This window comes from Catharus ustulatus, chromosome Z (assembly GCF_009819885.2).
Source record: "Catharus ustulatus isolate bCatUst1 chromosome Z, bCatUst1.pri.v2, whole genome shotgun sequence".
NCBI classification, from domain to species: Eukaryota; Metazoa; Chordata; class Aves; order Passeriformes; family Turdidae; genus Catharus; species Catharus ustulatus.
In genome coordinates this window covers 57,894,494-57,956,987 of record NC_046262.2, presented here as the reverse complement: position 1 = coordinate 57,956,987, position 62,494 = coordinate 57,894,494, and the positions used below count along the sequence as shown (strand labels likewise).

The 62,494-nt window shown below is 46.9% G+C and overlaps 1 protein-coding gene across 1 annotated transcript; it reads right to left on the bottom strand.

The window, feature by feature from the left end:
• Positions 1-24,986: 24,986 nt before the first annotated feature.
• LOC117010280 (serine/threonine-protein kinase PAK 1-like) lies at positions 24,987-46,089 on the bottom strand. Its single transcript, XM_033084585.1, has 19 exons — positions 46,045-46,089; positions 41,069-41,179; positions 36,824-36,927; positions 35,781-35,919; positions 35,431-35,624; positions 34,384-34,511; positions 34,019-34,185; positions 33,141-33,212; positions 32,743-32,865; positions 32,350-32,472; positions 31,607-31,769; positions 30,680-30,743; positions 29,842-29,890; positions 29,245-29,354; positions 28,185-28,302; positions 27,333-27,432; positions 26,713-26,909; positions 26,242-26,376; positions 24,987-25,070 (listed from the first exon to the last, which is right to left on the bottom strand). The coding sequence occupies exons 1-19, from the start codon at positions 46,087-46,089 to the stop codon at positions 25,026-25,028; spliced, it is 2,187 nt and encodes a 728-aa protein (XP_032940476.1). The 3' UTR covers positions 24,987-25,025.
• Positions 46,090-62,494: the final 16,405 nt, after the last annotated feature.

Genomic DNA, 62,494 nt, shown 5'->3' with positions numbered 1-62,494 from the left:
TTGCCTGAAGGCGCCTCAGTAGAGGATCCTCCAGCCACAAGCACGCCAAGAGCTGCTCTGAACGCTGAGGCCTTGTGTGCTTCAGGGCAACCTGCTGCTGACAATGCTGTGACGTGGTAGCCCTCCGCTGACATCACAATAGCCACCGCTCTGCGTTGGTCTGTTCCATTTAGGCATGGCAACCAAACCTGCTCTACAGCTAACGCCAAAGCCCGGAAAGTTCTCCTCTGTGCCAAAGTATCACAAAACCCCCTTGCTGTCTGTAATCCATAGCTCAAAGGACCCAAGAGTCACACAAAACCGGCACCAAGCCCGTTCACCCTGTATGCCAAAATGAACACTGAGAAAGAACAAGGAGGTGAGGAAACCAAAGGAAATGTGCCCTTTGGTCACCACTGCTTGTGACTAAAATCAAGAACACTTGCTTAAATTCTGTGGATGAAATTGTGCTTTGCTAATGACCCAGGGAGTTCTCTAAATCGGAATGCCTTTCATTCCCACCCATTTACTGCATGGCTAACATCGACCATCAAAGTGTAGGCCTCTGAGGGAAGAATGACAAATAAGAGGGGAGAAAAAGCCAAGTAACCAGCCTGCTGCACCCAAAGCACACCACTGCTGCAGAATTATGGCATCTCAATGAAGCATTTGGGGCTGTGACTCGCCTCTAGGAGCTTCCCTGGGCACACATCTGGGAGTCACAGAGCTCTGACTCTAAAGGATGCACAGGAAGGAAAAGAAATGTAACACCCAACCTGGGACAACTTAAAAGGTGGTGGGAGGAGGAAACGGGTGCACCAAAGTGGGCAAGTCCCGCTGAAAAGAGAGTTACAAGGCAGAGACCAAATAGCTCAGCTGGCGGGCACACCTTAGCAAGGAAGGCTCAGGAAAACAGAGCAACCACAACCCTTCCAAAGTTCAGAAGCTTCATGTGTTCTGCTGCTTGTTCTTGTGTGGCTCAGAATAGATACCAGCAGACTGGTAAGAAACTCTGTCAGGGGTTTGAGGAAAAAGCTTGAACTTCTACACTGATCAGTTTGATGGATTTTCCCCTGTTGCTTCAGTAATGATGTCATTCTGTGCATTGTCTCTAAAGAACTGTCACCCTCCCACAAACACATTGATGGATATCAGCTCAAAATTGTGCCATCCACGTTTCTGACACAACTTCCAGAACATCAGGTTTTATTTTCTAATCTAATTTACGCCCTCTTCCACACAAGGGTAGTTAGCCTAAGCTCATCTATAGAAGCATGTTGGTAAGTACACTTGGAGGTCATACAAGTGTCATATTTTAACCAAAAGCACAAGGAAGCCCTGATACTGCAAACAGCTATTCTGATCTTGCCTTCCTATAGTTTAAGTCAGGCTCAGAGCAGCTGTTTCAGCATTCTCTAGAAAAAACTATAATCTTATTTTACCTTGAGTATGATGGAACTTTTTGTGCAGCAGGGTTTTACAGAGGAATCTCTTTACGCATAGAATTCTCTCTGCACAGGCTGAGAACCTTGAGATTCAAAGATCACAGCAAGATTCTCTTTAGATTAGAAAAAAAAAATAAAAGATGTAGAAAACCAAAGATCACTCAATATTTTCTTGCGTCACTTCAGGGAGAAAATTGGAATTGTTCTTCTGCGCTCCAAAATGACACCAAAAGGATGGAATACTGCTTGGATGGCTTATATAAAATCTAGATAATTTACACTTGTTGCGGTTTTGGTTTAACTGGGCGCAAACACTAATTTCATAGAGTTGTTTTGGTTTGTTAATTTGAAATTTTCTTGCTGGGAGATAGGATTACGAGGAAGGCATAGCAAGCTTAACTTTAAATGGTACAAAGAAAAGCTTTACTACTACAAACTATAATAAACAGAAAAGAAGAAAACTAAGAATAGAATTTTTAGAACACTCTTCCTCTTTCCACACACTTCTTTTCTTTCACACTAACAATATACAGATAGAATTCAGTCTGTTTACCATTTTTAAAAGAGTATTTTACTAATTTACTTGGGAGAGCAGAATTTTCAGTCTGTGGAGATTTTTTTTACCCAAGAAATAGTTTTCTCATGGCTTTGGTGTTACAGTGATTAGCTGCCCAGGAGAATGGAAATTTGACTACTATGTGAAAATCCCTTCTTCAACTAACACTTTTTTCAGAACTATTACTGATCACTATATCAACTTTTGGGGTACACTTAAAGGATTATAACAGTGTAGACAAAAGCTTTCTTCACCTTTGAAAACAGGTTTTTTGTTGCAGTGAGGGTGGTCACAACAAAACTTTTGGGTTCAGAGTATTGGGAGTTTGAGTGACAAAAATAAAGGAGCAGGAACAACGGAGTTGGCTGAAAACTAAAGATCTTTAATGGAAAATAAAACAGGGATGGTGCCCCAAAACCAAATGCTGTATGGGGAAAAAAACTCTGAGGATCCGAAACAAGTGGGGGGACATGAGAATATATACAGTCGGGGGAGATCTTTCTGGAACTATGACCATATAAGGGGAATGGGCAACCAATAGGGGAACAGAATTGGAACCAATTAACATAATAACACTAAGGACAAAACACTTAGGTTTGCCCTAAGTTAGCAAATGTTTCCCAAGGCTGGAACTCAATGTCTGGCTCTTTCTTCATGAAATCTGGTTGACGCTGTGTCCCAGCCAGACCAACTCCCACAGGTTTTCTCCTCCTTCTCCTTCTCCTTCTCCTTCTCCTTCTCCTTCTCCTTCTCCTTCTCCTTCTCCTTCTCCTTCTCCTTCTCCTTCTCCTTCTCCTTCTCCTTCTCCTTCTCCTTCTCCTTCTCCTTCTCCTTCTCCTTCTCCTTCTCCTTCTTCTCTTCTCCTTCTTCTCCTTCTCTTCTCCTTCTCCTTCCTGGGGGGAGTAGGGATTTTCATCTCCACTCTACTCAAATGTAAGAGATGACAGCCATTTAAATATGTGTTTACTTTAGCACTAATTCCTCTGCTTATATCTACCATTAAAACAATCACATTCACCTCATAATATCTTTATGTGTGATAGGGAAACAAGACTTTTTTCTCTGTAGCATAAAACCAAAGAACTTTCAGTGCACAACTCTACTTTCTTTATCTGGGACTTGACTCTTTCTTTTGTCAGACCTTGGTGTTTTCAGGCTGTTTCTGTGTCTATCATTATCTTGGTCTTTTTTACTCAGGAGAGAGAACTAAGTGTCTGCAAAGTCTTATTCTGGGCGGTGAAAGAATTAACACCTTGCCTGGGCAGCAGAGGGTCCTGTGATCTCTTCTAGGTGGGGCATCCGAGGCCATTTACAATAAAGAGTCTATCAAGGCCATGCTGGGGCTGGGCTAGATTGTAAGGGCCCAGCCAGAAAGCAGTGATGGGTTTTTCTGCCTCTATGCCTGTCTTCCGGCATTTGCTACATTCAATTCCAGCTGCGGGCTGGTGGTTTTCCCTCCATCTTGCCTGCTGGCAAGGGTGTGGGGGGTCCTTTCCAGAATGCGGCCCAGCTGTCTCTCCCCCAGGCCGCGTGGGCGGCGGGCTGGGCCCGGCCGCCCTGGAACGCTCTGGGCGGTGGCAGGACAGGGTTCTGCTGAGCTGCAGGCTCCCTAGCTGCACTGGGGAGGGCTAAGATTTTAGCAACGCGCCTCCTCTTCCCCTTTCTGTTGGGGCCCTGGTCAAAAACGGGGCCCAGCGAGCTTCCTGAGCCCTGCACCCCATCCTGCCCAACCTGCGGGGCCCAGCCCAGGCCATGCAGAAGGGGCTCAGGCCAGTGGTACCTTCTGAAAAGTCGGAAAGGAAAAAGAGCTTTCAGGAGGTTTTTTTGTCTTTACAGGTGAGTTTCACAAAAATGCATAAACTTTCTCACTGGTGTAACAATGTGTCAATATTAAAAATCCAACACTGATTAGTTCTTGTCAGCCACAAGGAAAACTACCTGGGCCTCAGCAAGTAAAAATTTTACAAATCTTTACAAAGCACCACAACACTGCACCTGAGGCATGCAATTTTGTACACAGTTGTTCTGGGTACAGAGACAAATGGGGGAATTCCTGTGTTTAATTCCACACCATCTACATAATGGGTGGAGATATGATTTCATCAGGAAGACATCAGTCCCACGAACAGGAAGACACCAAAGCTGAAAGGACAATGTGTGCAGTTTTTGCCTGGCTGTGGAGGAGAGGGTCCCAGACAGTTCCAGTGCTGCGCTGCCACCGCTGCTGCCTCACTGGGGAGAGACACCCTGCACTGGGACTCCACCACTGGAGCAGAGAGCCCCAGTGGGACCCAAGCACTGCCAGGTGCCACAGCGTTGGCACTTGAGCAGCACGATTCCTTATTGTAGCTTTCTGTTTTTTCCAGTCTATGGAGGGGGGAAAGTTAAACTGTGAAAGCTCTCTTTTTCACATATTGCCTTGATGGAGACCACAGTGAGTGTTGCCTGGGGGGATGTTTGGTGGTGAACATACCCTCTTTTGGGATAAAACACTCTCTCTCTCTGGTGCTCTCTTTGTTATTAATAGAGTTGTGGTTATTGTGATTTTCAGTAAATTGTTATTCCAGTTGATAATCTTACCTAGGCTTCCTGTGTTATCAGAAGGAGTGGTGGAATGAGAGCGGATTGAGTGGGTTTAATATCCCAGCTGGTCTTTAAACCTCCACATTTCTTGCACCCAGTGTGGGGCTTGGGAAAAGACCAGAAACTCTGAGCCTCCAGAGGTAACTCTTCTCAAGTATAAGGGAATGATACTTTTGCAAGAAGACCTTGCAGTACACCAAGACACATTGGAGCAAGGTATGCAGAGCCTGAGATTATCAGATGTGCTGGAGATAATCATTCCATATAACAAGCAATTCCCTAATAACTTGGACAGCATCCAGTGTGCACAAAACATATGCCAGAATTTCATAGGGAATGCACTAGAGTTATACGCCAGGTCATTGGGAGTGGTGGCATGGAAGGAGGGAAAAGGAGGGCATGTTGGTTGGCAGATCCTGGACATGCGAAGAAACAATCTCCACCCTTTTATGGGCCTGCATTTCATCCATAGAAAGAATGACCAAGGATTTCCTGTATATAGAAAAGGTAATTAAAGAGAACCACCCAACATTTAAAGAGGAGATGAAAAGGAATTTTTCCTTGCCCCAGCAACACAGACCAGAGTCTCTGCTATCAGGAGTAGGCACTCCCTTGATGGGGAGAAAAGGTACACTCCATGAGGTTACCTGTGGTTTTATATGCATGAATGTGAGAAGACATGAGGAGGTGGGATGGAAAACTCACCTCTTCCCTAGCAACAAGAGTACATGAGTTGAGAGGGGGAACAACTATCCCAGGAAACTCTTTGAAGACAAACGGTGCTTCAGCTTTCTGTGGGCAAGCCCCAAGGCAGAATAGAAGGGATGTTACATCCAATCCTCTTGAAGGGATCCCCAGGTCGTATTTCCAGGGAATGAGCAATGACCATAACCAGGTCATTAGGGAGGCCCAGCCTCTAGTCAGGTGGAGAAGAGGGATGGTCAGATCTATTGGGCTATGTGGATCTGGTAGCATGGCACATCAGAACCACAAGAATATGAGGCTGTAGCTGGCAGTAGCACACAATGTAACCTTGATGCCATCGAGATAAGTAGAGGCAGAATGTTTCTGTGTTTCTGAGGTGACAGGGGAGTTATAACAGCTGACTGTACAGGAAGCTGAAGTGAGTTTGACTGGGAATGAGTGGCAAAACAACCCCATTGTGACTGGCCCAGAGGCCCTGTGCATTCTGGCATACCTCAGAATGGGTATTTTGAAGACCCAAAAGGGCATTATTGGGCTTTTTGGAATAGCTGCTATGAAGCCAGATGAAACTCGACAGTTGAATACCTTGCCTAACCTCTTAGAAGACCCTTCTGCTGTAGGACTGTTGAACGCTGAAGAACAACAGGTACAGATGCTATCGCAACAGTGCAGTGTAGGCAATATCTAATCAACCACCTCACATAATTGTCTGGGGATGGGGGAAAGGGGTCTCTTCCAAAGAAAAGGGGTTCCTTTTGGTCAAGTGTGTGTGGTTCTTGTTCCAAGCTGGACAGAGCAATTGAGGTGGTGTAGCCATGGCTCTGTGATGAATATTTTTCTTGTGAATCACTCTATTTTATAAACTTTTGTTATTAATATTGTTGCTGTTACTGTTCCCTTCCTCATCTCATTGCTTTTTCCAGTAAATTGTTCTTATCTCAACATGTGACCTTTACCTTTCGTGCCTTCAATTCATCTCCCCAGCCCCCCATCATATTACATCTGGTTGCTTGTTGATTGTTATTTGAATCCTTATAGATCACCTCCAGCATGGCTAATTCTCTCAGGTACCTACTGGGGCATGCTATTAGATCATGCTTGAGAGAATACCTTTTCCTCTTGCTTTACAGAAGTCACCGCCAGAGTATAAATGTTTCTGTCCTATTCCAAATCCCCTTGTTCCTGTTGGGACAGGGATTCCAATGCTTGGCTTCATTACCATCTGGTTTCATATCATGGCTAAAACATTGCAGCAATGGAGCATCCAGGTCATCAGGGTCATCAGGCTGGATTGGGAAATTATCTCTGGCCCTGACTCCTGCTGCTCCTATGAGGGCCCTACTTCCTTGTTGGTCCCTCTCTAAGTAAAATGGTCTTGAATTTCTTCTTCTGTTCTAGGACTGCTACCAGCCTGAGTTGCTCCTCTGGTTCAGCTGAAGTTTGGCCATAGTGTGTTGGTCTGCTTGCCTTCTCTTCCCCCTAAGAGTGCTGTCTAGTATTGAACTATGTCCAGTAAAGAGTAGCCAGGATCCAACAGAGTGGAATAAGCTGTTCCTCTCCAGAGCTGCCAAAATAGTCTCCTTGTAGATATTGTCACCTTATCAGGGTCCTGTAGTTCCTCAGGGATGAACTTCCAAACCTTCAGAGGAGAGAAGTCCTTCAATATTGTCCCAATTTCTCCCACGTTTTGTGTCACTCATGACTATCCACCCTCAGGGCAGATACCTGAAAGGACTTCCTTTCATAAAATCTCTTTCATACCTCTAAACATGATGTGGACTGCACTGGGGAGACCTGGTAAACTTAGTGACAAGAACATACTTTCCTTAACATCCAAAGGGAATTCAAAATTCTCAAATGCTGTTGTAACAGGCCTGAAAAGAAGAAAAGAGGGGGAAAATCTGGGGAAATTCATTCTGCCCTGTTGTCCCCACAGACTGGATACCATCTTCATGAATCCTCACTACTAGAACCCAGTGTTGCAGGAAAGCAACATTAATACACTGACACCCATTGTCCTTGTTGCTATCATGTCATAACTTGGTGTCAGAGAGTACAGCAACAGAGCAATCTTGATTTGTCTCCCTACACTGAAAATTGTCGTAGACAGGTAGAGAAATTAGAAAAGAAAGGTCTCATAAAATCATGTCTACTCTGCTAAATTAAAGTTAGTCTGTCACTTTTTCAAAGTACAGATTGCTAGTTCTCAGGCAAAATAATCTTGGAAATGAGAGTTCATTAACATAACAACCTATTTTTGGTGAGAAAAATGAGCCTGCACCTAGGTAAACAGTGCGTCTCTCCCAGGAGAATCAATGAACACATGTTCTGGTTTAGGGGACAGTGTTACCAGAAAAAAAGGCCGGAGTTATTTCCCAAAATGGATATTGAAAATCCCTACCCTCCGAATTCAGAATAGTTTGGAAATTAGGGGATCTCAGGCAAAGGTATGGGTTTAGGAATAACATTTCTTTACTGATATATCTACAAGACAAACAAGAACAACATCAGCTATGAACAGATCAGTGACAAAACGGAACGAAACTCAGTCTCAGTCCCTTTTCCAATCACCAGCACTTTTCTCTGCACGGTCCCGGTGGAGAGCGAGGCAGGGCAGCCTCCTCAGTCGCAGAAGCTGCAGGAGTAGGCAGGCAAGGTGGCAGCATCAGCGCCATGTCCCAGGTGGGAGAAGGGTGAAGGAAACTCTGCTCACCGTTTGCATCCCGGTTCTCAGTACTGTTCTCAGAAGCAGGAGTCTGTAGCAGGGCCAGGCTGCAGGGCAGATTCCACCATGGAGAAAAACCTCTCTTCTCCATGTTTGGGCTGGCGAGACCATATCCCCACGGAAGAACGAAGAAATCCACAACGATCCACCCCGACCGCTCAACCCCCACCCCCCCCAGTGATTGAGACATCAAGAGCACCCACCCATCCCTTTTGTCTTGGGACCAACGCCCATCACACCAGAGGGGCTTCACCCACTTGGCTTGCTTGATGGCAGTGCACGTATCACAGACATGGATAACCTGAGAAATACGATCCATGGTTAGATCCACCCCTCGGTCATGTGCTCACTTATATGTGCCGTCTCTGCCTTGATGACCTGAGGCATCATGGGCCCATTGAGCCAGGGACAATTCCCTCTTGTATGATCAATCTAAGTCTATCTGTGACACTTCTATCTTTGAGGTCTGATCTACCTGCTCATTGTGTCGGTGTTCCTCATTAGCCTGACTCTTTGGGACATGGGTATCCACATGACGAACTTTCACAGGTAGCTTCTCTACGCGAGTGGCAATGTCTTTCCACTCATCAGCACCTCGGATTAGTTTTCCCCTACGTTGCCAGTTTGCCTTTTTCTACTTTTCCAGTTAACTCTACAGAGCATTGGCTACCATCCATGAGTCAGTATAAAGGTAGAACTTTGGCCACTTCTCTCTCTCAGCAATGTCCAAGGCCAGCTGTAGAGCTTTGAGTTCAGCAAGTTGACTTGATCCACCTTCTCCTTTGGTAGCTTGTGCAACCTGTCATGTGGGGCTCCATACAGCTGCTTTCCACTTCCAGTTTATTCCCACGATTTGGCAGGTGCCATCAGCAAAAAGAGCGTAGCGTGTTTCATCTGCTGGCAGTTGGTTATATGGTGGGGCTTCCTCAGCCCGGCTCACTTGTTCTTGCTCCTCGTCATCGGTGAGACCAAAGTTTTCACCTTCTAGCCAGTTCGTAATTATCTCTAAAATTTCAGGGCGATTCGGGTTTCTGATGTGGGCGAGTTGCATGATGAGGGCAATTCACTTGCTCCATGTGGCGTCAGTGGCGTGGTGGGTAGAGGGAACCTTTCCTTTGAACATCCACCCCAGCACTGGTAGTCGGGGTGCCAGGAGGAGTTGTGCTTCCGTGCCGGTCACTTCTGAGGCAGCTTGGACTCCCTCATAGGCAGCCAAGATCTCCTTCTCTGTGGGAGTGTAATTGGCTTCAGACCCTCTGTAGTTTCGGCTCCAGAATCTCAGAGGTCGGCCTCGAGTCTCCCCATGCACCTTCTGCTAAAGGCTCTAGGACAGTCTATGGTTCCTGCCTGCAGAATAAGGCACATTTTTCACCTCTGGTCCTGTCCTGACTGGGTCAAGGGCTACTGCATGAGCGATCTCCTGCTTGATCTGGGCAAAGGCTTGCTGCTGCTCAGCACCCCAGTGGAAATCATTCTTCTTACGGGTGACCAGGTAGAGAGGGTTCACAATCTGACTGTACTCAGAAATGTGTATTTGCTTAAAGCCTATGGCACCTAGGAAAGCTTGTGTTTCCTTCTTGTCAGTTGGTAGAGACATCGTGGTGATCTTATTGATGACCTCAGTGGGGATCTGGTGCCGTCCATCTTGCCACTTTACTCCCAGGAACTGGATTTCTCGGGCAGGTCCTTTAACTTTACTCTTTTTAATGGCAAAGTCGGTTCTCAGCCGAATCTGGATGATCTTTTCTACTTTCTCAAATACCTCCACTGCCGTGTTTTCTCACACAATGATGTCATCGATGTATTGCAGGTGTTCTGGAGCTTCACCCTTTTCCACTGCAGCCTGGATTAATCTATGGCAGATGGTTGGGATGTGTTTCCACCCCTGGGGCAGACAATTCCAGGTGTACTGCATGCTCCTCCAGGTGAAAGCAAACTGAGGCCTGCACTCTGCTGCTAGAGAAATGGAGAAAAATGCATTGGCAATGTCAATGGTGGCATACCACCTTGCTGCCTTGGACTCCAACTCATACTGAAGTTCCAGCATGTCCGGCACGGCAGCGCTCAGCTCTGGAGTCACTTAATTTAGTGCACGATAGTCTACAATCTCCATTCTCCATCAGACTTGTGCATGGGCCAAATGGGGCTTTTAAAGGGTGGGTGGGTTTTGCTGACCACCCCTTGGCTCTCCAGCTCATGGATCATCTTGTGGATGGGGATCATGGCATCTCGATTTGTCCGGTACTGCCGGTGGTGAACTGTTGAGGTGGCAATTGGCACTCGTTACTCTTCCACCTTCAGAAGTCCCACTGCAGATGGGTTTTCTGACAGTCTAAACAAGGTGTTCAACTGCTTAATGCTCTCTACTGCTACAGCAGCTGTTCCAAAAGCCCGCTTGAATCCCTTTGGGTCTTTATAATAGCCACTCCTGAGAAAGTCTATGCCTAGAATGCACGGTGCCTCTGGGCCAGTTATGATTGGATGTTTCTACCACTCCTTCCCAGTCAGGCTCACTTCAGTTTCCAGCAAAGTCAGTTTCTGTGATCTCCCCGTTCCCCCAACAATGGAAACACGCTCTTCCTCCACGTGATCTGATGGTATTAGGGTGCATTTTGAACCAGTATCAACTAATACCCTATATTCTTGTGGTTCTGATGTGCCAGGCTATGGGATCCACACTATTCAATAGACTCTGTCATCCTGTGCTTCTCCCTGGCTAGAAGCAGGGCTCCTCTAGCCCTGACTGTTATTCCTTTCCTGGACATACATAGTGGAGGTTCCTTCAAGTGGGTCTGACAGATTTTCTTCCCTTCTGTAATGCCCAGCACCTTGGTCGTGGGATGTTGAGGCTACCTTCACTTTAGTGTAGCTCCCTCGTTTAGCATTTCCCTCCCTGAGATGACGTACCCATGCTGCCAGGACAAAAGTGGGTTTCCCATCCCATTCTCCCATGTCTTCTCCATGGTCACACAGAAAAAACCATAGGTCAGCTCGTGGGGTATACCCTCTTTCACTAACTGGGGGACATTGGGTTGTAACCTTGGGGTTATGAGGCTCGCACTGGTGCTGCCTTGATCTTCTTGATCTCCTCCCTCATCTCACTTATCTCACCTCTCATGCCCATCACCTCCTTCATCTCATCTCTTATTCTTGCCTGTATGCAATCTTTGACCACGGCAGAAACCTGGGCCTGCACTGCACCATTCATCATACTGGGAAAATCCCTAAGTTTGTTAGCAACAGAGCTCGCTGTTTCTCGGTGTTCATCAGCTTTAACCATTGCAATGAAGGTGGTATATTGAGATGGCCCTCAGTTTGCCATATTCCACAGCATGTGCCCTGTGCACCTGATATTGTCAGGGTCATTGTCATGCTGTCCATCCCTCCCAAAGAGTACTTACAGTATTGTCACTTCTCTCAGCTGTTGAATTTTTTCCTTACGGGTCTTCCAGTGCATTCTATGGTGGTGCTCCTGCATTCTTTCTCTGTTGACAAACCTCTCTCTGACACTCATTAAAAGCCGCTCCCAGAGGGGAAGGGGGCCTGGCTCTCTTAAGAATATCTGGTCTACACCTGAGTCCTGGGACAAGGATCTCAAATTTCTTGCTTCTGTACCATCTAAGGGCACACCTGTACCCAAGAGGTCCCAGACCTGAAGTAACCAAGTTGTCAAAACCTCCCGACCCCGTCGTGTAATATCTTTCCGCAGATTGCGGAGATTTTCATAAGACAGGGACTCAGTGATAATTTCAACTTTTGGCTCTCCTGCTGGTTGTGAGGGCCCTCCTCTCTGGTCCTCTTTGTCTAGGTGCCTTGTTTTCATTTTAGACTTCCTAGTTTCCACAGGAGCGACTGCTGCTGGCTGTGAGTACCCTTGCAATTCAGCTGGAACCTGAGCAGATGTAACATCTATGGGTTCTACTGCAGCATCACTGGATTCTCCCCCTTTATGGCACAGCCTCTCACCAGCTGGGGAGAGGTACTCTTTCATCACCTGGCCTATTTTCTTCACTAGAACCCCCACCCACTCCGGGTGGTTTCTTTCTCAGGTGGGCTGTGGGGCAGGGTCAGGCTCTGGGGAAGCATCTCTAGTCTCTGGGGCAGGGTCAATGTCTGCAGCACATCCCTATTTCCTGGAGTAGGTATCAGGGTTGTTATCCAGCTCAATCCCCCCTTATGTCAAAATGTTAAGCAAGACATGCCTATCAGAATGCCATCCACTGTATGATATCATTAGCATTTAGAGGAGATTTGAACCCTTCAAAAACTGGTGGGGTAGATCCAAAAATCTGGGTGAAGGGTTGGGAGAAAATTTCCCCTGGTGTTATTCCCTCACAGTAGGTGCCATTGTTAAAGTAACCCCAAAACCATGCAGTTAGTGTGTGGTATCCCTGAATCCATGTACCCACCTTCCAAAGGAAGTTAAAAATCCATGAATTCTTCACCTTATCAAGCTATAAAGCAAGTTGGATAACAGTCACAGTAGCCTTAGTTATAGGGTCCATGTTTATGTAAGGGTTTGCAAATGGGAGAGATACATGTATGAACATGTGCAGCTCAAACCAGATTAAACTGGACTACATGTTGCTAGCACACGAAAAGACAATCTTAGGCAACTGAAGAACTGTTATTCCTTTTTTCCTCTGCCCCATGTTGAGGGCCAAGATCTGTCCTGGTTTAGGGGACAGTATTGCCAGAAAAGAAAAAGGCGAGAGTTTTTTCCTAAAATGGATATTGAAAAATTCCCTCCCTCCCAGTTTACTATAATTTGGAAATTAAGGAACTCTCAGGCAAAAGGTATGGGTTTTATGGGAATAACAGTTCTTTACTGATATATCTACAAGACAATCAAGAACAACATCAGCAATGAACAGATCAGTGAAAAAACAGAACGAAACTCAGTTTCAGTCCTTTTGTCCAGTCAGGCCACACAGTCTCGGTGGAGCAGGGACGGAGTGGTTTTTTTTTTCTCAGTCGCGGGAACTGCAGGAGCTCCTGGGACACATTTTCCTTTTGCTTTCTGAGGGGAAACTTCTATGTGCTATGCATGTGGGTGAACAATTCCCAGTAGATTTTCATATATTTGTTCCAAGGCAAACATTTTACCTGTACTAGCTATCAGGACTACCTTTTTTTATAGTTCAGGTTTCTCAGCTATCAAGACAAGAAAGTATATGCACCATACAAAATACGCACAAGTGTATGTACAGAGAAGCACCATTATAGACTTCTCTTCACACAGACAAAGCATTATGAGTGGAAAGGGTTTCAGCACTGTCTATAAGACAGCTGTGGGTCATTCTGTAAGTCATTCAGGGGCAAAAAGAAGAAAATGTATCTGAGGTGACAGAATGCAATTTTAATACAGGACTCCTAGTGAGTATGTATGCAAGCAAGCTGCAGTGTACTGCCTAGGAGAAGAATAGGAGAACAGCACAATAGCCGGCCATTTACTGACATCCTAATTTTAGAATGTGGGATTTACGATGTGTTTTCATCAGCCTACTCCTGTGTGAAAGGTGGCAAGACTTCAGGTTCATGCTACCACAGGATGCAGTAAAGAAGTTTGTGTTTCTGTCCAGAAGAAGTACAGATGTTCATTTTTATAGTAAACGTGCCAAACTTTCTATTCATTCCTGATTGTACATTTTTGCCAAGATGGTGCAGTTTGGTGGTTTTTATTCTGGTATTGGACATCAACCACTTGCTTTACCCTGTTTCTGGTTTGCTCTATTGACGCAAGGCAAACCTGTAAAATTTTGCTGAAGGTAACTGAATCATATATCAGATGATTATATCATAAATCATTATATATAATTATATTTTTATATTTTTATATTTTTATATTTTAGGAAAGCAGTATCTTGGCTAATGCTGTAGATGCTGTATTTTGCATTGTTGACCCATCAATCCCCTGGAAATTCCAGGGACCTAAACAGCAGAAAATAGTAGTGCAGCTCTTGGTGTGTAGGATGCAACAGTATGGAGAGGGATACTTCCACTTTGAAAGGAGAAGCTCCTGTGAAAGAAATCTTCAGTCAAGGATCAGAATACCACCAGCAGGTGTGATTTTACCATATCTTAATGCAGAAAATTTCATAGTTACTACAGTTCCTTTATTTTTTCCCTTTGTTCTAGTAGAATGAACAAAAAGCACAACAACAGCTGACCCAGCATTTCTTCTGATGTGGAAAGGGGAAGTAACTTGTAGTTTTGTCTTCAACTTGATTTGGTGGTTAGCACTCTAAAATACAGGAGCCCTAGTCAGCTGTAAATTTGGAAATATTTATATGGATAACAATTGGTTTCCATCACCTCACCATTGTGCTATTTTGGGATGAAAATGTACCACATTGCACAATACACACATGAAAAAATTATTTCTAAAATTTGTCCATAAGAATTAGGACTAGATAAGAAAATCATAGCAATCTGCTTCCAGCCTGATACACAAGATCTATTTGCAGGTGAGATTGAAAAATATGCCATAAACTGAACTGGAAGAATTAGTTTGGGCATTTTAATTTTCCCATGGTGACAACTGCATTACTTTTCTACCACACTCTAGATTTCTTCCATTGTGTCTTTATTAGGCACAATCTCTAGAGGACCATGATATGATACTTTTACTTCTTTACACTTGTTGTTCCACTATGTGCCAGGTTGCATATGGAAGTTCTGACTTTGATTTATTAAATAGATTCAAGAGCTGGCCATTACTCAGGATTCAAGAGAAAACAAAGGAATTCACATAATCTGTGTATGCATAATGCTTCCCAATGAACAAATTGAAAGGAAGGTAACTCACTTCAGCACTCTGCTTTGAAAGATGCTGAGTACTGAGAGTCCAGACAGCGCTGAAACTGGCAGCAAGATTTCTGTGGCATGCTGATGATAAACGGGCACGTTTACCTCCTTTGGGGTTTTCTCTCATGGTAGCCTACAGATCAAAAACTCTTTGAAGTCATGTGTCTTTGTTTAATCTGCCCTCTTTTCCAGGAGCGTTTTGCACAGGAAGCACTAGAACAATTTGTCTTAAGACCCACTGTTTTCCACAGTGAGAATCATCAGTCAGGTATCTTAACCATGACCAATCCCAGAGCTTGGGATGGTCCTTCCCAAGACACTTCTAGCTTATAGTGAGTACCTTTGACAAACTATTGCTGCCTCAGTGACCATCAGCTGCACACTGGAAGAAATAAAAACAGAAAAACACTGCACTCCATTCTGCAGCTCTGATTTCCCAGACAAATATCAAATTTTGCTGGAGAAATATGAGTAAAGAATTTTCCAAGATTAAATGCAAAAAAAGCTGTGAATCCTTCATAATTTTACAAAGACAATTTTTTAAAAAAAGAAATCACTACAAAATGATTCATACATCTGAAATGTGTCTCTTTATAAGATTTGTCTAATGAACAGTGCTGATGCCAGGGCAGCACACTCCATACAGGGCTACACTAACATTTAAGAAGAACAGAAACTTTAGAAATGGTTTTTCTGCACTCATGCTTTTCTGCTGGTTGTGCAGCAGAAGATAGTATGAATTCTACCATGTGATGAACATGTCCTTCTCCTGTCCTTGGGAAACCACTATGAAAATATGAAAGAGACTAGATTACGAAGGACAGAACTTTCTTCCACTGGACCACATATAGCCCATGAAAATGGGTGGCACAATCAACTGTGTGAGGCAAACTGCGTGATCATAAAAGGCAAATTTGAATCTCTGGCATCTAATCTGGTTAGGTTTTGGATTAAGTTTTCTTCTGTTCCTGTAGCGTGGTGTCTTAGATAATAGTTTAATTGCATGTTTTTTTACTGTTCTGATGCTGAGGGAAGACACCTGTTAGTGGAGTTCAGATCCACAATAATATCTTGTTAGACTCCAATATAGTTAGAATTTCCTTTCATCTCATTCCTGAGGAAACTGATAACTGTAAGTTTATCTGAATTCATCTCTACAAAGTCATTGGATGTAGTCTGCTGCACATAGGAACCTAAATAAACCCACCTATTGGCAGGTATTGATGGCGTGACACAAGAGTAGCAATCCTTGGGCAATTTTCCATCCCTCATACGAAAGAAAAGTTTAAATTAGGTATATTGTAGAAGTGCAAAATAACATGAACGTGTAGGAAAATAAGTTTTGAATATCAAAATGGAAGCTCTGCTGAGTTAGCGTGATGTATTAGTGATGACATCAGTTGTGACATGTACAGAATCCTTACTTCAGACAGGAATGACAGAATGTAGACTATGGCAGTAGAGAAAAAGGATCTGTTCTGACCTGAACTATTATTCTATGTTCAAAAATATTTGTCTAAAACCACTATTAAATTTAAAAAATGAAGAAATTATTTTAAAGCAGAAAATATAGTGAAGTAGCCTTACCCAAGTGAAGAAAAACTAATTTGGGAACATTTCCCTTCAAGTGAGTCTTTATTAACTTTTATTGTGGATCCATTTCACCATGTCAATAACAACACATTTAAATGAAAAAAAAAGCATTTCATATGAATTCAGAGGAAGACACTTCAACAATTTCAAATTCTGATTGCTATTCATAAATAGAAAGTGTACCAAAATCAACTCCTTCTAATGAAATTTTTGGTTTTCCTCTGGCAGTGCCAAAGCTATGTTCCCCTTATTTGTAGGCAGCCTCTGTGGGAGAGGGAGTTGTCCCAGTAAGACCACCCTGAACGCTGTTTCTGGCAGCAAGCTAAGACGAAAACCGTGTTGTTGTTGTTGCTGTTGTTGTTCCTCTTGAAAAATGGTGCCCCCCGTGCTTCCAGGTTTGCTGCCCACAGCAGCCACCACCCAGGGTTCTGGAGAAGCTGCTGCAGGAGCTCTCTCGCCAGGGGCACAAACTGTCCCAGGTGTGCCGAGACAAGGCGGTGCTGGCACAAGAGAACGCTGCCCTGGAAGCTCGACTGGCAGCCACAGAGCGCGACCTACGAGGCCTTTCCGAGCAACTGGTAGAGGCCAGGTAAAGGCAGGAGGAGACCCTGGGTGGGACATTACTGAAGGTCTGTCATTACAAAGGTGGTAAGCGTTACATCAGGATTTACTCCCCCCTGTGTGCTCTCCAAATTCTTCTCAGAGAGGTGATGAGACATGAGTTAAAAGGATACTGTGACTGACCTGAATGTTATTGTTGTGACCACTCAAGGTCTCAAAGTTCTTTTGGGGGCTGGCTTGGGACCCTTTGCACATTCCCATAGCAAATGCAAAGCAAGCCAACTTGGCACTGAATTTAGTACCAGGGAAATCATACAGATGTTTGCTGAAACCACAAGTTTCCCTCTGCTTTTGGTTTCTCCTTTGGGGCATCAGTCTTTTCTCGCCAAATAGTTTGACGTGGGATTTTAAGATTCAAGGTTCTTACATGTGAACGTAGAGAGTAGGATGCCGATGCTTCGGGTGAAGCTGGAGCGTCATGCTGAAAAGCTTGAGACCCTTCTGAGCTAAATCTTGTGAAGTCTGGTGCAGGACCTAGAGTTGCTTACAAGCAGCAGCTGCTGAGATCAAATTCAACTGGGCATTCTGTGCTGGGTTAGGTGATGAGGAAAGGCTGCCCCATCACCCGGAGGGGCCTGCTTTGCTATTTGAAGTGTTAGAAATAGTCTTGCTGTATCTGAGTTTCCATGCAAGTTGTTTTCCATACTCAGGTGTAGAGATCTCAAGTCACACCTTCCTGGAAAAACTGCCTATGTGTGCCAGGAATAATTTCTCTTCTTCTTCTTCACAACTTGTAGGTCTGAAGAGGAGAGCCTGCAATGCAGCCTGCTGGAAGCTCAGCAGCACATGTTGGAGCTGGAGATGGCCAGGAACCATCTGGAAGGCCAAGTTCACTCAGCCACGCAGGCCAAGGAGTTGATCATCAGTGAGAGCCTCATGTGCTTTGTTTCTGGTGATTTTCCTGCTTTGTGCAGTTGCTCCAAACTCAGCTCTGTCTGCAGGGCTTCCAAGAAGTGAAGGAGCTGGGGGATGGTCCCTGCTTGCCTGAAACTGAAAGGGCTTATTGTCAGCAGAGTCCTCTGCTTGTGTCGTGTCTGACTGCTGCCATTTGTCATGTTTGCAGAGCATGTGAAGGGCCTTCAGCGTGAGCTGCAAGCTGTAAGATCCTCCAGCAAGCAGCAACGCAAAGAAATGGCTGAACAGCTCCGCTGGGCAGAAGAGCAGTGCATCAAGGCTCTCACACTGGCATCGTGCTCAGGAAACCAGGAAGCTCCTGTGAAAACTGGTAGGAAAGAATACATCCCTGAATTTTTCAGGCAAGCTTGGTGGGTTAGCTTAGCAGAAGAGCAGCCTAAATATGTGGTATGGCTGCAAGACTTTACTGTACTCCACATGTTGCTGGGCCAAGCAGTAGAAGGCCTCAAGGGCTCCTGCTTGAGAGCCTGAGAAGCCCCAGAGGATGATGCTGGGACAGTAAAGGCAGCCACAGTTTGAGGATGGGCATACACCAAGTTGCTCAGGAGGCTGGGTGGTTGCCACCCAAAGCATTGCAGCCAAGGGGCAGGGTCTTCCCACAGCCTCGTGCCATGCAGCAGACTGCTGAGCTTGGTGCCAAATGCAGTCCCAGTGCCTGGGTTCCTTGTTTTCTGTCCTCGCAAAGTGGACAGAGGTCTTTCCTTTGCGCCTGAAGCATATGTAACAGGCTCCACATTGCATCTGGTAGCCTGTTGTGGGATTAGGGCAGCAGGAAATGGGGACCTGCTGCTGCTGCTGCCCAAGAACCTGGGTGAGGTCACAGGTGAGGCAGGGTGGGGGTGAGAGTGATGTGGGCTTTGGCCGTGGGCACTGCCCGGCCAGGCTGGAGCTGGCCCGACCGAGCTGGGGCTGCTCAGCTCAGCTGCCCAGGCTGTCACTGGGGCTGTCCTTGGGCAAGGCAGCTGTTCCAGCATGGTTTGGGAGCCATGCTGGCTGTGCCAGGTTGCCAGGGGCTTCTGGAATGTCCCACCAGGGCTGCTCTCACCAAATCCTTGCTTGGTCAGCCTGGCTTTTGTTTCTAACCATCCAGGGCAGGTTTTCAGTTTATCTCTTCCCTGATGGGAGTGCAGGTGCTGCAAAGAGAAACGTCACGAGACTGCATCAGTGTTCCCTTTGCTTGTCCAATATTCCTTCTGCTGTCCCTGTCCAGGAGGGCTTCACAGCAGGGGAGGAAGAGACTGGGGAAGAGCCTGGGAACATCCGCAGTTGGAATCCCTCCTGATTTAGTTCTATTTATAGATGTGTAGTGTTGCACTGGGATAGTCACGAGAAAAGGCATATTTACATATGTAGATTGATATGTGTATAGATATAGCCATAGAAGCATTTAGTGATATTTAAGATATATATATATACATATGATGTTACGTAGATAACGTCTATATATATGTATATATATGTGCAGGTCTACACATATATGCATCTAGTTATATGTATATAGTTCTATCTCTAGATGTATGTTGTTATACTCGTATCTGCTTTTAGTTCTCTTGGCATCCATACATTGTGTATTTGTATAATTCTGCTGATGGAACTGTATGAATTTTTATGTTAGTACATTGACATTGGTGTGTTTATATGTAGTTTTGTTATGTATTTTTCTATGTCTTGCTATATGTAATAAGAAAAACTTACTACATGTTTGCAATGCATATTGTTATGGGTGTATATGTATATATTTCTATTTAAATATGTATGGAGTGCTATACTTCTGTCATTCTAGTTATTTAGATTTTGCCCTAGGTTTATTTAGAGAGGGATGGTGATATTTCTGTGTTTGTATATAGGCTTTAAAGTCTTAGTAATATGGTATAAATCACTAAACTTCAATTGATCTTTGTGTATGGGTGGATTAAAATCTGAAATAATTTAATTTCTTAAAATGAATTTTATATTTCTCTGCATTTACATAACAATTTGATAAGAATAAATTAGTTTTTAAGACTTACATTAATATTTGTATCCTTACGCGTAGGCACTGTATGTGTAACAATTTCTAAGAAATTTGATTTTGAAGCTGAAGTTGATTAGTATGTATTTCTACATTAGAAGTGCAAGTGTATCAATCTGCAATAAGTATGTGGTGAGCTAGAAGGTTCGTTCAGAAGACATCGTTATGCACGAGGAGTTAGGCCCCGCCCTCTCCACGGCGTTAGCCAATCACAACTGTACAGAAGTTACTTAAGCCCGTGTTTGCCGAGAAATAAACGCATTTCACCGTCGACTGCGTCAGTGTAGCGAGTGATTTGTCCGGCGACTGGGATAGTAAGTGTGTGTGTGTGTTCGCCGTGGCCCGCTCTAACCAGGTCGCCACTTGCCTTCGTTCTCCCCCAACGAAGGCAACATAGTGGTGCCGAAACCCTGGATCGCCCCCAGGTGTTCGGGTGAGGGAATAGCCCCAGATACACGCGGCTGAGGGCGATCCGGGTGACGGGACTCGCGCTGGAAGAGGTGGGCGGTAGAGGCAGCTGGATCTGACCCTGACGGTGAGGACGCTCACGTACCGCCAAGAAATGGATGCGCTTGGCAAGGTAGTTTCCCCAATTGCATAGGCAATGTGGCATCCAATGCAAATTAAGGGATTTTGATTACGTAATCATGCAGTTGTTAAAATCGAGGGCGATAGACCGTACCACAGACACCCTGCATTCAGGGTGCTGGAGGGAGTGTACTAACGCCTGCGCTAACAACGTGATTGTCTCCAGCTCTGGTAAACGCTTGGAGAGCTGGGGAGGAGTTGTGAAGGCTCTGGAGAGAGCGCTAATAGAGCAAGAAACTTGGCGGGCAGCCCGAGACTGTTTAAAATTCACACCTAAAGTAGGAGTGGCTGCTGCGACTCAAACTGCGATCGGCGATAGCGCGCCGCTAGAAACTGACAACTACTCACGGCCCCAGTCCGCTAATTCCACCTCTAAAGTAACCACTAAGCTATCGCCAGATGATGAAAGTGTTTCCAAGTTTCGAAACAATTCTAACAAAGCGGACTCTGACGAAATTTTAAAAAGACCACCCCCTTATGCGCCCCAAGATGGCGCCGAGCCTGAGGGCGAGGGGCGGGGCCAACAGCTTTCTCACGCCTCACACACGGGCAGTGACGAACATGAGGGGCCATGGCGGGGCCGCGGGTGGAGGTTGTGGAAGCTGCTGTGGGAGCTGCTGAGGGAAGAGGCGCCGTCCTGCATTGCCGCCCTCGCCGAGGAGCTGTTCCAGGCGGCGGAGGGCATCTCTGAAGAGGATGGGAAGGTGGCGGAGTGAGAGCCCCCCGCTCCCAGCCCGTCGGGAGGAATGGGGCGTGCCTCACACCCCACAGCCCTGGCCCAGGTTGGTGCCGCAGCTCCGTAAACACGAGCTGCTGCTGCTTCCCACCCTTCGCGGTGAAGCCAAACCTGTAGCACTACTAAAACGTAAAGAAAATAATTAATTTCTTCATCGTTCGCCCCAATAGCGTGGAAGTTCAAAATAAAGTGGGCAATGTTATTTTTAAAAGTAAAAAAAAAAAACAAAAAACCAAAAAAAAAACAAACCAAAAAACACAGGGTAAAGAAGCAGGGAGAAAGACAGGAGATTTGCCCCAAGGCATCTGAGCATCAAACCAGCCAGTCACAGAAGAAGAACATCTAGCTCCCATCCACGCAGCAGTCCCTCCATCAGCTTCTTCTCGCGCCAGGACTGCGAGCGCTCCTCCTGGAGGGGCACCGGGTCCCCATCCAGCAGTCCAGGCAGGAGCGTGCCCACACATGCGAGAATTCCTCTGCCAGTGCCCTGGTGCACGGACTCAGCTGCAGGTAACAAGCAAGAGAAGACATGGCAGAAACAGCTGAAGAACATTCTGATATTCCAGCTGTTGTTCCTTTATCGGAGTATGAAGCAGCAGAACAGGAAAAGACGGAAGCCCAATGAGTGAAAGATGCTGAAGCAATGAGAGAACAAACCTCAGAGGAAGAGAGAGCAGAAAAGTTAGAGGAGACCCTGAGGATGGAGTAAGGATCTGAAGGGCTGGTACATGCAGTTGCTGTTACTGTTGTGGAAGAAGAAAGGTTGGTGAGTAGCATTGAGGAGAGATCACCATCATGGATATCTGCTGCTCTGACAGAGTACATTGAGCAGGCGAGAGAAGAGGAAGAGAAAGAAATTCAGAAAGCAGCCGAACTGGGTGTTACTGTGGAGGATGCACTGCTAAGACAGTGCCAAAGACTAGAAAGAAGGTAAGTGATGACACCACAGCAAGTGAACTGGAGCTAACCTCTGAAGCAGTGACTGCTCTGGAGACAGCAGAAGCTTCCTGCGCTAAAGAAACGATGGAAGCTAGTTGTAACGGGTAGAGAGTACGCGGCAGTTAAAAAATGATGATGTCATCAAGTGGTGCCCATTAAAATCCATAAAGCCCGTGCTGTCTAACAAAACCGATGAAACTAACGAGATCTCTGAGTTTCTTTTGACAGGTTCGCTGCCGTGATCCATCTCATCAGCCTCGTGTTCCATCTTCGTGCTTCGGTGTTCTGTTGTTGCCAAACCTGCTTCATCAGCCAAGCAAACAACTCGAAGACAAGTTCCAGCGTCACGGCCAAACGCTATGGCAATGAAATCAGTTCAATTCCCCTGTTTACCCAACAGCCCTGTTTACCACCCATGTGTTCACCCTAGTGGGACTAGTTGCAGTTGTTGTACCCGTGTTAATGTTCGGTTCCCTTTTCATTGTTAGCCTAGATAAGTTATAACCAAGTTGCGATTGCATTTAGACATTTAAAATAGTTCACGTGTTGTTACTAACATGTTTCACGAGTTGTTACTAACATCAGTTTAGCACAGCTGCGAAGGCTTAATCGGTCATGGAGAGGGGGGAAATGTGGTGAGCTAGAAAGTTCGTTCAGAAGATATCGTTATGCACGAGGAGTTAGGCCCCGCCCTCTCCACGGTGTTAGCCAATCACAACTGTACAGAAGTTACTTAAGCCCGTGTTTGCCGAGAAATAAACGCATTTCACCGTCGACTGCATCAGTGTAGCGAGTGATTTGTCCGGCGACTGGGATAGTAAGTGTGTGTGTGTGTTCGCCGTGGCCCGCTCTAACCAGGTCGCCACTTGCCTTCGTTCTCCCCCAACGAAGGCAACATAAGTAAAATGTTTCAATGGAAAGAAGTGCGTATTTGTGTTATCCAGAGCAATGAGCAGACGTAGATATGATGAAGTTGGAGGATTTTGACCACGAACATCTCCAGCCATGCTCAGCAGATCCCCAGCTGCCGCCAAGGTTGGCAAGGAAACCGCAGATTTGGGAAAGCAGCAGAGCCACACACTTGGTAATAACTTAGTAGATGGTGCTGCTAAGAAACCATTCATTCAAAACAGATAAGCCCCATCAGAAAAGGGAGCTATGAGGCAGAGACCAGGTGGACAGGCTACAGGAAGTCTACAGGCTTAGGAAAGCACTGAAAACACAACTGTTTAAATCGTGGGAACGATCATTCCCTGTTGTCTCACTTTGTAACAGGTTCTTGCCTCCTTTGTAAACAAACATTATTTACAGACAGGATCAGTGGCAACCTATCACACCTGTAGAGCTGAGAAGCTTTTTCCTCTGCTGCTGTGCTGCAGGCTGATTTAGCAGCATTACCTAACATGGACATACAGAAAGGGGACCTGGAAAAAGTGACCTTTTACCACATCATCTCAAAGGTCAAAACTCTCAGCAGACAAAGCAGGAATTTTCGCACACGGCACTTCCTGTTTGTTGTGTTGCAGCATGCCTGGCCAACCCAGCTTTCCCTGGTGGAGAATAACAACAAGGGACAGCTCCCTCACACCCACGCAGCCCAGAGACCAGCAGGACACCATCAGCACGCGGCTTCATCAGTGACCGGTTCTGCAGGGATGGAAGCTGCCCAACAAATCCTCACAGATTGCAGCAGCAGAAGCAGTGCCTGCATCTGATCCCTGGCTCTGGATCTAGGCTGAACAAAGGACACACACAGAGCACACCGCCCCTGAAGGACGTGACTTTGGAAACAACCACCTGCCACTGCCTCCTGTTGTTTGCAGTAGGGTCACACCAGCCTGAGGCACCACGCAGCCCTCAATGCCACCAGGAACAGCAGATGACAGGCCCTGGCCGCCAAGACCAGCCACAGGGGGAACTCATCCTCCAGACTGAGCTTTCAGATTGAGAAGGCTGCGGTGAGCAGCCAGCTCTAAGGGCAGACAAATGAGGCTCTGCTGCACTTGAGCTGTGCCACGCAGCTACACAGCCCTGGGGAGCAGCCACCAAGCACAGGGACAAGAGAAGGCACAGAAGGAGGGACAAAGCCAGTCAAGCCCAGAGACTTTTCATGATTGCTGAGTCCCAGACAGTCCCCAAGCATGGTGTCTTCCACCAGTCATTGTCTGCTGACAAAGAGCAGCTCCAGCAGGTGCCTTCCCTCGTTGGCCAGGCACCTACCAGGCACTTTCCTCTCCACTCTCCTGTAGAGCCAGCAGATGTGCTCACCTTCTTTGGTTCCATTTGCAGAACCTCGTACCTGTTAGCCATGGCCACCTGGGAAGTGGGAGCAGCCACAGAGCAGACGTGCCCACGGCACCGGGCAGGAACCAAAAGCCTCTATGTGCACAGCTGAAAGTCTGTATGTCCAAGGATGTTTTGGCTTCCATGCTCTTCATTACCTTTTGGCTGGAAATGCAATTGCATTTTCTTCCTCATGCAAAAGTCCACAGCTAGGAAAAGCCTGGCCAGTTGGCAGTATTGCAAAGGCAGTGTAGTTTGGAGTTTAGAATAAAGGAAAGAGACCATTCCCAATTTCAAACCACACAAAACACCCAAGGGAAGTGACTTTCCATCTTTAAGCAAGAATGGCGAATTCAGAAGTGAATGCAGCTCATTATTCCCATTATAATAAGGGAATCTTACAACAGGCTTGGAGATATCTAGGACTTTTATTCTAAGTCTGGTTGCGAGCTGATGTTGGAGAAAGTAGTGCTGAAGTGTCCTGGTCAATTCATCTCCTTCCTGCATTACTTTGCTGCACAGATAACAGCAATCTGGCTTCAGAAGAGGCTGGACAGAGGCTCCACTAATTTGAGAAATGGATGCTGCCCAAAAGGAAAAGTAAGAAAAACAAACCAATTTAAAAGAGACAAAGGAAAAAGGAGCCATGATTTTCCAAAATGAGTTTTTGACAGGGTCAGAAGGATGTATTCCTCTAGCAACCAGTAAATCACAGACACAAGCAGCAGAGCACAGATGGACTCAGCTCTGGCTTGCAGGAAGAGCAGTGTCTGCCTTGGCATGCCCCTCAACCCTCCTGTGCTGGCTGGCATCATCCTCCACAGCAGGGGCACCCAAGGAAGTGGCCCGCACACCAGCTCCCTGTCTGCCACAAAACCTGGCAGCAAACCTGCAGCGGTTCTCATCGACTTGAGTGGGCCATGCAGCACAGGGGCTGGCAGCAATCCTGCTCAGCTGTCGCTGTTTGGTTGACAGAAACCTCTAAGAGTGGGACAGGAGGAACAAGATGGGTGCTCATGGATGCTCACAGTCAGCCCAACACTGCATCTCCCTTCCCACATACCAATCCAGAACAGCTTGGCAGGGACTGCTTCTGCTCTGCTCGTCAAGCCCCACTGCAGGCCTTCGTCCCCAGCACTACAACACTTCAGATCCTTTGCTACTACCTAAACCTGAACACACCACTCAAGAGCAAAAGCGGGCCTCAGAAATGACCACAAGGTGAGAGCTGACCACTGCAGAAAGGCTGTGAGAATTGGCTTGCTTGGCTTGCAGAAGGGCAAGGCCTTTGGTGACCTTTCAGTGTTTGAAGGGGCTTCTGAGAAAGATGGGGATTCATCTATGAGCAGGGCCAATTGCAAGAGGACAAGGGCAAATGGTCTTAAGGTAAAAGAGGGTCCATTTAGATTGGCTCAAAGGAAGAAACTCTTTACCACAAGTATGCTGAAACACTGGCACAGGTTTCCCAGAGAGCTGGCATGTGCACCATACTTGGCAACATTCAAGGACATGTTGGATGTGGCTCTGAGCAACCTGATCTACTTGAAGATGTCCTTGACAGAGGCAGGGCGTTTGGACAAAATGCTCTTCTGGTCCCTTCTACCCTCAACGAGTATTGGATTGTACTTGGTTTTCATTTAAATGCACCCAGAGCAGACATTACTATGGGGAGCCCATCTGATGCCCTGGAGTTTGGCCGAGGAGCAAAGCCTGACGGAGAACAGCTGTTTGGCCTGCAGCCCCTTTGCATTGTACCTGCAGCAGTTCCTGGGCAGAGCCTCGCCTGTCCACATCCATCTGCAGGCAGCAGCCCAGAAATTCACACAAGCCGGAGGGGAGCCTGAGCTTGTGCAGATCTGGTGCCCCTCGTTTGGCTATCAGATATTTAGCCTGAAGGAAAAGGAAACACAAGACTCTGTGTGATCCTTCCATATCCTGAAGTGCTCACCTAGAGGCCACAATTTAAGCTGCAGCCTGCAGTGGTGATTTCTTGCCTTGCAGATGAGCCTTCCCTCCCAAAAGGAGAAAAGCCCCAGTGAAGCCCCAGCTATTCCATCCTCCTATGGGTCTTGCCTTGGAACTTGATGTGGGCTCCCCCAGATAAATGCCCCAGGGACATTATTAAAAGTGGGTCCTTGCGGAACCAGTTCAAGGTGTGGGAATGGGATTTTGTCTAATGGTGATGGACCAGAAAGACACTGATATCTGAGCACATTTGGCCCTTACCCGTTCCCTGGTTTTCCAAACATAAGGAGGCCTTCCTTTGGCCATTTCTATTCCTACAATGCCAAGGGACCAGGTGTCCACTTTGGGACCGTATGGCTCTCCTCGGACAACTTCGGGTGCCATCCAGCACGTGGTCCCGATCGTTGACTTGCGTTGACTCCGCTCAGGGGTGAGCACAGCACAGAGGCCAAAATCAGCTGAGGAGAAAAACAATCAATGCTTCAAGTAGGAAACCAAGGAAAAGAGTCCCTCACTCTAAGGCTCAGAACGTAGTGCCGAATTGAGCTGCAAAATCAGATGTGCTCACTTTCCTCAGGGCTGCAGCCAAGGACATGGGCAATTGTTCACTTAACAACCCAACAGAACTCACACCATGGATTTTCCTCACTCACCTGAAGATTTCCACTGGAACTGCCTCCTTCTGCAAGGAGCACACATAAAGCAAAGCTACTCCTGAACCTTTGTTTCCTCTCTAGACCTCTCAGCAACTTGCAGCTGCTCCCTGAGCTTGCAGTAGTGCCCTGTGCACTCTCAGCAGCAGCACTGCCAGGCTCCTGGCAGCCCCTCCACAGCAGCCCCACACCGCACCCCTGGAGCGCGGCCTGAGCAAGAACACCCACCCAACTTGACGGAGCCATCCCGACCCAGAAGGATGTTGTCGCTTTTGATGTCTCTGTGGATCACCTTATTGGCATGAAGGAAAGCCAGGCCTTGCAGGCACTGAGAGAGAAAAAAGAAACAGGAGGACAAAAGTTAGCCTGACATGATTTCATCACACGCTATAAAGGAAACTGCTCCAAAAGATTCCCAAATTGCACAGGAACCGTGAGTGCTGGCAAGAGGAGGAGCTTGCTGCTGTAACCCTAGAAGAGCAGGATCTTTCCAAGGGAAGGCATAATCGTTTCTGAGGGGAAACATCAGTCGTTTCAAGAGCCTGTCCCCTGCAAAGGCAGTCAGAATGACCGCGGCTGGAGCAGATGCACTCTCCCCATCCTGAGGACAAACAATGGCTTTTCAAACTAGGAAAAGTCCCTGCGTCGGGTACCTAGGGCACCACTGTCGGGTAGGAGATTGGATGACAAGGTCTGTAGTAGCTCATTTGTTAGTTGTCAGCAGCAAACACCATGGTGGGGGCCATGCCAACCTTTGAAACTGAGACCTGTGACACATGAGTCTCTCTTTGGCTTTGCTGTTGGTTTAAAACAGGGACACATCCAGAACCTTTCTGCATTCCCTTCTTTGCAGTTACAGGCAGATAATGAAAAGAGAGTTCAAGAACAGCAGATAAGAGTAAAGAACAGACTACAGTAAGTGCAGGAACACTGGCAGGCAGTCCAGTGCAGATGATTGGTCTTCTCTGAAGCATAAGAGCAGCAAAGAAAGAAAGCCCTGAACATGGAATCACTCACTTAGCACCGGTTTTACAGAATGAGCCCATCCATGCCACCCAAAGCACAAGTAGGATCGCTTACCTCCCGACACACAGTTGCTATGTGTCCTGCAGCCATCCTTTTCCAGCTGACCACCTCAGCTAAAGAGCCTCCATCCATGTACTCCAGCACCAGCCAGACATCCCCATTTACAAGGTAGCTGCAAGATGAAAACAACAGTGTGGAGTTGAATGTGCACAGTTAAATTGCTGTACGAAAGAAAAGTCTAGAGCTGAGTTTTGTTTCCAGGTCACTGGTAAATGAAGATGGAATAAAATGAAGACACTCTCCACCTAGGCTATCCAGTGCTTGAAATCTGTGCTGTCTAAACGAGGAAAGCACATATGCATAGAAGGAGATGGCTTAGGTGGCAAGCAGGGGAAAAAGTCAGTTTTGTGATGGAAATGATGAATCTGGAAGCAGACATATCCCAGCAACAGCTTCATCATCTTCAGCAGCAAGGAGACACAGCTGTCACAGCTTTTACACAGGGCATGTGGGTGTGCAGCCCAGTGGACACCCTTTAGAAAATCTTGCATAAAGGTCAGTCACAAATGGGAACAACAATTTCCAACCTGGCAAATAATGTATCTCCTAGCCTACTCATTTGGCATGCAAGGCAAAGGAAAACAGTGGGAACAGCGCAAGAGGACTCATTTCTTTTCTCATGTCCTTTCATCAAGCAGCAACCAACAGATGGAGAGGACACGTGGTGCCATGGTCTAGTGGAGATGTTAGCGCATGGGTTGGACTTGATGATCTTGGTGGTCTCTTCCAGCCTAGTCATTCTGTGATTCTGTGATTCTCTGATATTTCTCAGCACTCCTCCTCTGACACTTGGAAAAAATCACTCCCCAAAGCAACACAACAACATGCAGCCAGTGAACATACAGGCTGCTGGTTTAGCAAGAGAACAATCCTCAAGCTATCTCTGCCAGGAACCATGAATTCAGACAGAATGCAATCTCCCCCTGAGCCTCATATAGGAGTGGATTGATGTTAAGAGAAAGGCCAATTTTCTGTCAGTCAGTAATGAGCTTTTAAAGCTCTGCCTTGCAAGTATGGAAACAAACATTTCCAGAAAACGACCAGAACTACTTACCTTTCCAGGTAGGTAATAATATTGGGGTTCTTCTTTGCCCTCATGACCAGGAGTTCTCTCAATACATACTCGCAGCCCTGGTGCTGAAGATCAATTTGTTTTATGGCCACCTACAACAACGTTGAAAGCCATTAGGGACAGACATTACAAGAGCCTCTTTCTCTTCCAGCTCATGGGCCAGAATGCCTTGTCACCTCAGTTAAAAGGGACTCTAAACATCAACCACAAAGCACTAACAACACCCTCTGCACACACACACTTCTCAAATGGCATTTGTTTATCAATACTATTATTATTTACACATATCTTGCAAGACAAATGTGATTTTGTTCAATTATGCTCTTTGATTTGTTGTGATAAGGAATTCAAATTGCTGAAAATAAATTAGCATTATTAGAGGCTTTGATCAGGTTCCAAAAACTGTTGCCATTCTTGATTGTGGGCCAAAGAATATAAACACGTAGATTACGGAGAAAATGGTGACCAAAAAAGAACTCCAAGATGACTCAAAATAAACTTACAATCTCTGGACACACATAAAATCACAAGGGAAAGCGCTCAAGTGCTGCAAAATCTTCATGGGCTGTTGGCACTTACCGCTCGTCCTGTGGCAGCATCAAAAGCCTTATAAACTGTTCCAAAACTCCTAGAAACAGAAGTGGCAAGAACAGAGAAGCTGTTCAGTGCTGAGGAGCAAAAGGCAGCCCAGGCAGGAGCTCTCTGCTGCCTGCAGTGTCTCTCAAACACCAGGGCTCATCTACTCTTCAGCCAATAGCACAGCAGCCCAGCAGCCCTCTGCCATGCAGCATGCCCAAGGGATAAGCTGGGCCCAACAGGAGGAAGAAGGGCTACTACAAATCTCTACTCTACACACTACATTATGGTGGCAGAGTATTCTTTGCCATTTGCTTTTTGAATGTGCATGTGCCATGCATTTCCAGGCACTGAAACACACAATCCCGTTGGGCCTTTCACTCTTCTCTCTTGATTCTATCTACAAAACTCAGACAACACCCTTTCTTATGGTCCTGAGCACTAAATATTGTTTTCCACAAAATATTGGAAAGAAATGCTACTGAGAGCTGTTATGTGACAGCTATCAGGTAGGAAGCTGCTCCCCCTCAGTCTTTTCTCCCTCCATTATTGTGGCTGTATTATTTGAACCATACAAAACGATGTCTCCTAAGAAAATTAAACAAACTGGTACCACACACTTGAGGATAGGAGGGCTTCCAGGTCCTGCTCCTTGAGGCAGGCATGACATTGTGACCTTTCAGTTATCTGTGATGATGCCCAGAGATCAGTAGTGAGGCATGGAAAATTTACAGCCATGGTCCAAAGACACTTGCAGCTTGCCTGACTTCCCACTTGATATTACAGCAGCAAAATACCTGGCCCTGTATGATTCTGTAGAAGTAAGCATGGCTGCACTCACCCACTGCCAATAATTTCACATCCAGTGTATTTCTTTTCTGGATTTCCCACACTGACAACACGCCCTGAAAGGAACAAAATGCAAGAAGCCACCTTCAAAACAGAGACACTGACTTCCAGGAGCACTGAAACTCATCTCCGCTCTCTGGGGCTCTGAGCAATTTATGGGCAGTTGGCTAACAACCACAGCAACAACCACAATAGCCCAGGCAAGAAAGCAGCTCCGTAGCACAAGTGGCCTGCACAGAGTCAGATTCCCTACCCTCCTTTGAAGGGTTACCCTGAGAGGAAACTTAGCCCACGGAGAAAGCATCAGAGCAAGCAGAGATCAGAAAAGAACAGGCACCAAGGCAGGTGGTAGTCATGTACAAACAGGAAGGAGAGCTGAAAAATCATGAGCCTTCCTTTTCTTGGGAATACACCCCCCTTTTGAGGTTCAGGAGATGGTTTCATATTTCCAAGCATTAATTGCACCCTGAGTCCTGGAATGGATTTTTATCACCAGCTGCTTTTTGAAGAGCAGAAAGGATATTGCAAAGGGATTTCCGGAAGAGGAGGGGGTCTACCTCTCAGCAGTTTGCCTAAAAATTGCCTTGATATTTTTAAAGAACAGCAGCTCGTGCAATAACCAAGAGCAATGACTATTAGAATTAGGACCCTCTTGATTCACGAGCAGGCTCAGTTCTGAAGACATCTTTGCTCATTCCCCTTTCAGTGAAGAATTACGCTGCTTGTCTCTAGCCTGAGGTGCAGCAGTCACTAGTACTGGACTCGGCAACACAACAACACAGCAACAGTTTCTGTAGGGAGCCCAAAATGTTTTGAGTCTGTCTGACACCAAAGTCAGGAGAGGAACATGTGGCACAGCTCATGCTGAGGCACAGCCACAAGACACTGCTCAATGGAACACGAAATGCACAGGACGTACTCAGCAGTTGCAGGCACTGCTTCTTTCCCTCCTGGTGCCGCTGCTCTGATTCCTGGCTTGAGCTGGGAGAGCTGCTGGTGCTCGAGTTTTCAGGTTGAGGAGAGGAGGCTTCTTTGGAGGATGCTGCTGCTGGGGGAGCTTCAATGGCATGGCCCGCATCCATCTGGGAAAGAAATTTGTTTGTGACAGAAAGGTGGCTGGCAGATATGCCTTAGAGAGCACATTTCAAAGGTAAGACCTTAGGAACAACATTTGTGTTAGGCTGCAAGCTGTGCTGTCAACTCTTCCACCTCAAGTCAAACCCCACTAAGCAGCCAGAGACTCCAGCTTGTCACAACCAGCCCTATGAGAGACTGTGAAAGGGAAACAACTTCCAATTTCATCCCATTCTGAGGACAGCATTCACAATGGACAGGGACAGCTTGTTCAGAATCTGCGTGGGTCACCATGTGCACCAGACCAAAGACATAAAAAATAAACCCCAAAAACAAAGTAAGCACTAAGAGGTCAGCAGAAATACATTCCGAGGATTGCTGGACACGGGCCACAGCACTAGCACCAGGCCAGGGCAGCAGCTGAGGTTCAGCAGCCCAGTAAGTGTCCTTCCAATCAGCTGCGATGGAGAACACAGAGCATGGCAGCCAGAGGCGTTGCTCCCATCCACCTGCTGCTATGCAGGGGAAAGACTGGAAGAGGAGAGACCACTTGTTCCATGACTGCAGTGCCTACTGCCCCTCACTCACCTGCTTTTCTTCAGCCAGCCTGTGCCGCAACTGCATCTCTTGCATTCTTTCTATTTCTTTTTGGTGCCTCTTCTCCATTGCCTTCATCTTTCTCTGAGCTGCCAGCAGCTTGTTCCTGATATTCTGTCAAGCAAAATCTTACTGTCATCTGCAATTATGCTCAGCTTTCTTCTTTTCCAGTCTCCAAAGCACCTGCATTCAGCCACTTCTTTCTGCGTCTCTGCCCAGCTCTAACCCTTCCATCCTAACTCTCCTTCCTGGTTCTCACCGCTGGAGCCTGCCAGGCTCTGTGATTCCAGTGTCTGCAGTAGGCCTTTCCTGCCCTTTCCTGAGATCTACAGTTCATGCGCCTCTTATTGCCCTTCCCTCTGCTACCTGGCTCGTCAGGCTCACCTGCCCATTCTCTTGCTCCTCTTTCAGCTCCTGCGTCAGGAGCTCTACAAACTGCTGGCTTTGCTTGAGCTTTTGCTGCAGCCGACGCAGCTTGCATAAAAGCTCAACATTCTGGCTCTGCAGCTGCACAGAAATGAAGAGAAGACAGCTTGAAACTTCCCACAAACTACTTGTGTGGCACCCCAGACTGATGTGCTCACAGATTCAAAACACATTTTCTACTCGCTCTCATGTTTGTAAAGGGTCAGCTAAGAGACAATCCCACCCAGACAGAGTCCAGACAAGCAGTGCCCATTTGCCTCTTGACTGGTTCTGCTTTGTAGTTTTTCTTATTTAGGCTGCATGCTGGCAACTTCCTGCTTCATCTCCAGCAGGCTTTTCTCCTGTTCCCTCTGTACCTCTGCCAGGGACTTCTCGCGTTGCTCCAGCAGCTCCTGTGCCTCCAAACGCTGTTGTTCGAGCTGGCTCTCCTGAGGAGGGGAAGGAGACACTTCCAGATTAAGTCCCAGTCATGCTCCTCAAACAGAAAATTGAAGTTTCTTCTTACCCCTAACCCCCTTAGAATAGCGCACAGCAGTGACTTTATGAGTCCAGCACTCCTGTCCCAATCAGACACTAAGAAGACGGGACAGCAGGTGGAAGGAAAGGACATGTCACCTTGCTTCCCTGCACTCTTGGTGTCCTGTTTGCTGACCCCTCTTTCCTCAGGATTTCTGTTCTCAGAGGCTCTCTACTCAACGTCCCCATATCCTTTCATCAAGGAAAAGCTGCAGGTGGACTGCAGGCTGAGAAGGAGGCCAGCACCCTGATGCCCTATGTGCCACAACAGGCCACCAGCTGAAACACCAGCAACATGAGGCCTGTGGCATATGCAAACCCAAAGGGAAGAACTCTGTCCATTGTGGAAGGACAGAAAACAAGGAACCAGGCTCTGGGACTGCAGTTGGAAGCACACTCAGCAGTCTGCTGCATGGCAAAAAGGTGTGGGCATGATCCAGACTCTTGGCTGCAATGCTTTGCGTGGCGACCACCCAGCCTCCTGAGCAACTTGGCTTATGCCCATCCTCAAATTCTGGCTACATTTATTGTCCCAGCCTCATCCTCTGGGGCTTCTCAGGCTCTTCTCAAGTAGGAGCCCTTGAAGCCTCTGCTGCCTGGCCCAGCAACGTGTGGCCTACATCAGAGGCTTGCAGCCATGTCACATACTCAGGCTGCTCTTCTGCTTAGCTAAACCACCAAGCTTGCCTGAAAATTTCAGGGATGTATTCTTTCCTACCAGTATTTCCAGTTTGTTCTTTTCCTCTCCCTGAGCACAGTGCCACAGTCTGAGAGCCTTGGTACACTGCTTTTCCATCCTTTGGAGCTGTTCAGCCATTTCTTTGCGTTGCTGCTTGCTGGATGATTTTACAGCTTGCAGCTCACGCTGAAGGCCCTTCACATCCTCTGCAAACATGACAAATGGAAAAAGTCAGACACTGCACTAACAAAGCACTCTGGTGACTTCAAGCCTTTTTAGTTTCAGGTAAGGAGGGACAAGCCCCCAACTCCTTCACTTCTCGGAAGCCCAGCGGATAGAGCTGGCTTTGGAGCAGCTGTACAAGGCAGGACAATAACCAAAAACAAAGCACATGAGGCTCTCACCAATGATCAACTCCTTGACCTGCGTGGCTGAGTGAAGTTGGCCTTCCAGACAGTTCCTTTCAATCTTCAACTCCAAGATGTGCTGCTGAGCCTCCAGCAGGCTGCATTGCAGGCTCTCCTTCTGTGACCTACAAGTCATGAAGATGAAGAGAAATTGTTCCTGGCACTCAGGGACAGGTTTTCCACGAGGTTGTGCCTTGAGATCTCTACACCTGACTACGGAAAATGGCTTGTAAGGAAACTCAGATACAGCAAGACTATTTCTACCTCTTCAAATAGCAAAGCAGGCCCCTCCAGGTCATTGGGCAGCCTTTCCTCATCACCTAACCCAGCACAGAAAGCCCAGTTGAGTATCATCTCAGAAGCCAAAGCTCAAATTGCTCTTGCCTGACATATCCCACATGGGGGGCTGTGCCTGCAAAGTCTCTGCCAATGAGCAAAAACCCAGCCTCTGCTCACAGCCCTGTGCTCATCAGCACTTCCAAACCACTCTGCAGGAGGACAGAACACCTTGTTCTCCTGCCTGACTCGTCAATATTTATTACCATTCATAATGAAGGTAGAGATATTTCATTTGCCACATGATCTCTAAGTGAAAGTAAAATATGTGCTGAAAGAATGCCCTGAACCGTGTATGTAAGTTCCTCCATTGAGAAGCATGAATAAGAAAGCATCTGCAGGTTTTTATCTGAACAAGACCTATCCTGCGAGTGGGACAGGTATCCTGCCAATTAAACTACTGGAATGTCATTAACAACACTTGGTACATTATGTAAGGCTAACTAAGTCACCTTGCTTTTCATATGCCTTGGGGATGTGCAAAGGGGTCCCAAGCCAGCCCGCAAAAGAGACTTGAGAGCTTGAGTGGTCAGAACAATAACATTCAGGTCAGTCACAGTATCCTTTTGTTTTAACTCATGTCTCATCACCTCTCTGAGAAGCATTTGGAGAGCACACAGGAGGCAGTAAATCCTGATGTAACGCTTACCACCTTTGTAATTACAGACCTTCAGTAATGTCCCACCCAGGGTCTCCTCCTGCCTTTACCTGGCCTCTACCAGCTGCTCGGAAAGGCCTCGTAGGTCACGCTCTGTGGCTGCCAGTCGAGCTTCCAGGGCAGCGTTCTCTTGTGCCAGCACTGCCTTGTCTCGGCACACCTGGGACAGTTTGTGCCCCTGGCGAGAGAGCTCCTGCAGCAGCTTCTCCAGAACCCTGGGTGCTGGTTGCTGTGAGAGGTAAACCTGGAAGCATGGGGGGCACCATTTTTCAAGAGGAACAACAACAATAACAGCAACACAGTCTTGGTCTTAGCTTGCTGCCAGAAGCAGCATTCAGGGTGGTCTTGCTGGGACAACTCCCTCTCCCACAGATGCTGCCTAGGAATAAGGTGAGCAAACCTTTGGCACTGCCAGAGGAACCTCTTCCTTTAGCGCATCCCTCTGGGGCTGTGATTTCTCTGCTGGCTCTGCTGCCACTTCACACGCTCTCTTTAGTGAGGAGTGCCACTTCCTCTCAAATCCAGTCAACTCATTCCATCTACAACAAGGGGACAGACAAGTAAACCATTAATAGCAACACAGTCTCCTTGCAAAAGCAGGACTACATACCATGTCCCACACAGGGCAGTGTCAGGAACATCCAACAGCCCTCTAGTTCCACCTCAAGGGAATGCCGTAATTCCTTCCCTAAACCAGCATCTCTCTGTCTTTTGTGTAGGTGATAGAGTCACCAGTAAGAAAGTCAACTAGGCTTCCAGAAGCTACAAAACTTTTCCAGAAAGCTCAGGTACTTTCAGCTTAACACACTCCTCTCTGATACAGCAGATGTTGGACTTGCAAATGTTCTTTCTTGGCTAAGACACCCTCGCTAAGTCTAGATGAGTACTGCCACAATTACTCTTGCCTTTCGTAGTGTAACAAGGAATGAGCCTGCAAGCTTGGCGAGGAGGTAGGTATGAATTTCCAATCCAATAATCAAAGGATCCCAAGATGGTTTATGCTGGCAGGGACCCCAGGAAGCTTCTAGCCCTGTCTTCAGCTCCAAGCGCTTGGGATCAGCTATGGCATCTGGACAGGCTGCTCAAGGCTCTATCCAATCGGGGTTTCCAAACTTCCACAGGTGGAATCTGCACAAGCTCTCTGACAATCTTACTCTGCTGCATTATTGCAGTGCTTCTCTTGAGGCCCAGCCTGAGCCTCCCTTGCATCTACCCTGGCACGGTTTGGAATGCTTTTTGTCAAGGTTTGAGAAGTGAGACCCAGGAGGCAGCTTTGCTGTAGCTCAGTCAGCTGCCAGACCTGCCCATGGGCTGCCTTCCTTGCCCTCTCTGTGCTGAGCGAGTCAGATGATGAGAAAGCCAAATTTATTCTTGACGCTGGGCCTCCTAAAGCCCAGCAATGGCCAACCCTGCCAGGAGAAAGCGACAAAGCTCAGCACACACCTGAACTCCCGGGCACAGAGTGCTCTATCCGTGCTCTCCTGCTGCTCTCTCTGTCCTGCCTGGGCCGAGGAGTCGTGACTGGGAAGAAGCTCTCCTGTTGGGACCTGTAAGGAATGGGCAGGGAGGAAGCACAAAGATGCAATAAGGATCAGAAAATTTGGCTCCTGAGGGCTGGCAGAAGCAGCAAGCAGAGATACAGCTCACCTGATGGTGAAAACTGCTGTGTGTGGGAGGTTGATGGAAGTAAGTAAATAACTCTTGAGTTACTCTCTAAGTGAATAGAAGGAGGGAACATTTCCCTTCTCAGCTCTGGTCAACTGGCTTCCCCTCAGCATTTCAGGTCTTAGAGAGTAGCCAATAGGAACAGCATTCCAGCCCTTCAGAGACAGACCTTGCCTCTGCCATGCAGAGCTGCACTGGATTCTTCTCAGCAAACTTGGGTCATGTCAGAGTTAAGAGTAACATTGAAGCACTAAGTGTAGGTGCCTAGACTCCAGCCCTCAGCATCTTCAGCCACAAAGGGCAAGAGCTGCCTGAGCAGAGACCTGCAGCTCTGCCCTGCACCAAAGCTTTGCACTGGACCATCCAAAGCTGCCACTTACTGCTGCTGGATGCTCAGGCCCTGGACTGACAGCCCGTGGATGTTTCTTGTCCTGTGGCTCCCTTTTAGGTTCTGGAGGAAGAGAGCCAGCCAGAGGAGGTTCTGCTGCTGGTGTGGTGCTCTGCAGACAGAGAGCAGTGTGAGGGACAGGGAGTAACCTGTCATCTAGAACCTTATTTCTCCTGAGCCCTGTCCTTAGCTGTCATAAAGAGAAGTCATGAATTTGGATATAAGTGGGACACTAAATTGTTAAAATCAATTCAGTTGGGCTGATGAGACTAATATTTTGATGGGACTTCATATGCTTTTGGAGGAAATCCCACAGCCTGACTACAATCAGCATGCACCCTCCTGTCTGCAAAAGTTGACTTTCAAGAATTAAAACCTCTTCAATGGAAAAGGAGGAAACTGCTGGGATCCTGTTGGTAATGCTCATGCAGACATTGATGTGGACTTTCTTCAGGCCTGTAAGGGTGACCATGTACTGCAAGAGGCCAAGCCCACAGCTTGCTCCATAATTCTCAGACACCAGGATTATTAAGGGTGCCCGTCCCACTCACCAAAACGTGGACTTGACTTCTTCCAAGATTGAGGCGACCTGCCATGGGAAAGGGAAAACAAACCAGGTGTGTTAGAAACTGTCTGTGCTGAGGAGTCCCACAGAACACAAGGCCACCTAAGCAGAGAGCATTTCCCTTTCACACCATCCCTCCAGGAGCAACAATTCTTTTGCACAGCCAGCAAGACTACAGGGCAATACCCTGGGCTGCGTCTACCTGTTGCTTGGCTTTGCCACTAAGGAACAAGAAACCTGGCTGAGAAAATGCAAATTGTTCCTTAGCAGTCAGTGCCTTCATTGCAGCTCATTGTCCACCCTACAGCTAAAGCAGCTAACCCCTGTTAGAACTTGTGGTTCTGTTTGGACACAGCACAGGCCCAGCTCCGGGTTCAGCAGCACACACACAAAGTGCTCGGCAGTTTGCCCTTCAGCACAAAGCCAATCACTCTGGTAGCACACAGAGAGGGTGCAGTGATACAGACACATCATTTAAGGTAATGCAGAAAAAGGGTGAGTTCCCTCAGTAGTTGTGAGAACTGCAGTTTGTAAAAAGATGCCTCAAAAGCTCTCCCAATCTGCATTTGGGAAGTTCTCCACACCCTGCTGAGCAGGAGACACTGTCTTTTTAGCTGAAGCTGTTGGCCAGGGTTTTACCAAACTTATGGCAGCTCTATGAGATTTTTATTTCAACGTGTTACCCCAAGGAAAATATTCCTATTTACCTGTCAAACGACGAAAAACTTTCCGAGAAGTCACACGAGAAAAGGCTCTGCGGACTGCTCCACAGACTCTCTCCATTGTTTCAACAGCGCAGCTCAAGATCGTAGATCAGGTCCACACACTTGAGAACAGCAGGCAACAAGAAAAGACTGCCTTCTCACAGTGCAAACTGTTGCCTGAGGACGCCTCAGTAGAGGATCCTCCAGCCACGAGCACGCCAAGAGCTGCTCTGAACGCTGAGACCTTGTGTGCTTCAGGGCAACCTGCTGCTGACAATGCTGTGACGTGGCAGCCCTCCGTTGACATCACAATAGCCACCGCTCTGCGTTGGTCTGTTCCATTTATGCATGGCAACCAAACCTGCTCTACAGCTAACGCCAAAGCCCGGAAAGTTCTCCTCTGTGCCAAAGTATCACAAAACCCCCTTGCCGTCTGTAATCCATAGCTCAAAGGACCCAAGAGTCACACAAAACAGACACCAAGCGCGTTCACCCTGTATGCCAAAATGAACACTGAGAAAGAACAAGGATGTGAGGAAACCAAAGGAAATGTGCCCTTTGGTCACCACTGCTTGTGACTAAAATCAAGAACAATTTCTTAAATTCTGTGGATGAAATTGTGCTTCGGTAATGACCCAGGGAGTTCTCTAAATCGGAATGCCTTTCATTCCCACCCATTTACTGCATGGCTAACATCGACCATCAAAGTGTAGGCCTCTCTGAGGGAAGAATGACAAATAAGTGGGGAGAAAAAGCCAAGTAACCAGCCTGCTGCACCCAAAGCACACCGCTGCTGCAAAATTAAGGCACTGCAAAGAAGCATTTTGAGCATTTTGAGCATTTTGAGCATTTTGAGCATTTTGAGTATTTTGACTACCCTCTAGGAGCTTCCCTGGACAAACATCTGGGAGTCACAGAGCTCTGACTCAAATGGATGCACAGGAAGGAAAAGAAATGTAACACCCAACCTGGGACAACTTAAAAGGTGGTGGGAGGAGGAAACGGGTGCACCAAAATGGGCAAGTCCCACTGAAAAGAGAATTACAAGGCGGAGACCAAATAGCTCAGCTGGTGGGCACACCTTAGCAAGGAAGGCTCAGGAAAACAGAGCAACCACAACCCTTCCAAAGTTCAGAAGCTTCATGTGTTCTGCTGCTTGTTCTTGTGTGGCTCAGAATAGGTACCAGCAGACTGGTAAGAATCTCTGTCAGGGGTTTGAGAAAAAAGCTTGAACTTCTACACTGATCAGTTTGACGGATTTTCCCCTGTTGCTTCAGTAATGATGTCATTCTTTGCATTGTCTCTAAAGAACTGTCACCCTCCCGCAAACACATTGATGGATATCAGCTCAAAATTGTGCCATCCATGTTTCTGACACAACTTCCAGAACATCAGCTTTTATTTACGAATCTAATTTACACCCTCTTCCACACAAGGGTAGTTAGCCTAAGCTCATCTATAGAAGCATGTTGGTACAGTAATTTCACTACTATAAGGCGCACCCTTTTGACTAAAATTTTCCCCAGAACCCATAAGTGCGCCTTATAGTCCGGTGCGCCTTATCTGATGGACAAAGTTCAAAAAATTTGCCTACCTGGAAGTGAGAGCTGCGAGCCACGGGGGGAGCCGGCAGGGCCATGGCTGCCAGGTGGAGGCGGGGCAGAGCAGCGGCGGGCACGCCCCAGCCCCGTGCAGGCAGAGTCGCCCCTCCAGAGGCACACCCTAGCCCCGTGGAGGTGGAGCCGCCCCTCCAGAGGCACGCCCAGGCCCCGTGCAGGCAGCACGGCCCCTACACAGGCACCCCCCAGCCCCGTGGAGGTGGTACGGAGGTCCATAAATACTGCGCTGTAGTCATGGACAGGGAGCAGGGCAAACACCCAAAAAAAGGAAATAATCACGCGTGGAAAAACACGCGTGGAAAAACACGCGTGGAATAATCTCACGTGGAAAAAAAAACACGTGGAATGATCTCGCATGGAAAAAATACGCGTGGAAGAAACACACGTGGAATAATCTTGCGTGGAAAAAACACGCGTGGAATATTCTCGCATGGAAAATACACGCGTGGAATGATCTCGCGTGGAAAAAACACACGTGGAAAAACACGCGTACTTTCGCGTGGAATCCCATGTGGGATGGTCACTAGTGGGTGGCCACGCGTGGTGGGGGCTCACGTGGTGGGGGGGCTCACGTGGCGGTCGCGTGGCGGTCAAGTGGCAGTCTGCGGGACACCGCGGTGACCCCCCGTGTGTCCCAGTCGCTGCTGGAGACCCACGACAAGAACCAAGAGCAGATAAACATGTGTTGTCTTACACTCCCCCTGAGAATAAAAACCCCAGAGCAGGTCCCACAGCAGCTGCACCAACCTGCTCGAGGCTGGAAGGCGATGGGCAGCGCCCGGCTGGGGATGAGGATTCCAAATGCAGCGTCTCCACCGGCTCCCTGTCCGTGGCCAGCACGCGGTAATTATGGACCAGCTGGAACAGAACATCCCTGTCAGTGTGCTGGGATCTGGGGCTGACCAGCTAGAGAGGTAAAACTCCCCAAAAAGTGAAGCTGTTGGAAAAGAAAGAGTGTAAAAGTGAAAAGTTGTTTTCAACACAGCTCCAGATCTGGTTTATTTCCTATGGAAAGGTGGGACCTCGGTAAATAATTCATGTGAACATCTGGAAATGCAAAGAGATTCAGACAAAGTCCTGCTCACCTGGTTCATGAGAGATGGGTCGAAGCAGCTGATTTTTGGGAGTATATTACAGTTTCTTTGGAAAATTAATTAGAAGCCTGAATTAATGCTTTTCTATCATGATCCATTTAAAATAAATATTTAGTTAGATATAAGCTTTAATGGCCTTTTTGTGAAGTTACAGCTTGGCTTTTAGGCCCTTTTTGCAATTCATCGCTTAATCCATACATGCTACCTTGGCCAAGAGCCGGACAATGGGGCCCACTGTGTCAGGTTTTGTTATGGAGCAGCCGGAATGGCTTTTAACTAAAACAACGTATCTGAAGGAGAAAAATGTATTCACCTTGAATTCCCAACGGCTTCGACTTACTTAAGGCAGCTCTGCAGACACTGGTGTGTGCAATCAATGAAATCAAAACTGCAGCCATGTAAGGATGGCAGAAAGGAGTAAGAATGTATATGCCTTTGCATGTATAAAATAGGAGGGAGGAAATGCAGAGGGAGGAAGGAAGCAGCTATCCTTGCAGCTAGGTCTGGAAAAGAGCATTTTTCTGATATGAAATTTTTCATGATCAAATATAAAGGTGTATGAGATTGTTAGGCAAGAACTGTTACACAGTCCTGAAAACAGCTGGGGGTCTTCAAAAATAATGTATCTTCTGGTACAGATCAATCCTAGAATCCATTTGTCAGTTCCCTTTTGAATGGGAGCTGAAAAGAGTGTAAAATTGATGCCCTCCAACAGACTTCCAATGCTGCTGCACAAAGAACACATGGTTTGCTTTGGAACATGTAAGCCCAGGGTACTGTGGTGGCAAAACAGGGCCAGCTCAAACCTGCTGAGACTTGGAGGACATCAAAATGAACCTGCTTAACTCTCCCACTGCAACACTTCCAGGTACAGAGGGAAGAGGTGGATACCTTTATTTGGGGGGAAAGGGGAAGGACTCCTCTAGGCACCAGGAAGTGGGGGATTGCATTCTGGCACTGCTGTCAACCCTTCATAGAAATCAGTAATCCTCTATCACAGAATGGTCTGGGTTGGAAGGGACCTTAAAGATCCTCCAGTTCCATCCCCCTGCCATGGGCACGGGACCTTCCACCAGCCCAGGTTGTTCAGAGTTCCACCCATTCCTTGACAGAAGCCCTTGGCTGCAGGAGGGAAAAACCACTTGTGATCCTTCACATGCTTCCTCTTTCCAGGGTGCTGGCTATGTGAATCCAGTGGGAGCAGGGACACATGGTATGGGGAAGGATTGGGCTTCAGCGTCGTGGAGGGACAGCAGTATCCATATTATCACCTTTTGGCTCAGGTAGCCTAGGGATTTGTCACTTCAAGGTGGGGCCATCAAAGGGGACCACTTGGCAAAGGGTAATCTTTATTTTCCCAAAAATTCCACTGTCAAATTCCGATTATTTTTTTAAATGAGATGAGATTTTTGGCTTAGGTTCCAGTTAAGCTAATGTGGAAAGCTACACATCTCTGGAGGCTTCTAGAAGCACTTCAAAAGACTGAAGAAAAGTCTTGAGAAAGGCAGCAGGGAACACTATACCCTTCTGTGGAATTTATCCCACTTTAATTTGGCTCTAGGCACCCAGAGTAAAGCCACAAATTTGGCAATCAAGTAAGTGGGTGGCCAGTCCAACACTTAGAGAACAGCAACCACTGACCTCAGTTAATTTTCTTTCTACAACTGATTCCTTTCTACACTCAGTCATTCCACCCACGTCCTGATTTTTATCAGGCCTTCAGTCTTCCAAAGAATCTCCTTCAGAGAGTGAAGCAAGACATTCTCCCCCTAGACTTAAACGTGTAAGTGAAACCAAAGCAGGCAAGAGGAACTGGCCACCAGTGGCATTTGCCTGCAGGGCTGGAGCCGAGGGCCTGTGTGCAGCAGACCTGCTGAAGCGTTAGCTCCATTTGCTTTTTGTCTCTTAGCCCCCCACACCTGCCTGCCATTTAGCTGCTTCTGAAGGCTGGCCAAGGGACATCAGATCAAATAATAAAAGCCACATTGAAGCAGTGTTTCAGCTGAAACAGTATGAGTGGAGGCGAGATGGGGCTTGGAAAAGGCTCCCTCTCAAAGAACCCACCTATACATGCGAGAAGGTCATTAACTTGTGCCTTGTGCTGTCTTTGCTGTCTCCGCTCCCTCTCTCTCAATTATTACATCAGAAGGAAATGAGAGAGCACTTTGCCAAATACTAATGAACTTGATGTTTTCGTAATCTCAAGTGCACAACAATCAGAGCTGTTTATTTTCCAAAGAAGATGGGAACCAGGGGAGGAGGCTGAAGACTGTGCCATTTTGTTAAGGAGGGGGGAAAAAAAAAACTTACAGACAAGAGCTGAGACTGAAAAACGAGCATTTAGGAACACTCTTGCTGTTACAACTCTAGCACTCATTTCTGGGGAAAAGGTAGCGAGAGTGGTTAGATACCGTCCTGTCCCACTGCCCACTGCAGAGCAGCTAACAGCAAGAGTTCAAGCTGGCACAACACTTTAAAGTCCCACTTCAGCTTGAACTCAGATGATTTAGTCTACTTTTTTTTTTGTCTGGATAATGACCCTGCTACATATTTGTTTCTGAAGAGTAGCAAGAACCACTTTTTCTGAATGAAACATGCTCAGGAGACACGATGTGACTGAGCTGACAGGAGGGGTCTCTGCAGTGACATGGAATCAGTTCTGGTTCTCGTTCTCAGCAGCCAGCTTCCCCACAACTTGAAACCGTGTGAAATCCCAGGTTCTACTTGCAAAGGGAGCTCAGCAGGATACTTGTGCATCCTTAGATCTATGTTGGTGTACAAACACGGGCATTCCCCCAAAGAGCCAGCTAGGACTGTGAGGCTTCTGTCCTGGAGTGACCAGGCTGTTCCCCTGTTAAAGGACTGGCATCCCACTGGGGTATGAGGAACCATGGAGGGCATTAGGTTTTACTGAGTGAGCCCAACCCATCCGCAGGAAAATAAGGACATTTTGTGTTCTTCCTTGCTGCTCAGATTTTGTAAGCTTCTGCCTTTGACAGGGGTTTTAAATTCTCAGTACCCTATGGAAAAGGACAGACACCACTGATAGGAACCTGCACGGGGGTTAATGTGGGAATGACTTCCCCAGCCACACCACAACTGACTTATCAAAGGATCCCCCGAGAGTATCCTCCTTTCTCACACATCACTTTTCAAAGGCCATAATCAGAACAGGCTTTGTAGATTTTGGGAGTCTTTGGGCTGAACTGGAGCTTAACAACTTTGCAGTGCATGCAGGTACTTATGGCTCCCTATGATACAATCCCAGCAACTGCCAGCCATTTTCCATACAGGCAAATGTTCTGGCCCTTTGACTGGGTTAAGAAGTAAAAAGGGCTCTTAACTACCACTGTTCAAGCATTTTTCACCCACTTTGCAGTTAAATTCCAGGTACTTTCTTCTATAGAAAAGAGCTTAGAATCTTGTCTCCTACAAGCTTAATAGTGCTGTTGTGTGCAAGATAAGAAGTTTTCCTGGTAGTTAAACAAAAGGCTGTTTCTCTGAGGAATGAACACAACAAATGTCAAACAGGGAAAGTTTCTGGAGCCCATGTGAAAAATCGAAAGGCCTGTTTTTCTAAAGGGTGGGATTCGGACAAAAGATGGGGCAGTGGAGAGGGAGCAGGTGTCGTGTTTCCTGTGCCATCAGCTCCCGGGAAGGTGTCGCCGCAGCCCAGGCGCAAGGAAGTGATGATTATCCCTCACATAAAAGTTTTAAACTGTATACAGGAAATATAGAATGGGGATGAAATTACCTGTTGTAAACTCTTAGAAAAGGAAACCATCCTTCAGATTACAGATAGCCATACTTAGTGGGACGGGAAGGTTAAATAAACACCAAAGAATCCAAGAATGCAACACAACACCAAACCACGGGGGAGTTACTCTAATCCTTTTTGAGTTGAGAGTTGGAAATATACCTGAACTACATCATGGAGTAAAAAAGTCCATCCTCCAAAAGGATCAGGTGCTCTGTGGGCCGATGTGGATCCTCCCCATGTATTCCACTTCTGGGCTATTCATTAGGAAATCTCATGGAAATCTAATTCGGTGAAATCAGTCTTCTCTCACTCCCTGGTAGAGTGTTCCTTCAGTCACAACTCTATGTTTCTTTATAATTCCAACCAAAAAAAAGTCTTAATGACAGGAGAGTCAGATGCAATCATCAGGGGCTGGGAACATGGAGAGCAGGCTTACAGGCAGGTGTGTTCAAAAATACCTGAGAGGTGGGCCATCCCACACCTGTTCTGGCTCTATTCTTGCCCTTGCTCTGGTCTCAGGCAACACAGCAAGGTTAGAGGATTTCCCCCATCAGTCTCTAACACTGTGTTTGTCCTTCACACCCACTGGTGACCCCTTCAAAGCCCTTTGTCTACTATTTTCAGATTCCTCCTAAGTATTTCTGGATGCACCATTCAATAGTTCTTGTAGGAGTTACACTTGCTTTATTAGTGCTCTGAGATTTCTATTAACTTTGCCCCCTTTTTTTCCCTATCTTAAGCACTTAAGTACAGTAATTTCACTACAATAATGCGCACCCTTTTGACTAAAATTTTCCCCAGAACCCGTAAGTGCGCCTTATAGTCCGGTGCGCCTTATCTGATGGACAAAGTTCAAAAAATTTGCCTACCTGGAAGTGAAAGCTGCAAGCCATGGGGGGAGCCGGCAGGGCCATGGCTGCCAGGTGGAGGCGGGGTGGAGCAGCGGCGGGCACGCCCTGGAACCGTGGAGGCGGAATCGGCCCTCCAGAGGCACGCCCTGGCCCCGTACAGGGGGCACGGCCCAAACACAGGCACGCCCCGGCCCCGTGCAGGCAGGACGGCCCCTACAAAGGCACCCCCCGGCCCCGTGGGAGCGACACAGACGGGTGGTGGCCATGTCCCGGCCCCGCCTGATACAAGCGGGCCTGGGGGCCCACGACACCGCCCCTGCGGGGAACAGGCGTGCCCCAGGGCCAATGGCTGCTGGCTTGAGGCGGAGCCTGGGCCACCAACCGCGCGGAGGGAGCTGGGGGCAGAGCCTCACTGCAAAAAAAAAGTGCGCCCTATAATCTGGTGCGCCTTATCTGATCTACAAAGCTGCGAATCTTACGGAATCACAGGGGGTGCGCCTTATAGTCTGGTGCGCCTTATGGTCGTGAAATTACTGTAATTTTAACTAGATAACATTGCTCAATGTAGGCCTCCTTTAAGCTAGCCTGGTAGATACAATATTTCCTGCAAATCCCCATAGAAACTGCAGGCTAAGCTCTCTGTAACAAGCACCTCCTTCTCTTTTGCATTCCTTCTCCAAAATCCTGCTTTCTTCTGCCAAGGCTTGGGCCTACTAACTGCTGCCAAGGCCTACGGCCTACTGCGGCCCACAGATCCACATGGGCAGTGACAAGCTGAGCAGTGCTGGCAGTTCTGCTCTCTGGTTGTATTCCCACAGCTTTTTTGTTCTCCCTGGGTGGGAGTTGTAGGTTTGATTATTCCCCCAGGGGGTTTTTATGCTGCTTCTTGATTTTTGGAGCATGGCAATGTGTTCCTCTGCCCTTCTGTCCTCAGTGCCCAAGCACAGGGTTTGGGTTTATAGTTTTGGATGCTGCCATGTCAGTGGAACAAGTCAATAACATTTCCCCCCTGCTGCTGTCTAGTTTGTCTGCCTAGTGGACTGGCAGAGCTGCCCAGCCCCAGCAGAAGAAGGAGGCACCAGCCCAGCCCAGCAGCTTGGAGCCAGGGAGCTCCAGGGAGAGCCAGAGCTCCGCAGCCTCTGAACGTCCAGGAGCACCAGGAGCAGACATGAGTACAAATCAAATGCAGAGGCTGCTCCACAGCCCCTTGCTCACCCTGTTTTTGTGTCAGTGAAAAATGTTCCTCCTTCTCTAGAATGGAACTGGGAACTATGTTTCCTAAGTGTTTTTTAATTAACTAATGAAACATTTTACTCGCCTGTTTCACATGTAGATGCAGCCTGTGCCTTTGCAGGCAAAGCCTTGCTGCTAAAATAAACGTGGAAAGACTGCATAAACATGCTCATATAACAACAACAAAACCACAAATAGTAATAATATTATTGTAGTAGTACTAGTAGTGGTAGTAGTGGTAGTAGTAGTAGCAGTAGTAGTAGTAGTAGTAGTGGTAATAGTTTAAGAATAGAAACAATATTTCCTGACTACAGGTTCCAAAGGGAGCACAGACATTTTTCTCAGAGCAGGAGAAGGTGATTGTGGGGATTTCAGCTGGTTTTCCACCTGCTCTCCATTATTAACTCCCCTTTAGATGGGCCTTTGCATCCTTACTGGCATTTTATTATTAATGCACTTGCATGACATTTGTAGATCTGTTGGTAAGCAAATGCTGGCTGAGCGCATGTGAATTAGTGAAAAACCCAAACAAACTCCTTGTGCCTCCCTTGCTCTTGTTTCAGGTAAAGAAGTCCATTGCTGGCTCAGCTGCTGGAAAAACTGTGAAGGTTGGTGCTTTTCAATAATAGATCTCTGTATTTGCTTGTTCTACATTCATTAAGGAAATGGGTGGGGAAAGAACACATTGCTCAGCTCCTGTTCACTCAACCCAGCCTCCCTCTCTCCTCTTTGTTTCTGTGAACAACACAGGTTTTGAAAAAGCCACGTCCTTCACCTGATGCTGCAAGGTACGATTGTGTTACTGTGGCCTTCTGCCCCCAGTGCCCAAGCACAGGGTTTGGGTTTATAGTTTTGGATGCTGCCATGTCAGTGGAACAAGTCAATAACATTTCCCCTGCTGCTGTCTAGTTTGTCCGCCTGGTGGACTGGCAGAGCTGCCCAGCCCCAGCAGAAGAAGGAGGCACCAGCCCAGGTCAGCAGCTCGGAGCCAGGGAGCTCCAGGGAGAGCCAGATCTCCGCAGCCTCTGCGCATCGAGGAGCACCAGGAGCCGAGGTGAGTGCAACTCAAATGCAGAGGCTGCTCCACAGCCCCTTGCTCCTCTCTGCTCTCTGAGGGCAGCCAGGACAGGAGACCTTAAATCCTCTCACTGTCAGGTGTCCCCTGGACACCTCTTCAGCAGCAGCAGACATTTCTTGCCCTCTTCTACCCTTTTTGAATTTGGCAATAATTACCCCTTCTTGGAGTACTGGAGCTAACCTGTCACTGCTTCCCCTTGTCCTTTGGCATCATTGTCTAGTCCTGGAGATTTCACTCCAAGATTAGCCAAGTTTGAAGCTGAGGGACGCAACTGTGAGTGCATCTGCTGAATGATACTCCTCTGCAGTAGGGATCTCTGGGCTGTGGCCCTCAGTCAGTAATTTCTGTTCATGGGTGTTTTGGACAATGACTGTGTGCATGAAAAAATTCCTTCTTTAATTTTCTGCTTCTTTCAGTCCTGTTGATGTCATTTTTTTTTTTTTTTTCTTTGCGTTCTCTCAAAGAGGAACCTGTCTTAGATAGTCCCATTCTGCAGTGCTGAGGGCTGGAGCCAGCCTGAGTTACCTGAGCAGGAGCAGGGCTCTGAACTGGAATCCAAGCACCAGCTGCACCTTGCAAGGGCTTCATTTTACCCAGGGATATTTTTATTTTTTTTAATTTTTTTTTTTTTTTTTTTTTTTTTACTGCAGATAGATGAGTATGATTTTATTTGAGTGAATGACAAAGGTTTCTCCTTTTCTAGAACTGAACTGGGAACGATGATTTCTAACTGTTTTTTCTTAACTGATGAATCTTTCTGCTCGACTCTTTCACATACAGCCTGTGTTTTTGCAGGCAAAGCTTTGCGGCTCCAAGAGCACCTAAAGGAAAGTGATAGTCAATAAAGGGAGCAGACTGCAGGAACATGCTTTTAAAAGAATATTAATAAAAAGTCAGCAATGAAAACAGGGAAGCCAGACATTGATCTCACAGGAGGTGTCTGTGGTGGCTTCAGCTCTTGCTCTGCCTGGTCTCTGTTCTCCTCAAATGGAGTTGTAAATCCATACTAGCATTTCTTTAGGAATGGACTTGCATGACATTTCAGGAGCTGGTGGTCAGCAAATGTTTGCTGAGTGCATGCTTGTTTGCTAACAATGAGTAAAATACCCAAACAAACTCACACTCCTCCCTCTTTCTTGTTTCAGCCCATCATGCACGTTTCTGTGCAGTCCATTGAAGGAATATTGAAGGTGGGTGTTGTTCAATAGCAGATCTCCATGGGGAAGCCTGAACAAATCCATGAGGAGGTGGAACCCTTTGACTCTGGAAGGCTGAACCTCCCTGTGTCCATCAGCAAAACTGCTGAGAGCTGCTTCTCTCCCTCTCTTTCCAGGAAATGAGCAGCCCCCTGTCACCTCTCCTGCCACCTCTTCAGTCACCTGCCAGAAGAGACACTTCCAAACTTCCACTGGAGGCAAAGGTAACCCAGTCCATCCTTGCCAGAGCTTCTGAGAAATTGCAGGACATCTTTCTGCTGAGCAGAAGCTCAGTCTTGGCAGGAGGAGCCTGCCTGGAGGCCAGCCTGAGCTCCCTGACCATAAACAGTGCTCTGAGTTGGAAGCCAAACTCCAAACTCCACCTTGTCTGGGCTTCCTTATAGCCAGGGGTTTTGGTTTTTTTAAAACTTCAGTAACAGTAGTCTTAATTTTATTTGTGTGAATGACAAATATTTCTGGAGAACTGGCTTAGAAGAACTGGGAACTATTGTTTGAAACTGATTTTTGAACTAATGTGGCTTTATGCCCAACTCTTGCATCTAGAGGCAGCCTGTGCCTTTGCAGGCAAGGCTCAGTTGCTTCACCAGCAACGTAAGTAAAGTGCAGCTCCACAAAGAGAGCAGCTGCAGGAATATCTGTGCCTAGAAATAATGATAATAAAGATAATGATGATAATAATAAAGGATAGGAGTAGCAGTAGCAGTTTAGAAATGGAAAGGGTTTTCCCTGACTGGTGGTTTCCAAAGCGAAAACAGACATGTCAGAGGAGGAGAAGTTGACAGTGGTGGTTTCTACTCTCTCCATGCCTGCTCTCTGTTATTAAATCCGCCTCAGACAGGCCTTTTCATCCTTATCTTATTGTCAATACACTTGCAAGACATTAAGAGCTGCTGGTAAGCAAAGGTTTGCTGAGTACCTGCCAATTACTAAAAAAACCCAAACAAACTCCTTCTGTTTCCCGTGTTCTTTTCTGAGGAAATGAACACTGAAATTGATGATCCATCCCTCGAGGGAATTTTGAATGTAAGTGCTCTTACATACAAAATCTCTGTGTTTGCTTATGCTTTGCATACATTAAGAAAATAGGTGGGCACAAAATACATTTTGAGAGCTGTTTCTCTCCCTCCCTTTCCAGGAAATGAACTTCTCACTGACACCTCTCCTGTCACCTCCTCAGTCACCAAATGAAGCAAAGACTTCCAAATTTCCATTGGCAACAGAGGTAAACCAGTCTAATTTTGCCAGGGCTTCTGATAAATTACAAAAGATCTTCACGCTGAGCAGCAGTCCAACTCAGTTTTTTGGCAGCTCTTAGAAAGTTTTAAAAATATTTATTCAAAAATGCACGTGCCCCTAACATGCCATTAGAGTTTTGGGGTCAGTAGATGTGCTGTTGAGCTACATGCTGAGTTACTTTGTCCTTTAATTGTAGGAAGCCCAAGCTGATGGATGTGCAGCACAGAAGCAGGGTAAGTAGAAATGCAAAGAAAACCCAGTTCCTTGTGTGCTGCCAGGTAATTTTGTGTGTTATATGTGGCAGACACCATCAAGGGTTCCCACTGATTAAGCACCATGATTAACTCTGCTTTGCTGAACAGGGGTGAATTTAGGAATGGCTTAAGAAACTCTGAACAGCCATTGCCTAGAACTCAAGAGAGCAGCTCAGCAGAGCACAAGCAGTATTTTGTTAGGAAACTCCCATCTGGAGTGAGGAATGGAGTGATGCTCTTTGAGGGGCAAACCCCTCCTGGAAGAAAGCACCTCCCTAATCTGGTGCTCAGAGACACAGGGTAAAATATGCTACAGGTCAGGTAAATAAACACAATCTTTTCATTTTTAATTTCCAGAGCAGACTGGTGAAGCTTCAGAAAGTTTGCTGAGTTCTCAGCCAATAACATTGTAAGTTACCAGACTCTGTTCCCACTTCTGCCGGGTAGTCACTTAAAAGAACCTGGAAGGCACAAAAATTTGGGTTATCAGTCAGATTTTTCTCAGAAAACTTCAATGAAGGGAATTTTCACCAACAGAAAAGTTATTATTTCTTGATGGACTCGTGACATGGTTTAGATTGGAAATGATCTTGATGATCAAATGCTATAGTTTATCCAAAATCAGCAAGTGCACTAAACCATGTCATGATTACAATGACTGTGTTTAAAACCAGAACTAAATAAAAGTGAAGAATTAGCCCCCACGTCTTCATGCACCAGACTGAAATTTCTGTCTTCTTTTAATCTGTGCTGTTTTTAATCCGTGGTGCATCTTATGATACTTTGTGCTTGTGAATCTACTGATAATGGCTTGGACTGAATAAATGCTAAGGGATATCAGCTGAGTCAGCAAAGTTACAGCTACAAAAACTGTGTAAATCCAGCAGTGAGATCCTGTTTGCCTTGTTTTTCTCCCTGGGTTTTAGTTGAAGATTTGATTATTCCCTCAGAGGGTTTTTAAACTGCTTCTTGATTTTTGGAGCATGGCAATGTGTTCCTGAGGCCTTCTGCCCTCAGTGCCCAAGCACAGGGTTTGGGTTTATAGTTTTGGATGGTGCCATGTCAGTGGAACAAGTCAATAACATTTCCCCCTGCTGCTGTCTAATTTTGTCTCCTGGTGCCTTGCAGATCTCCCAAGCCACAGCAGGAGAAGGAAGCACCAACCCAGCCTAGCAGCTCGGAGCCAGGGAGCTCCAGGGAGAGCCAGATCTCCACAGCCTCTGACAGCTCCAGTGAGGGCATCTCCAGCTCCAGTGAGAGCAGCTCCAGGTCCAGGTCCAGTGAGAGCAGCTCCAGCTCCAGTGAGGACAGCTCCAGCTCCAGCTCCAGTGAGAGCAGCTACAGCAGCAGTGATGAGAACCTTCCAAAGGTGAGTGCAGAGGCCGTGGAGAAGCTCCCACAGCCCCTGCCTACTGCAGGCTGGTGCCTCAGGAAGGAAGCAGATGTTGTATACTTCTCCTCTGTTACCAAATTTTGCCTGGTGTGTCCTGCAAATACTGATAGGTAAGACCCCTCTCACTCCAGTGAAAGCTTAGCTAATTGCCACAGGATGGTTTATGGCTTTTTATTCAGCAAATATCCATCCATGGTGCTCAAGGAGCAAGTTAGTGCACATGACCTGTTATTTTAGAGTCAGTTCTTCACAGGCCATAGCCCAGGCTTTATGAGCTCTGGGCAAGAGTCCCTGGGCTCTGGTGAGCTGTGCTAGAACAGAAACAGCCCAAAAAGGCCTCAGCCTTGAATCCTTCTTTTCTCTCTTTGTTGGCAGCCTGAGCCACCAGCTAATAGAAAGAGGCACCTTGACGTCCTGATGACCGAGGCAAAGCGGAGAACAGCCCCAAGAGAGGGTGCCAGGGAAATTACGGCTGGGAATGGACCTGAGCAGGGGGACAAGCAGGAAATGGGCAGCAGCAGCAACTCCTGCCAGAAGAGCACTGCCCAGGTGGTTCAGGCTCTTCTGCAAGCTCTTCTTCAGATTAAGCAGAGCTGCCTGGAGCCTCCTGGGCTCACTGAGGAGACCTTGCCCAAGGAGTCTGTGACTACCAAAAGACCTGGAGAGTGCCTGGAGCATGACAAATCTAAAAGAGTGAGGAAGGAGGAGAGTGAGACTGGTCCTGTGGAGGTGACAGAGCAGTCCTGCAAGGAGCAGCTGAATAAGGAACCAAAGCTGGCACTTGAGGAGCCCTCTGAGGAGAGAAAGGACAAGTGCTCCCCTCAGGCCAACACCAAAGGCTATTTGGACCCTGAGCTGCTGGGAGATGCTCAGGAACGTGATGGTCTCATTCCCAATGGCCACAGGTATGGGCATTTCCACCAAGAGAAAGTGGCCTCACCTCCTGGGGAGAAGAAACTGTTCTTCCCTCCAAGGAAGCCGGACTGGAAGAGGAAAGAAATGGAGAGTCCTGAGGAGTCCCCCAGAAAGAAGAAGGTGAGAGGGGCAGCGGAGGTGGGTTTGGACAAGGACCAAGGTGGTGTTTGAAAAACCCATGTGGAAATTCCTTTCATATGATGTCACTAGAGCCATGATTCTTCTCCTCTAAAGGTTGCTCCAGTGTGTTATTTTTTGCTGTTTTAAACCAGAATCTGTCAAACTAAGTTGTAGTGGTTTGTATTTTATGTGAACTTTCAAGACCTGACTAGTTTTTTTCCCTCTTTTTTCTTTCTTTCTTTTAGAGAGAAGACAAGAAGGGCACTCCCAGGAAGAAAAAGGAGTGAGAAAAAAAATTCCCTCAAGAATGCCAACCTTCTACTAACAAAGACTCCAGGAAAGTGAAGTGAGTGTGCAGTGGTGGGATGTGTAAATCTAAGTCTCTCTTCAGAAGGGTAAAACAAAGAACTGTGTCTCCTGTCCAGACACTTGAGAGCTGCTTCTCATTTTGTGTGGTGCCTTCTGCAACTTCAAGTGCTGCAGATTGGCCTTGAGAGTGCAGAAAGCAGCTGTGCAGGTGTAGGTGGGAGAGGGTAAGGAGCCTTTCCCTTCTGCCATCCTCTGAAAGCTCAGAGGCATTGGGGGTGGTATTTGGCTGGGGGAAGGGATATCCCAAAAGTGGTAGGAATGGAAAAGCTTCAGTTCTGGAGTTCCTTCCTCCCTTTTCCTCAGGGGAAATGAGCAGCTGTCTTAGCCATGTGCTGGCTTTTGGGGTGGGAGGGGTAGGAGGTGTTTTTGGGCAGAGGGGGCTCTGGGATGGTGCTGTGCTCTGGGACAAGCTGTCCTCAACTATGCCAAGGCAGAGCAGCTGGAGAGCACAGGTTCCAGGAGCAGGGAGCAAAGGGAAAGGTGGGTGCTGCAAGGGGAGAGGACTGTCCCATGCACAGCAGAGTTAAGCAAGAAGTGTAGCCCCACTTTAACTGTGTTGAACTCCATTTCTTCCTCTTCTGATGCTGCAGTGCATGAGCTGGGATTCACTGCCTGGTATATTCTTGGAAACTTTGAGCAGCTGACTAAAAATGGTGGGAATGAGCAGTGGTGAAATAAGGTTGAGAGTTGTTTGGTGCTGTTTCTTGCTGCCAGAGTTCCCTGGTCATCCTGATTTCAGATGATGAGAAATCTGCTAGGCTGCTGTGTTCTTGAATGTTCAAGTCTCTGCCAATTCAAAGTCCCTCTCACTTGAAGCCTCTCAGCTTTGGAAGAGTTGTCTAGTTGAGACACTGACAAGAACTGGTACAGGATGCAGCCAAGTTTTTAAGAACATTATATGTGCGCCATGTTAATGAATTTCCTTCTCTTGTCCAGGGAGGAAGAACTGAGAGGACTTCCAAACTGAGAGGGAGAATGTGGTGCTGCCACCACTGCCGGACATGACTGTTGCAGAACGTGCACCAAACTGGACACGACGACCCAAAAGGGACCCAGAACCGAGAGTGACAACCTGGACCTGCCTGCCATGGACAGCCCTGCCAGGATCCTTTGCCAAGCATAGGAAATTGGATGAAATCCCAATGTACAATCCCAGGATATCAGCATGGGTATCCAGGAGTACTGGCTGGAGGATTCCTGCAACCCACGTGTGCTCTGTGTTGTCTTCATCCCCTCAGATATGTAACTCTTTCTAAGCAACTGCAATAAAAAGACTAGTTTTAAAAGGACTCTGTTTATAAACAGAAAGGATAGTTTAGTTAAAAAAAGGTAACAGCAAATCTCTGGGTGTGACTGCAACCTGGGACTGAAATTTTATAACTTGCTTAGAAACTTGTTGACAACTCTTGCATCTTTGCATTTCTGGGTTATAAAATTGGATTTTACAGGCTGTTTTTCTTTTAAATTTGACTGTTTACTGTTGGTTTGTCAGGATTTAGGATGTTTGGGGGAGGGTGGGCTGTGTGTTAGGCCAGGGTGTGCACAGTGTTCCTGTTGCCTTCTAACAGCTCCTTTTTCCCTCATCATTTTCCAGGCTGCAGGCATCACTGCTCTCTCTGACACTGAGCAAGGAAAGCTGCTGCTGAATTTCTCCATGCTTGGGAAAAGTTTAATGGCTACAAAGCATTGTGAGTTGCGAAGTGGGAATCCAAGGTTCCATTTCCATTACTGTAGGGATTTCTGGGGGAGAGGGGGAGAGCCTGGAGCATAGACTATGCCTGGGACAAATGAACATTTTCTCTGGGAGTTAGAAAATCTGGGCTTTGGAGTTGCTTTAGGCATCTCTCTCTGACCAGCTTTCCCTCTCTATGTTTTTTCAGGGATCTTCAGGGGATAAGAACAATCATTTCCCAGAGATTGTCTGCCAAATGGAGACAAGACAAGAAGACAGAAGTTTGAACAGTAAGTGTTTGTTTCACAGCTTTGCCTGTAGTTCCTGAAGACACCAGGCTTGGCTGGCACTGCAGCCACCTGGATTCTGCTTCCTCATTGCTTCCTCATTTTGGGAGTAAAGAGAGAGGGAGGGATGGGGGAGAGCTGCCCCATCAGGGCAGCACCTGCTGAGTAGCTTGGCTACAGATGGGCAGCACTAGGATTTTTGACTCCTTGCTGGGCTTCTGACCTGTATTTGCCAAAAGGAATTCCTAGAGTTGCTGCTACGTTTTTGATTGTGCAGTTTAGTCATTGCAAATATTGTGTTGCCCTGTGGTGCAAGCAGTGGGGAACACTGAGAAGCTGTAACCTGCAATCCCACAGGGCCTTTGCAGTGTCATTTTCCATAAAACTCAAAGCTTTATGGAGTTTTATGGAGTGGGCTCCTTTGGGCAAAGGGATGCATTGCCATGATCTGCTGGCAAATTTGCAAAAGAAAATAATCAGGATGTGCCTGGCAGAAGGGCTGGGAGGCTTTAAAAATCGCCTCCATAAAGAGGCAGCTGCTGGAAGTCAAAAATCTGTGCAGGTCCTTTTTGAGTAAAGTCAGTCCAGTCATTGACTGTCTTCTGCCAGATGTGCTTGTTGGATGAACCCAACCAAATATTTTCTCTATCCCTCCATTTGTTCCAGAGATTTCTGCTGAACAAACGAAGAGAATGTGACCAGGAGCCGGCCTGACCTCAAGCACTGAACAAGACAATTTATGGAGACTCTGACTGGAACCCAAGTGCCTTTACTGGGTCTCCAGGATGTAAATAGTTCCATGTTCTCTCTTTTTTGGGATAGTTCCATATTCTCTGTTTTTTTGGAGCCTCAGAAACAGTTCTGTTTTGTTTATTTTCTTACAGTTCAATGCAAAGCAGCTGCATACCTTTGTGTTTAAGTAAACTTTTATGTTCTCTTCGTTACCTTAGGAAGACTTTGTGGTTTTTGAAGGTAATTCTCTTCTGCCTTGCAAAAGAAGAGATGGGGTGTGGTACCTGCCTTGAAAATGACCAAGTGCAATGAATTTTCTGAATGGCCCCGTGTGCTGATGGTCTGTGAATGTTGAATATTAAGAATAACTATTCTGAATAACTAACAGGACAATATTCACACCTATCAGTGACAGGAAATCTGCACTCAGATTGTTACTGAGGATTTTGCTCTGTTTTACCCTTGTCAGACCAAAGTTTGGGTGGGAAAATGACACCCAAGGTGTGGTTGGAAACAGCTGTGCCTGTCTCCTGTGCTGCAGGGATGGGACTCACAGGGAGGATTCCTACTTGGGCTGCATTTTGGCATTTGAGTTGGTGAGCGTGGGAAACTGCAATGGGATTGGGCCTTGCTGTGAGTCTGAGAGCTTCCAGGGAAAGGAATCTCTTCTGATAAAGGAGGGATTAAGTGGCTGAATGTGCAATGTAAGGCACATTTTTCATTTGGGTATTTGCCTGTGTGATATATGCTACAATTCGTGTTTTTATAAAAGGATTGTATGAAATAAAATAAAGTAAAAAGAACATCTTAAACACCAAGCACCCGGGGCCATAGACAACGACCGTAATTAGCATATCAACAGACCTAGCCAGCTGATCTCCACAACGGACAGGAAGAGATCATCATCATCATCATCATCATCATCATCATCATCAGACGAGAAGAGATCATCGATAAAATACCTGCCAAAGTACCAATCACCTCCAATGGCTCCCATGAGCAAGTAGACAGCACTTCATTACACATCAATACGGAGCAGACACAGCCTTCATCAGCATGCAGGAAGGACTTTTGTCCAGGGCAGCACCAGAAAAGGATTTAATTTAAATATGAGAATTTGTTGCAGAAACAAAGGAAATTCTCGCCTCAGGCCAGGAAAAACTGTATAAAGCTGGACTCTCTGAGATGGCAGGGTGTGAACACAGGGGGATCTGATGCGGTAGAGATCAGATCAGTGTGTGTGTCCACCCAGTGCCGACCCCGGGCTCGGCGCTGTCGTGTTTTCGCTTGTGGTTCCCAGGACCGTATTTTCGGTCACAAAAATAAAAATTGCTGTTTTGCTCTTTAATTCGACTTGATTTGGTTATTATCTATAACACCTGCAAGCACTGGTGGTCCCAGTGAATGTCCAGGAGAAGAATTTGGTACCAAAGTAGGGAGTCCTTCCTGTGGGAGAGGGCTTGGGCTGCCTCTCCCACAGGAAGCCACACTCTAGAATGGACCCAGTGACTTAGAAACCTTTCAAGGGAACCCAAAAGTGAATAATGAGCTGCTTGCAAGCACTTTTCCCTTGCCACACTAACAGTGGAGGCAGCATCCACAGCATTGGTTTGCTCAGTTGGCACCCTTCTCTTCCCAGAGATTTCCTGGAAATTAATCTTTTAGTATGGCTCATGGGGTTATTTATTACAGACAAGTCATGCTTTAAAGCCTGAAACACCCCCAAGTTCTGCAATCAGCTTTGTTGACTTTGATGGGCTTTGGATCAATGACATTCATATAAGACATTTAGAGTCAGATTCAAAAAACTGCTCAATAAAAATTTTTTTTTGTACAAGTAGTTTCATTGTCCCTCAAACACAGCTGAGGAGCTTCCTTTCTACAGTTGTATCCCCCCATATTAGCCCACAATCCACTGCATTCCAATATGAAAGCAAGTTATTGCTAATGGTCATCCGATGGTCAATAAAACATGGGTTTTATGTTCACTTTATTAGAAGCCTCAGTGCATTTCAGGGATAAGCTGCCCTAATGGCCAGAAGGAAGGTTCATGTTCATTTTGCTTGTAGATTATTCGAGTGTTTTCCCAGTGTCATCTGAAAAAAATCTTACCTTTTCATAAGTACTTGCCTGTATTTTGATGTTATTGTCAAGCATATTATTGTACAGTATGGGAAAGCAGTCATCATTATAGTTCTGAAGGAAGAACATCTTTAAGAATGGACCTGTGGGAGCCTTCTGATTCTATGGCTGGGGTCCTCATTAAAATCTGAGAAAATGATGCCTGCCACCTTAAAAAATGCACCCAAAACCAGAAAGCCCCAACAGAGCAGAACCCCCCAGTGCACATTCGCTATAAACTAGAAAACACCAAGTATCAGATTCACACGGACCGAGCTCCCAAGTCTGCTGTGAAATACAAGTCCACAGCAAAAGAGGCACTTGGAGAAAGGATTAATCTTCCTTTAAGGCAGACTGCTAAAGTGGAACAGTTAAAATATCTTCTAAGACAGCTTATTTCTCCTCAGTGTGAATGCAGAGAGGCTATTGCATTTATCTTACAAAACATGGGTCTAACAAGTTAAATAAAAGCTCCACTCCAGGAGGCCCAAAAGAAACTCAAGGAATTTGAATTAATCTGACTTAAAGAAGCAGGGATGGTTCTCTCCATTTATTTCATATCATATAGACACCACTTTTTGTTTAAGTTGCAAGAAAATCAAATCTAATTCCTTAGGGTTTTTTCCTATGCAAAAGGCCCTCAGGATCTAGAAATCTGCCTGGTTCCATGCAAACATGCTTTGTTACACATCAGGATCCTGAATGCCGGTGAGTCAGCTGGGCACCCATCCCAAACATCCATCCATCCCTATTCCTGGTGCTCTGGCTGTACTTGGGCACTGCCCTGGGTAAAGGAACATTTCAGTGCTGCAGCTGAAGGAGACACAGAGGTTCTGAACTGGATCCAGCCATAGATTTCAGATCCTGGTGAAGCAGATTAGCACCTGTCACATTGTGGCAGTCAATCTAAAATTATTAAATGGAGTTGTTAGCAAGCTGTTCAGGAGAAGAATTACCTAACCTTAAATGTCTATATTTTTGTTTGTGAAGACAGTGTGTTCCATGACTATCTCTACTGGTTTATCGTGGGTTTTAGACCTTTTTTTTCAGCTAAAATTCATTCTGAATTGTGCCTCTTTTAGTGCAGCTCTTTCCAAGCAAATTCTCCCTTCTCTTCACTGGAGGGCAGCCCACACCCACATACAACAACAACCAGCCTGATAACATTACAGCAATCGAAACAAAGTTCATGACAGGACAGCTGAGTTTTAAACAGATAAATCAGAGACCAATTAAAACCAAAATTAATAAAACCCAGCCTCGTAGTGTGGTCCCAAACCTGAGCCCAGGATTCGTGATGCACCCACAGCAGTGCTGAGAACAGGGACATTGGTCCAGGTCAAAGAACCATAGAATATTCTGAGCTGGAAGGGATGCACAAGAACGGATCCTAAAGTGCACCCAAAATTTCTCACGGTGACACTCAAATATTGGGAGCAGCAGAAGCAAAGGAAGACATTTTTTATATCAGACCATCTCACAAAACCCGAACCAACAACATCAAAAGAGGACCCAGCTCAGGCCGGAACACCCCTGGTTCATTCCCAGCCCGTTTCTCGCAGTGTCCCCGCGGGCTCGGTGCCCTCGGGCACGGCGGGCCGGGCTCGGTGCCGCTCGGTGCCGCTCCCCGCGCTGCTGCCGCGAGCTCCAGCCCCGCTCCCCGCCCGCCGCGCGCCCGTTCCATGCCCGTGCAGCCCCGGGCTCCTGGACACGGCCCCGTGCCCGGGACGCTCCGTTGGCCCCGGGCGCTGCCAAGGGCAGAGCCCCGCTGGTGCTGCGGCAGCGCGGAGCGCAGCGCGGCCGCTCCGTGCCGAGCTCTGCTCTGCCCCAAAGCCTCTTCGGAGCGCCTGCATTGCCCAGGCCAGGCATTCCTCGCCCGCAAGGCCGGCTTGTGCCAGGTAATTCTGCGCTTGGCCCGCACGGATGGCCCTGCTGTGCCCACCAGCGCCCGCCCCCGACGGCAGCAGCTTTAAAGCCAAGCTCCTGCTCCTGCGGGCTGGCAGCACTATGCAGGGAAACAGCCCCTGAGCAGGGAAATTGCCAGGAGTGTGGCACGGTGAGCACAGGGGACCCTTGGTTCTGCCCCATGTGCTGCCAAAAGGGCCAGCACTGAGAAGGAGAGGGTTGAGGGCAGAGTCAGCAGATGTGTGCCAGGGGGAATTTGATTTTTTTTTGCTTTTCCTGGGCAGTGCCTGCTGGGATTGCCCTGTTGGGAGTGGGAGCAGCTGCCTGGGGCTGCTCTGGCAGTTGAACGGTGGCAGCCAACGACTCCAGGGGGAGGTGGCAAAGCCCTCGTGGAGACACCCACAGCCCAAAGTGAAACCAAAGCTCTTGGTTTGGTATTTTCCAGTTTGGAGGCTCATGGCTGTTATAACAGCCTTGTATGTATATTCATATATTACACTTATATAAGTTCAACGGCCACCAGAATATTTAAATCATTCAAGACCAGGTTTGACAGGCCTTTGAGAAACCTTGTCTAGAGAAAATTGTCCCTGTCCATGGCAGAGGGGCAGAATCTGGTGACATTTAATGTCTCTTCCTACCTAAAACATTCCATGGTTCTATAGATTTATGGTTCTCTGGTTCTACAAATCCAGTGTGTGTTCCCTGACGGTTTGTAAAAGTATCCCTTAAAATACATGTGTAAAACACCAAGATTTGCCCATAAAAATATCAGGGGGAGCTTAGTGATAGCAGCAGTTGAAGGAAAAGCTCTTGAGATGGGTACGCAAAGTTAAATTTCCCAGCAGCTTCCAAGATTCCTTGTTCCATTAGAGCAGCTCTTGCTGGGGCTGGATGGCCAAGGTAGAAAGAAGAGGTTCTTGGGTGTAGTTTTTTTTTTTTCACCTTCTTGTTCCTTCTTCATGATTTCAGGTAGCAGTGTTTGGTTGGATAGTTAGCACTGCAGTGTGGGCCACAGGTGTTCAGTTGTAGGGTCAAAATTATAAATATATATTATGTTAGCTCTTCATTGGATAGTTAGCTTTTAAAAGACTTTGTAACTAGCTAAATTCACCCCCATTTTCTTACTTCTGGCATAATAGCTAAAAGTGTTGAAGAATTCTCTGTACTTTAGATAAGATTTAATAAACAGCAAAAGTCCAAACAAGGAATTAATCTTTTGAGCATTCAATTCTGACTCTAAGTGAGGACAGAAGCAAAAAGAGAACAGCTGTCCCATTTGGTTATCTAAAAGCAGGGTTCATAGGGCACATTTGTTGTCAAAATTGAACCAAATATCCTGGAGCCTGCAGCAGTGGCTTGGTTTGCCATGCTCTTGGTCAAATCTGGAGTTAAGAGCTCACCTGAAATGCACCATCACCCCTGGGGGAAGGAGGAAATGGATGGAAAATGGATCTCTTGGTTCACCCATTCTCATCTATGTGTAATCCCCACATCTGGATCGTTTATGTTTAGGAGCACTGCAATGACTCCCAGTCAGGCACTCCAGGCACTGAGGGTAGCAAGACCTGGAGATGCTGACCTCTGCTTTAGGCATGAACTCGTGCAGATGGTGAATATCTGTTTGTTCTTTTCCAGAGAAGTTGATTTCAACTGAGGCTCCAAAATGGATCCAAGAGGCAACCAGAACATCAGAAATAGGTAGGGATGAATTTGATGTAATCTTGGCTTGCCAGGTGCTGTGATGAATGTTGAGATGGTTTAGAAAAAGAATCCTCCCTCCAATGGAAAAATCAGAGTCCCTGAGTGGGGGAAATAAAGTCAGGACTGTCCTGTCAGTGAGAGTGGTTTCAGAGCACGTGGGTATTTTCAGAGCTTCTGTAACAGACCCAGGCCTGGATGATTGCTGGCTCAGGGCAGCTTCTCTGCTGTGCTT

Bases quoted from the DNA above. Each gene is read 5' to 3' on its own strand.
- LOC117010280 (XM_033084585.1), bottom strand. From the start codon at position 46,089: ATGGCCCTGCCGGCTCCCCCCATGGCTTGCAGCTTTCACTTCCAG. The intron at 41,180-46,044 runs GTAGGCAAATTT...GTTCTGTTCCAG, and splicing joins CTTGCAGCTTTCACTTCCAG to CTGGTCCATAATTACCGCGT. The intron at 34,186-34,383 runs GTGAGAGCCTCA...TCATGTTTGCAG, and splicing joins GGTCAAGGAGTTGATCATTG to AGGATGTGAAGGGCCTTCAG.